The 72,089-nt window shown below is 36.0% G+C and overlaps 6 long non-coding RNA genes across 9 annotated transcripts in view; 5 read left to right on the top strand and 1 right to left on the bottom strand.

Annotated features, from left to right (window-relative positions):
- Nucleotides 1-1,042, bottom strand: part of LOC148781968 (uncharacterized) — a 1,314-nt gene extending 272 nt beyond the window's left edge. The window contains exons 1-2 of the long non-coding RNA XR_016056022.1: nt 557-1,042; nt 1-52 (exon numbers count right to left, since the gene is read on the bottom strand). The exon at nt 1-52 is cut by the window's left edge and continues 272 nt beyond it. This is a non-coding gene — a long non-coding RNA (uncharacterized LOC148781968). The remainder of the gene's footprint in view (nt 53-556) is intronic.
- A 7,245-nt stretch (nt 1,043-8,287) lies between these two features.
- Nucleotides 8,288-9,915, top strand: LOC148781967 (uncharacterized). Its single transcript, XR_016056016.1, has 2 exons — nt 8,288-8,397; nt 8,739-9,915. It is a non-coding gene; the product is annotated as an uncharacterized LOC148781967 (long non-coding RNA).
- Nucleotides 9,916-10,490: 575 nt separating this feature from the next.
- Nucleotides 10,491-17,394, top strand: LOC148781966 (uncharacterized). 2 transcript variants are annotated; one of them, XR_016056017.1, is made up of 4 exons: nt 10,491-12,532; nt 12,892-13,561; nt 13,781-13,845; nt 16,999-17,394. It is a non-coding gene; the product is annotated as an uncharacterized LOC148781966 (long non-coding RNA). The 2 variants fall into 2 exon arrangements; XR_016056018.1 differs by lacking the exons at nt 10,491-12,532; nt 12,892-13,561; nt 13,781-13,845 and adding an exon at nt 15,300-16,264.
- A 1,610-nt stretch (nt 17,395-19,004) lies between these two features.
- On the top strand, nt 19,005-21,978 carry LOC105421369 (uncharacterized). 3 transcript variants are annotated; one of them, XR_016056019.1, is made up of 5 exons: nt 19,005-20,532; nt 20,669-20,978; nt 21,081-21,126; nt 21,219-21,344; nt 21,570-21,978. It is a non-coding gene; the product is annotated as an uncharacterized LOC105421369 (long non-coding RNA). The 3 variants fall into 3 exon arrangements; XR_016056020.1 differs by lacking the exon at nt 20,669-20,978 and having other exon boundaries at nt 19,207-20,532; XR_002282487.2 differs by lacking the exons at nt 19,005-20,532; nt 20,669-20,978 and having other exon boundaries at nt 21,000-21,126.
- Nucleotides 21,979-25,270: 3,292 nt separating this feature from the next.
- Nucleotides 25,271-25,699, top strand: LOC110008054 (uncharacterized). The gene is made up of 2 exons (XR_016056021.1): nt 25,271-25,399; nt 25,490-25,699. It is a non-coding gene; the product is annotated as an uncharacterized LOC110008054 (long non-coding RNA).
- A 3,184-nt stretch (nt 25,700-28,883) lies between these two features.
- LOC110008053 (uncharacterized) lies at nt 28,884-55,908 on the top strand. The gene is made up of 2 exons (XR_016056015.1): nt 28,884-34,667; nt 34,791-55,908. It is a non-coding gene; the product is annotated as an uncharacterized LOC110008053 (long non-coding RNA).
- Nucleotides 55,909-72,089: the final 16,181 nt, after the last annotated feature.

The raw sequence follows: 72,089 nt of genomic DNA, 5'->3' as shown, positions 1-72,089 counted from the left end.
GCAATTCATCTTGTAGCAATATGAAGGCTCTCCATTTGATAAATGTCATAACCTAAGAAACAGTGAGAAATAAAACATCCATAAAAAGTAAAAAAACTGTGAGAAATAGAACATCCAATATTTTATCTTCACCAAAACCACAAATAGCCCTAAAATCAACACAAAACGAAACCGTAAATCACTATTAACAATGAGAAAAATAACTGGTTTATTTTCTAATGAACAAAAAGCCCTAAAATCAGCAAAACCGTAAATCACCATTACCATTGTATTACTACTTAATAGAGCAACATCAATGGATCCCATCCCAGTATTAAAAAAAAAAAACTCCGTATTACTACTTTACAAAGCAACATCAATGGATGCCATTCGAGTATCGAAAAAAAACCTCCAAATTAATACTTAAAAGAGCAACATCAGTTCTTACAGTAAGAAAAAACCTTGTTTGTATCATTAACAAACCAAACTGCTGGATGATTGAAAAATAACTGGTTTCTTTTCTAATGAAAAAAAAGCCCTAAAATCAGTACAAAATGAAACCGTAAATCACCATTACCTTCGTTGTGAGGGTGCTCCGAGAGAGAGAGAGACGGCAGGGTTGCTGCTGTGTCAGGGTGCTCTGAGAGAGAGAGAGAGACGGCAGGGTTGCTGCTGTGTCAGGGTGCTCTGAGAGAGAGACCGAAGGGTTGCTGCTGCTTGAAAAAACCCAACTGTGTGCACGAACGGGCACACAAAATCATTTGCTTTGAGAGAGAGACGGCAGGGTCAGGAACTGCGTGAGGGTGCTCTGAGAGAGAGACAGACAGACGGGTTGCTGTTGCGTGAGGGTGCTCTAAGAGAGAAACGGTAGGGTCAGGAACTGCGTGAGGGTGTTCTGAGAGAGAGAGAGGGCAGGGTTGCTGTCGCGTTTGGTTTGTGCTCTGAGAGAGAGACGGCAGGGTGCTCTGAGAGAAAGAACAAGTGTAGGGAGGGTGACATGAGAGAGAGAGAGAACGAGTGCATGGAGGGTGAGATGAGAGAGAGAGAACAAGCAGACCCTGACATTGTCACTGACAATCTACTTTTTTTAAATAAGCTGCATCCAGCCGTTGCTTTGTTTTAAAAGCTTCTGAGCCGTTCGGCGCATAAGCTGGCTCACGAGAGCATTATTATTTGTAAGTTATTTAGATATTATTTTTTATATATTATTTAATATTCAATTTCATAATATAAAGGAAAAGGCATATATATATATATATATATATTTGACTTTTTTTTTACATGTATACCGACATTATTATTAGTTATAACTACAATAGATATCTAATTATTATGGGGTTGTTTGTTAATATAACGGGTGACATATTCTTTTGTATTTTTTTCATATTAATATCACTTATTTGTTAATATATCATGTGACATACTTTGTTTGCTAATATTATTGAAAATGATTTTAATAATTTTTAAAATAATACAATATAAAAAGAAATTAACCAAAAACAAAAAATAAAAAGATAATTCATTATTTCATTTTATTTTGCATTTTTTTTCTCCAATTTTAAAAATAATACTTATAAGTAAATATTTTCTAATCTATATAAAAATAATTTTATTTATATAGTGAATGATTGGACAAACATGATAGTAATTAACCATAAATACAAATTAGATATGTAAATAATGTAATTGAAATTCTATTTTTAGACTAATAATTACCTTAAAATGCAAGTCATAAGTGGAATTATAATGACATTTTGAAGTTTATATGATATGTTTTTGCATTTTTATTTTTCTAATTATCTTGAATAATATTTTAATTATAAGTTAATAATAAAATTACTAATATGATTCATCATAATTTAGAGTGGGTTAGAAAATAATATAATTAAAATATAACAAATTATTATTTAATAGAAACTAATATGTGAAGATGGATCTAACAAAATTTTCCTCTTTCTCTTACTCTCTCTATAATCGAATATACCAATTTAAAATTAAAAAACTATTTTAGTGATTAATGTTTAGTATATGTGACCGATCTCAATCGGTAGATCTAAGTAGATGGTTGAGATAGCTTAAGTCACAATGTCACAAGTTGGCTTTTAACTATTAGATATTGATCGTACGTCTCATAGTTTTTATGTTTTATTGTTATTCTATAAATAATATTGAAGCAAAAATTGGGGCATGTATAGATTTGACAGGAGCGCACATGATAAAAATCATAATAAAATATCCGGATATGAATAATTACCAAAATACCCCTGGAAATTATAGAGGTATTTTGGTAATTTATTTTTACAAAAAATATATGTTTTTTTTTTTTTTTTTCTTAAGATTCATCCTAATTTTATGATGGGTCAGGTCATCAAAATATGTTTTGTAAAAAAAAAATGATAAATAAAACAATATTTAGTATAATATTTTGGTATAAACAATCATGGCCGTCAAAAGTATATCGAATATCTAAGAAGTGGGGTCGCATATAACTTATATGTTCCCAATGTCTTTCAAACAGATGTCACAAAAAGAAAAACAAGAGTGTGGTTTCTACTAGTTGGATTACATGTAGAAAAAAATGATAATTCATGTAAATAATCACATGAATATATAATGTATGAATCATAACATACCTCTTGAAAAAATACAATAAAATGAAAAGACATATAACTGAATGAGAGTAATGAAGATGTATGCAACAAAGAGAGAGAGAAAAATAACATAAGACTATATTAGATGGAAGCTAGGTATGACACCAACAATTTTTTCTCTCTTCCTATATAACCGAACTTAAGTGGACTCAAATAGTAAGACTTTAAAATTCAATATGAAAAACTGTGAGTTTTTTATTTGAATTATATAGCTAAACTGCATATAACATACATTTATGCATCCAAATTGGCCATAACATATATTTACGTTGTAAGAATAATATAACTTATTGTGAACTCTAGAAGTCTTGTTTTTTTCAAAAACGAGAGTAAATATATAAGAGATATAGGCTAGGGGTGAACTTGCGGTGAGAGACCATTACTACCATATCTCTTCCCCCTCTCTCTCATATTAATTATGAGATTGTTACCGTCATCTCTCCCCCTCTCATCTCTCTTTACATCACTCGTGATACAATGAAATACTCCTCTCTCTCTCTCTACATCGCTCATTATACAGTGAAATATCGAAAGAATAATAACATAAATCATAAGTTTGGGGATGTGACCTTAGAACAAAGATGATCCTTTGAGTAAAAGAGGTCCGTATAGGCCACACAAAATCCTAACTACTCTTGAGTTGCTTATCACTCTTTCTGCACAAAATTTGTAAGAACATCAGACCGCATAAAACGGCTTTTCTTTATCTTTTGTGTGTGTGTGTGAGAGAGAGAGAGCTACAATAATTACATGTAATCAATAACTAAAAGAAAGACTAATGTGATCTTGTCGGGGATTTTTTTTTTTTTTCTTCTTTTCACCTCTTTTATTTTCTTTTATTCTTATTTTTCTTTTGGCAAATATCACTTACAAGTAGTTTTATTACAATAACTCTTACTTCAAATAAAATCAAACTAATAAATCCAAGATCTTAAAAACCTTTATGCCACTAAACCAATTTCCTTTTAATCAAATAACATATCCACAATTCTTATGCTTGGGAATATAAAAATAATATAATTAAATATAGCAACAAACAAAAATATAGTGCCAGAGATTACCTCAACCGGGCTTACTACACCCACACCGAGTCACCACCATCCGATGACGCGGGATCAATGATCAACCTTCAATCTCAATGGGGAAAGCAAGTTTAGGTCAAGTCACACCAATAGAAGATGAACATCTTTTATCACAAACTCAAACCCCAGGTGAATTTCCTTAGCAACCAAGTTTAAGAAAGATTGATTATCTTTTTGCTATACCCTAAAACCCTTAGTCATAAATCCATAGTTTAAATATTGGAGAGGGAATAACCCCATAGCCTAAACCCTTAGCCTATTTTTTTTACCATGTGGGAGAGAGAGATCAAAGTTGAGATAATAGGGCGTGTCCCCTTTGGGCTTTCAAGAGAGTTAGAGAATTTTTATTAAGAGAGAGATAGAAAAATAAGGTATAGAGATTTTGGGTAAAGACAATATATTTTTATATGCTTTAAATAATATTAGGTTTCTTAGGTTTTTCATTGACTTGCATCTATTTGTGAGATTGAATATGAACCATTGATATTGGGTGACTTGTGGGATAAGAGATTTTAGTCATCCATTCCATAAATGGGGCATCAACATAAAAGGTGCTAAAACATTTATCCCCCTCTTTCCTTTAACTGTTTCCCATCAATATAAATCAAATAAAATAATATTAATCATAATATTGTGTTTTATCCAAAATTATACAGAAGCCTTATCGAGCATTTTAAAATATTTACTCAAATATTCTTTAACCACTTATCCCATAATAGATAAGAAACCCCTTACAGTGGGGCACGCCACCCCATGAGAATAAGAAGCCCTAAAAATTGGGGCATGCCACCTATGTGGCTTTTGTTGCCCCCACCAATTTAGGGCATGGTGGGCCCATGTGCACAATGGGCCCCCAATGTCAATAAATGATTTTATAATTAACTTGAATATTTAAAATGTTAAAAATCTATATATTTATTTTTTTAAATCCACATTTTAGAAATAAAATATCCAGAGATCTAAAAAAATTCAAATAATAATTCTAAAATCATATCATCATAAAATAAATACAATTAAATTCATTAGATGAGATAAGGATCTATATGGTATATAAATAAATAATATGGGGCACTTCACCTTCAACTGTGGACTACATACCACATTTGTTTTATCAAACCGACCTAATATTTCCCATGACCCACAGTCCATACAGGGGCTCATTAGTGGGTCACCAAAGTCTGGCCTATGAGCCAAGGGGTCGTAATCTCAGTCTGTGGATTTCAGGTTCTGCCCTAGAGACGGGCCAATATCACCTAGATCTGATGCGACCATAATTCCTATGATCATAAGGGTATCTCTCACGCATGCATACGCTTCACCCTGAAATGTGGTTTGCTTTCCCAAAACCGTCTATCAATATGCATGTTATGTAATGGTACATGGATGGGGGCTAAATCTTATGATGCATAAGGGTATATCTCGCACATGCATACGACCCTAAAAAGTAGTTTTTTTTTTCCAAAATAGTCTATCAATATACATGCCGTGTGATGGTACAGGGATGAGGTTTTGACCCCCGTCTCTAAAGGTCACCATCACACGGTCTTTTGGCTCACTCATCCGGACATACTCCGACCTCATCAAGGGATAACCCATTAGAACCTTTATCCGTTTATACTCTATGCCCGGGTAACATGAGTTTTTCCCAACCGACTGGTCTAGACCGTCAAGCACAGTCTGGTATCAGCAAATATCATTTGTTAGTATGGTCTACTAGGGACCATACTCTCACAGAGTTTGTGTTTCACTATATCATTTCATTTTGCAAACACTAATAAGGCCTTTAATGACCACACTCACCCAACAATAACTACAATAAAAGACTTTCAGATTGTAACACAATAATTAGATATAGAAGATTAAAGATGATTTTATAATAAAGAGCTAATTGAATATAAAAATATTTGCATCCCTCAGTCCCATAAATAGAAAGCAAAACTAGATAAAGATAGGTTTACATGTAGTATCTCTCTATGTCTATGTGCTCTTTGTATCTCTTCATCTCTTGTCTCTCACCTTATACATACAAAGACAATACCACTTACCTCAAACTTAGCTAACTAAATATTGATATACCATGTAGTGCAAAGAGAGAGATACATATTCCCTCGACTTATTAGTTTAGTTTCACAACATTTTATGCAAAAATAAAACACCGAACTAGAAAAAAGCATAATCAAGCAAAAGAAAAATAATAATAAATAAAAATAAAATAGGATATAAACTAAGTTGAGTGTGAAGCAGAGATAGAGAGGAATTGCTACACTCCATTTATCACATTTATTTTGCTTAAAAATGGAAGACCCAACAAAAAATGCTAAAACAATGAAACTAAAAATAAATTAAAAGTGAAGTAGTAAAATAACCAACTATGCAACACAATAACCCCGAAACAATAACCAAAGTGAAAAAATAAAGTCGAGCATAATGAATCACAAAGAGAATGAAATAGAAAAAGATATACATAAATAGAAAAATTTGTAAATAGATAAAGATACAAAGAGAGAGAGACATAAAAAGAACAAAGAGAAAAGTACATATAACAAAAACGATAAAATCCTTAAAGAGAGTAAAAGAAAAAATAGAAGAGAATATATAACTCAAACATACCTAACTCAATGTTGAGATACCAACGTATATGTAGCAAAAAGAGAGCGTCAAAGTGAAAAAATAAAATCAAGCAGAATGAATCACAAATAATGAAATAGAAAAAGATATACAAAAATAAAGGAAAAATTGTAAATAGAGAAAGATATATAGAGACCGACATAAAAACAACAAAGAGAAAAGTACATAAAATAAAAATGATAAAATCCTTAGAGAGAGTAAAAGAAAAAATATAAGAAAAAATATAACTCGAGCATGCTTAACTCAATATTGAGATACCGATATACCTGTAGCAAAGAGAGAGAGAGCCAAAGTGAGAAAATAAAGTGAATCACATAGAATGAAATAAATAAAAAAAACACAAAAAATAGATAAAAATTGTAAATAGAGAAAGATACAGAGAGATCAACATAAAAACAACTAAGAGAATAATACATAGAATAAAAATGATAAAATTCTTAGAGAGAGTAAAAGAAAAACGGTAAAAAAATATGTAACTCAAATATACCAAACTCAATATTTGAGATACCAACGTACCTATAGCAAAAAGAGAGATGGTTGAGATACCTGCACCAACCAACAATAAACATTTGTGTTAATAATTCTATATAGAATTACATTAAATTTGAGAGTTTATCTCCCTATATAGAGAAAAACCATAAATATCAACATTTATTAACGGTTCTCTCTCTTTCATTTAATTTTCTCTCCCTACTCCTTAATTTATTTGTCATTTATATCTCCCACATTTAAATTAATCTTTATCATATGCATTCCATTATTTTTAAGAAATTCAAGTATTTTTAAGAGTTCAAATTCTCTCTCTTCAAATGGGGACTCACTCTTTTTTTTATTTTGGCCCTTTCTCTCTCATTTAATTTTCTCTCTCTACTCCTTAATTTTATTGTCATATATATCTCCCACCTCTCTCTATCTTATGGCGTACACAACTATCTTATTATGCATATATCATATGGAAAGTTTAGATAATGATTGATTTTATTGATATGCTATATGTCTTTATTTAAATAGAAACCACAAAAAGATGCATATATCTATCCCAAACTCAAATTCAAGACAGAGAAAAATATGCATATATATCTAAGATTTTGTTTCTCCATTCAAACGTGATAACCACTCTCAATGCATAGAGGCCTCACTCTCTCTCCATCTATTTATCTTATTAGTTAGAGTTTTAATGTTATAGAAGGTAAAAAACCCTAAACTTCTGTAAAAATATGGTCCCTTCTTATTTTCGTGACATATTATCTCTTTATCTATTTTACTCATCAGTTAAAGTTTTGATGTTATAGAAGTTAAAAACCCTAAAACCTCTATAGAAATAGGATCTTTTTTTTATTTTCGCGACACCCCTTAACTATTGTTTAATAATGTAGTATAGATAATGTTGCAACAAACTATCCAATTAAGGTGGACCTCCAAATTTTATCATAACATGTATTTTTAGTGATAATTTTTTTTTAAAATATTTTAAAATCTATTTTTATATCTAATTATAAAATTTTAAACTCTAAAAAGAGTTAAAATCTAAGTAGATTTATAAACATATAAAAATATTGAAAATGGACGGTCCATAAAATATGTTACAAAAAACACTAGTTTTCAGACTCAAAATCTTTTTTTTTTATATTCATTTCGAAATGATAAGTAAGAGGATTTTCCAACATTAAATCAACCTTCTCCAAAATGGATTTTTGAGGTGCAGTGATTCTACATCTTAAAATCGCATATATTTACCCCTTTTCCAAAAAAAAAAAATCATAGACGGTGATGGATGGATGGCTCTTACCGTGGACGACTACGTGGAGAGAATCCCGAAGCTTCTGCCGAAAGCCATTGCGTGGCCATAACGCCTCCAAAAATAAGGAGATATCCATCGATTAGCTAGCTAACCGCCTTTGACTCTGACCTTTTATCCACCGTTTATTTTTATAGGACCGCTAATTCGTAGCCGTCCATAGCCTGCCCCGCTCTGTATAAATGGGGGGCGTTCGTAGAGGATCTGATTTTATTTCTTTGCGTTGGTTGGGTTTTTGATGTGGTTTTGGATTTCCGAGGTGGTTTTGATATCTCTGATGATGGCAGCGAATCAGTTCTTGTAGTTCCTGCTTTTCTTGATTTAGTTCTTGTAGTTCGTGCTTTTCTTGATTTTAATTTACTTTTTTTTTTTTTTTTTTTTTTGAGATTTCTTGTGTGTTCTTGTTTGTTTTGGTTTCTTTTTTGTTTACTGTGTTTTATGAAGATTCTTCTTTTTAAGTAGGAATATCTGGTCCTCTTCTATTTTAGAGTTTGCCTTTTATGAAGATACTTCTTTTTAAGCAGGAATATCTGGTCTTCTTCTATTTTAGAGTTTGCTCTCATGGAGGTTTATAGAGTGATGGTTCTATTTTTGTTTCAGATTTACTTGAGATCCTACAAGAAAGTGCGTTTGAAGGATATAAGCTCATCCAAGCTCTGTAAGATAATTGATTTTCTGTAACATAAGCTTTTTGGTGCTTCTATGCAGCATCCTCGGATTCTACTCCGGTATTTTTTCTTGGTGATTGCTTGCAGTTTAATTGGTGAGGGCGGTTTGATAGGAGGGTTATATTACGACTCCTCTTGGTGAGGTGTTTTGTAAAATTGTGCTGATAGGTTCCTTTTCTTCTTCACATTTCAAGAGTTTTCTTCATATTTCAAGTGTTTTGAGGTGGTGGCTTATGTAATTGGGTTAATTCTGGTTTAATTCTGTTCGGTTGCTGGGTTTGATCTCCAGAACTCTTCAAGAGTAGTACTCTGGGTTATTTGTGTAACTTATGCTGATGGAAAATGGCAATCTTGAGAAAGTGGTGATGTTCTGCAGTTAGGGGGTTAGTTATTTTAGAAGGCTGGATTGGTTTGATTTCAGATGGTATTATTCTATTTAAGCATTGTTGTGACTTGTCTGCATATCCAGCTCAGTGGATGGGTGGATGGGTTGAAGGGCCGGTTGTTGCAATTATAGGAAATGTGTTGAAGTGCTTATCTCCATCCGTTATTTTCTCAAATGATGGATTCTGAGTTGATCGGGCTTCGGGGAAACAATTATCTCTTTTTGGTCTAAGGTTCACAGATGGTTCATGTTTTTTGGGAAAACAGGTTTCCATTTTGATTTGAAGACAAGTTTCAATTCTTTTAATTGTGGTGGCATGTATTAAGTTTATGGTGAACAAGTTATCTCTGTCTGCCTTTTTGGGATATCTGGTAATTCTTTTGGCTTGATTATACCAAGGTAACTGGTTGGATGCTGCAGTGCATCTACAACAAAAGTTGGTTTCTCATATCCCACTCTATCTGGATATAGAAACCGAGTCCAGTTTGGATCAGGACTGCCTGGGGACAGATCACTATTTTAGCAGATGTGCGATTTGATTTGGTTTGATATTGTTTTTTAGAGGCCTGCTTTCATAGGTGCTGTGACGTGCTTTTCATGGAGGCAATGATGCAGGCATGGATGTACTATTTTGATGTTCCTCTTGAGATTGCTGGTTTCTTTCTGGTCTATATTGAACTATTTTTTATCAGTGGCATATAATTTATTGGATCATTTGCGCTAATCTCGACGACTATATGAACTAAATTTTGACTGGATTGGTTAGGGAGTTGTCTTGTGGCCATAGCGTGTTATTGTAGTTATTTTGGGCGATCTACTGAATTCTCTCACTTTTAGTTATGTGCTTTTTGTTTAGGTTTTCATTTGTACTTGCGGCTTTTCGGAATGGTTGAAGATAGTCATGCGAGATTGCAATCACAACTTAAATTGGGGTTTTCTCTAGTTTTGGGCAGCTTTTATGTTACCTTCCTTTATGAGATTCGACATTTTTAGTTCAGTTTAAATTTGGAGTTTCGGAGATGAGTGGCCATTATTGTCATTTGTTGGCATATTTGATTATAGGTGCATCAAAGATTTGAAGAATGGCATCTGTTTTCTGGTTCAATCAGTTGATCTATTTACAAATCATACCAGCTTGACCCACTCGAACATGAAGCCCAAAGAGATTGTCTCAGGCCTCATACTATTGGTTTGGTTATATTTGAGTTTGATATTTAGTCTTAATTTCTGGAGGCATCTAGTATTAAGCTCTTATCTTCTGTTTCTGAAGTCTTAGTTTGCAATGATTATTCTCCTTAGGTACCATGGTGATTGGTCGTTGCAGACGGTGGCACACCTGGGGCCGTTTTGAGTTTGTTGTGTTTCTGTGTGGATTGACTTATCTGGATTCAACTTTGGTCCTTTCTTGTTGGCTAGCCTAGAGTTGCTTTTATTTATTATATGACGATACTCGTGTGGCCTGGCGATGCTGTAGGTGGGGGAGCTATATCAATTGGTGGTTTGCTTAGTTGGCTTCATGGCTTACTGCTGGTGGGAGGGCTCCATTTGGTATGTTTAAATTATAGTAAAGTGTTATGGATCTCTCAAATGTATATATGCTAGCTGTTGTTGTGTTACGGGTTTTGGTTGCCTCATGTTGCTGGCAACCATATTTTTAGCTGATCTGTATTTGAGTTTCCTGTAGCATTTTGTTGGGTGGCTGGCTGTTAGGTTTCTATATGCTTTATTGCTGGAAGACATGTGGACAATATGAGGTGACGATAGTGCCAAGAACATTCAATTATCAGAGACATTTGTATCATTTATCATTTATGGAACTCTGTTAAATGGGCGTAAGTTATCCTTGATATCTCTGGATGTCAATTTCTTTGATGATACACTCTATATTGGTTTCTGCCTGATCTATGAGGTGCAGGCAACCAGAAGGGTCACCACGAATGGAATGGGGACTGGTGCACATGGTTATTACTTGAGATCTGTTTGCAAAAGATGGTTTGATCTGTCTCTTTACCTGACCTATGACTTGAAGTTGTCTGAGTTGTCTAGTGTTGGATTGATTCTTGAGATATTTATTTATTGGATATTCAGAGATCGGAGGTGGAAGAGAAGGGTTATGGTGATGTTGTCCGTTGGTTCTTTACTTTTTTATTGGTCTGGGTCAGTTTCGTACAATAATGTAGTTTTTGCTCATTGGTTGTAAATGTTTATATGTTGATTGTGAAATCTTGATTTGTATTGATTGTTCTCCTTAGGTACCATGATGATTTGCCCTTGTAATCGATGGGGAACACATTGGACTATTTGGAGTTTGTCGTCTAGCAGTGTGTTTGGTTTTGTTTGGACCCAACGTTTGAACTTCTTTCTTGTTGTCTAGCCTGGGGTTGCTCTTTGTTAATTATATCATTATTCCCTTCTCTCTCTCAATGCTGTAGGTGGGGAACACATTGGACTGTTTCGAGTTTGTTGTCTTATGGTTGGTTTTGTTTGGTCCCAACTTTTGAACTTCTTTCTTGTTGTCTAGCCTGGAGTTGCTCTTTGTTAATTATATCATTATACGCTTGTGTCCCTCGATGCTGTAGGTGGGGGAGCTATCTATCAATCGGTTGTTTGCCCAATGGGATCCATTGTATACGGCTGCTGTGTCAGCTCAATTTAGTATGGTTTAATTATAGTTTAGTGTTTTGGATTTCTCAGAGGTATATACATTGGCTGTTATGTTGGTAGTTTAGGCTGCATCATTGTGGTAGCTACAATATTGTTAATTGATTTGTATTTGAGTTTCTGGTTGCATTTTGCTGGATGACTTGCAGTTGGGTTTCTATAGTTTGAGGTGACTGGAGCTCCAGGAACATCGTTTACCATTTATAGAGCTATGATGAAGCATCATACTCTCTTGATCTCTTTGGATTTCAATTTCATTGATGATACATTCTGCATTGGTTTTCTGCCTGATCTTCGTGGTCTCTGGGTAGTTGTGTCTTTGGTGTTTGTATTAGTGAACTCTCCAGTGGTGGACTAGGAGCGCCAACACACAAGGAATGGGGACGGGTACATTGGGTTGTTAATTGAGAACAGGTTGCAAAGTGAAAGATGGTTTGATCTGTGCCTCTTGTCCTGACCTTTCATGTGAATTGTAGTTTTTTGAGTTTAGTTTTGGATTGATTTTTACCATCTTTTAGTCATCGTTTGGTTTGAGATGGAAAGAGAATCAAAAGTCAACTGAGATATGCATTTTTTGGTTTTTCAGATATTGGAGGTGTGGAATAAAGGAGATTTGGTGGTGTTGTTCATTCACTTCTAAATTTTTTTGGTGGTTCCTTTTGGTTTTTCAGATATTGGAGGTGTGGAATAAAGGAGATTCGGTGGTGTTGTTCATTCACTTTTTATTTTTTTGGTGGTTCCTTTTATTCAATATTTTCTTTAGTTGAGCTCATGTAGGAGTTGTTGTATATTGGTCCATCCCTATACTCTATTCTCTCTCTTTAAATAAGTTCTTGACAATTTGTTGTGTTTGTTACTTTGGTATTTGGGCGTTGCCTCGTATTCTATGTTTATTTTGTTTTCCTTGAGATTTGTATAGTTTGATTATCATTTTGGGCTTCAGCACATTTTGTTATCTGTTGTTTTTGATTTGTGATTGTGAATTCTTAGTTTTTTAATGATTATTCTCCGTATTTACCATGGTGATTGGTCTTTACAGACGGTGGCACACATGGGGCCGTTTCGTGTTTGTTGTCTGGCGGTGTGGTTTGATTCATCTGGATTCAACTTTGGACCTTTGTTGTCGGCTTGACTAGAGGTTCTTTTTGTTAATTATATGTTGACAATCTTGCGGCCTGGCGATGCTATAGGTGGGGGAGCTATATATCATTTGGTGGTTTGCTAAATGGGCTCCATGGCATACGGCTGCTGGGTGGGCTCTTTTTGGTATGTCTAAATTATAGTGCAGTGTGATGGATATCTCAGATGTATACGTTGGCTGTTGTTAATGTTTGGGGTTTTGGCTGCATCATGTTGCTAACAACCATATTTTTAGCTGATCTGTATTTGAGTTTCCTGTAGCATTTTTGGGTGGCTGGCAGTTAGGTTTCTATATACTTTCTTGCTGGAAGATATGTGGACAGTCTGAGGTGACGAGAGTGCCGAGAACATTCAAATATCAGAAACTTGTGTACCATTTACTTCGTATCTTTGGATGTCAATTTCGTAGATGATACTCTCTATATTGGTTTCTGGCTGATCTATGAGGTGTGTAGGTAGGTCCATTCTTGGGGTCTTTAACAGTGACTCTTCTGGACCAGAAACGCCAACACAAATGGAATGGGGTCGGGTGCACGATGTTATTAATTGAGATCTGGTTGCAAAAGATGGTTTGATCTGCCTTTTGCGCTAAACTATTTGACTTGTTGTTGTCTGAGTTGTCTAGTGTTGGATTGATTCTTCCTTCCACCTATAGGTGGGGAAGCTATATATGGACTGATTGTTTTCCCAATGGGCTTCTTGACATACGGCTGTTTGTTGGGCTCTATTTTTTATGTTTTAATTATAGTGAAGTGTTTTGGATCATTATTATTGGTGTGATTCTGTAGGTGGGGAGGCTATATATTTGCCCAATGGGCTCCTTGGCATACGGCTGCTTGGTGGCTTCTATTTGGTATGTTTTAATTATAGTGAAGTGTTTTGGATCTTTCTGTGGTATATTATACACTGGCTATTTTTATGTTCGGGGTTTTGGCTCCATCATGGTGCTAGCAAACCATATTGCCAGTTGATTTGTATTTCAGTTTCTTGTTGCATTTTGTTGGATGACTTGGATTTCTTTATGCTTTGCGAATGGAACATTTGGAAAGTTTTGAGGTGATGAGAGTGCCAGGAACATTCAAATGTCAAAAACATAGTGTACCATTTATAGACGTCTGAAATGAATGGGCGTAAGTTATCTTTAATATCGTTGGATGTCAATTTCATTTATGATACATTCTATATTGGGTTTCTACCAGATTTATGAGGTGTCAGGGTAGTTCCATCTTTGGCGTTTGTAATAGTGACTAGCGCCAACCCAAATGGAATTCTTCGGTGTTGGAGAAGGAGCCCCAACCCAAATGGAATGGGGACGGCTAGACTGGGTTATTAATTGAGAACTAGTTGCAAAGTGAAAGATGGTTTGATTTGTGCGTCTTGCCCTGACCTATGTGAATTGCAGTTGTCTGAGTTGCTGTTGCTTTGATCTATATTTTTCTTTAGTCACCTTTTGGTTTGAGATGAAATGAGGGTGAAGTCAATTGAAAAGTGCATATATTGGTTTTTCAGAGATCGGAGGTGGAAGAGAAGCGATTTGGTGATATTGTCCATTCACATTTACTTTTTATTGGTGATTCCTTTCATTCATGATTTTCTTTAGCTGATTTGCCTGTAGGAGCCATGGTATATTGGTACATCACTATATAGGATGCTATTATGTCGCTCTTATTACGGTCTTGACAATATGTGTGTTTTTTTCATCTGTCTGGTCTTTTCCTCTTTATTCTATATTTTATTATTTGCCTTGAGATTTGTGTTTGTATATAGCTGGATTCTCATATTTGGCTCCAACACATTCTCGTATCTTTCCCCCTCTTTTCTTTCTGACTGGAACATGAGGACAGTATTAGGTGTCACAATTGCCAAAAAGCCCCCAATTGTTATTTTTAAGGTTTTGTGATTTTAATGTATTTTTTGGGAGGGAAACTATAGGACTTGTGATTGTCTGTGTAATGTAGAAGCCCCCAAATTTTTTCCAACAATTTTTTCTCAGTAGATCAAATTATTGAGTATCTTGGTGGTCATTTTCGGGGATCTTTCTTTTTGGTTTGGCTTTCTCTTCTTCTTGTCTATTAAGGTTTCTCCCATTGATCAAGCTAGTTTGTTCTGTTCCTCTGTGGCCCAAGTGGGAGTGGGTGCAAACTCAATATCTGATTGGCCTCGCATTGATTCAACAGGAGATGTATTGCATTATACAATCTGAGATATTTTTGGCTTAGACAACTGGACCAAAAGATGCATTCTTGAGAGAGAAACTACTAGTATGGGATTTTCTTGGGTCTTCTGATTTTTTTAGGTTTATTGGTTCGACTCAGATTTGTATGCTCTTTAGTTTTTTGCTTCAATTTCTTGTGTGCTTTTGATTGTATTCATGTGCTCTTTAAATTTTTTATTTTTTTTTGTCATTTTTGGGTAGCATTTGTGGTTTATAGGATGATGGTTGTGTTTTTATTTCAGCGTACTTAAGTTGTGGCTTCAAAGGTCTATGCTAATCTAATCATCTACCCGTAAGATAGTCCTTTGCGCGTTTTGTTGGGCCATTCTTTCATGATTGTCTCTACCAATACTCCAGTTTTCTCCCTCCGATTCTTCTCTGGTATTGTTTCTTGGTGATTGCTTGCAGTTTAACGGTGACTGCTTGCAGTTTAACGGTGACTGCTTGCAGTTTAACGGTGACTGCTTGCAGTTTAACTGGTTTTGGTGGATTTCGTCAACACTCGAGCAGCCCTCTGACTCTCCTCTAGGTGTGATGTTGTTTTGTGAAGTTGTTAAAGAGGGGTTCTTTTGTTGTTATGTCAAGCGATCATTGGATGAGTTGAGGCATGCATCTTCTATGGATGAAGAGCAACATGTTGAGGTGTTATGTCAACCCATGGATTCCCTGATGGTTTGTAGTGTTTTGGGAAGATAATTACTTCTTGATGCCACTTTTCTATTCCTCTATGGTATAATCATGATCACTATGTGCAATTTTTTGGATGCTTAAATATTGGGAGTACTCTTCGATGATTTCATGAGGGGAGGAACTTTGCTGGATGTTGTTGGGGCTCTTGGCATAAGTTGTTCCTGCATTTGATATCTACCTGGATTTGAATCTGGTTTGCGTTATGGACTCATTTTGTTTGGATATCCATTATGAGATTATAATTGGGTTGGTATTGTTTTTGGAGGCTTGCATTTGCCTTGCTTTCAGGGTTCTGGCTTGTTGAAAGTTTTGTGCCATTAGGTGCCTTGTGATGCTATTATTGGAGGCAATAGTGGAGGCGTACGTGGTATTTGTTCGATGTTCCTTTGAGTTTTCTGGATTTCTTCTGTTGTGTTGAGTTATTTTATCATGAACATCTTTTTTATTGTATCATTGCTGAACATGACAAGTACTGGAGTTGGCTGTTTTGACTGGATTGGTTCTAGAGTTATGCAAGTTTTATTTCTTGTGGTTTAGATAGGCAGCTGAATTTGCAGTTTAATTATTCACCAGAAAAAAAATGTCAGTTTAATTTGGTTTGTTTTTTAAGTTATGATGTGGATGTACATCTTTGATTGATGCATAATGGCTTGTGATAGTTGTGTAAGAACAATAGAGTTACCTACCTTGTCTCTTTGTTTTATATTTTTGTTATGCTACAAAACTTTTTGGAGTTGTCCTTCGATGGTTTTTGTGCCGAAATGTATCCGCTAGAGGTTTGGAAGAAGATTGTTGTAGTCTTTTGAAAAGTTCAGCTGCATATCCAGTCTTCAATGATCTTTACAGGTCTTTATTTGTTCTCGTCCTAGTTACACTCTTATGCATGTCAGTATTGGCCCCCATGTGTTTGTTCAAATCAGTTGTTACCTCTTGTTGCTTGCTCTTCTTTGTGTCGGAGGTTTTTCTCTGCATTGTCATGATTGAACGACTGAAACATGGATTGCTCTGCCACTTTAATAAGATACATGGATATATATGGATGTGTTGAATCATTAGTTTGTTTGTGTTTTAAGATTGTTGGCGTTTTCTTTGTTGCATCAGTTACATGTTGATGCTGGATTCTCCATTGTCGAGCACATTGGGGAGGGAGAGTTGCTGGCAAAATGCAATGTTCGATTTGATGTACATCTTGACCTGAATCCCGTTAATGCATTGTGCGAAGACATTGTGTTCAACAGTTGTGCTTGATTTCATTGGTGCTATCTCAGGAAAATGTGGTGGTGGTGGTCTTTTTTTTTTGGGGGTATTTGTTGGTATAGATGCAAAGATAAGCCATTTGGGTACATCCCAAATTTACTTCTATAGGATTTCAGTGTCATGCGATGGCTTTATGTATGTTTCTGTTTCGATTTTGAAGTTCTTATTTTTTTTATTATTGAACATGTAAATATTTGATGGTGAGGTAATGGTATGCATCTGCGTGCATAGAAATTTAAATTTGATCTCCCATGTTTAGTTAAATTGTCACTCTTAGCTTTTGGAAATGAGATCTGCATTTGTACTTGTATCCAATCGATTATGCGTTCCTAGTCGATGGTCGACAATGTGAGCTTTTTATAAAAAACTAGGTGTTTTTATTTATATGTTTTTTTATCAAAAGTAAATGGCCTTATTAAATTATTTATATTTTGTAAATTTTACCCATATGATATATGTTGGAATTATAAATGTTTGTTTCGAGGGAGTGTATTTGTAAAGAAAAGGAGATGCCATTTGTTAAGTCGATTTCCAATTGTAAAAACATCCAATCACGGGATAATAGCATTATTGTGGGGGTGCGGTAGAAATTTTTGTCGATTTGGATGGGTTGTGTTTTGGAGTGTGTTGCGGTGACTAACTAATTTAAGATCTGTAATTGCATATTAAAGCTGTAATAAAGATTTTATTTTGACCCAGTTCTGGTTGGAATTTGGATGTTTAGTTTTGTGATGTAGCCAACTGTGAGGGTGACATGGAGCGTCGAATTTATTATGGTCTCTGGGTCATTATTACCAGCAAGCAATACTTTTTTCTCTAAAATCTAAGATCATTGCTTTAAAAGAAATTGAATTTTGAGGTTCCAGCAATTATATCGTGTCTCATAAAAAACTTTCGGGTGGTCTTGTTCAATGTTGAGATATTTTCTATGTATTTTAATTTTTTTGTTCTCTTTCCTCCCCCCTGCCCCAAAAAATTGGCCGTTAAGATTATATTTTGCCTCAAAATTTGGTGCCCGTTTGATACCCTTAAAATGGGTTTTCCTGGTGGGAGCAAGTAGGCTGTACGGAAATAGATGAATAAACTATATGGCTTATGCAATGAACATCATTAGAAAGATGGCGTAAAGCTTACATGACAAGCATCTGTTAATTTCATTTTAAATCTGCCTACGAATATGAGTCACTTTGGTAACCAAACATACTTCGATAACCAAACATGGTTGATGTATCTTGCTGTACAAATATGCAAGTAAAACAATTTCACGCGTCTGAAATTTCTTGAAAATGTGTTTAACTAGGAAATTGATATGGGATCTCTATTGCCACACGTGGTTGTTTTTATTATAATGGCCTGCTTCTTGATTTAATTTGAGTTTATATGGTTTTTTTGTGTTTGATTGTTTTGACTTTTTGATTTTTATACTTGTTTATTTTCGGTTTCACGGTTCTAGTTTCATTATGCTTTCATTTTGACTAATGGGTTTTTGAGGTCTTGTGATTACCTTTGAGTGGTGTTATGGTTTTTTGTTTTTTTTTTATTTTTGGATTTTGGTGATGCTTCTTGGCAAATCATCTTCCTGATTTTTTACGTTTCTTGATTATAATACTAGGATCGATCTTTTTATAATTCCAATTGTTTTGCTGTGGCATTTTGGTTTGTTTTGGTTTCTTGATTTTACTCTGTTCTATAAAGTTCCCTATATGTAATCACGGGCTCTTTAATTATGTTTTTGTCATTTAAGGTTATCATTGTAGTTCAGGGAGTAATGGTTATATTTTCTGTTTCTGAAAATAGTTGAGACCTTACTAGAATGTGTAATTAAAGGATCTTAATCTACAGTGTAAGATACTCAATTCTTGGTTTCACGGTTCTAGTTTCATTATGCTTTCATTCTGACGAATGGGTTTTTGAGGTCTTGTGGTTACCTTTGTGTGGTTTTATTTTCGTATTTTTTTTATTTATGGATATTGGTGATGCTTATTGGCAAATTACTTCTTAATTTTTTACGTTTCTTGATTATAATACTAGGATCATTTTATAATTCCAATTGTTTTGCTGTGGCGTTTTGATTTGTTTTGTTTTCTTGATTTCACTCTGTTCTATAAAGATCCCTATATGTAATTATGGGCTCTTTAATTATGTTTTTTGTCTTTTTAGGTTATCACTATGGTTCAGGGAGTAATGGTTATATTTTCAGTTTCTGAAAATAGTTGAGACGTTACTAGAATGTGCATTTAAAGGATCTTAATCTACACTCTATAAGATAATCAATTCTCGGTTTCACGGTTCTAGTTTCATTATGCTTTCATTCTGACTAATGGGTTTTTGAGGTCTTGTGGTTACCTTTGTGTGGTTTTGGGTTTTTGAGGTCTTGTGGTTACCTTTGTGTGGTTTTAGGGTTTTTCGTATTTTTTTTATTTGTGGATTTTGGTGATGCTTCTTGGCAAATCACTTCTTCCTGATTTTTTACGTTTCTTGATTATAATATTAGGATCTTTTTATAATTCCAATTGTTTTGCTGTGGTGTTTTGATTTGTTCCCTATATGTAATCATGGGCTCTTTAATTATGTTTTTTGTCTTTTTAGGTTATCATTGTGGTTTAGGGAGTAATGGTTATATTTTCTGTTTCTGAAAATAGTTGAGACCTTACTAGAATGTGCATTTAAAGGATCTTAATCTACACTCTGCAAGATAATCAATTCTCTATAAGATATGTTATGGTGGCTTTATGTGACAATTAAATTTCACAATTTTTTGATATGGTTTAGGGAGTGATGTTCTATTTTGTGTTTCAGAGTCATTTTTGTGTTTCACAATTTGTTGAGTCTTTTTAGGTTTTTGTGTTTCACAATTTTTTGAGTCTTTTTAGGTTATCAATATGCTTTAGGGAATGGTGGATCTATTTTGTGTTTCAGAGAATGCTTGAGTTTGGTTTTGCGGTCTGTTGGTTATTTTTTTGTGGTTTTAGGGTTTCTTTTTTATATTTTATTTCTGAGTTCTTTTAGGACGCCCCTTTGGGTGATATTATTTTGTGAATTTGTCGATGAGGGGTTCTTTTGTTCAAGATCAAATTTCTCTCTGGTTTCCTCTGTTGTTTGGTTATTGAGCTATCATTGTGACCTGATTTTCGAGGAATAAGTTTTGATGGTGGTACTCTATTTCTAGGCCATGTTGCTTTTGTGACACCGATGCCTTAAGCTAATGTTTGCCCACATAAGCTGTTGGATTACTTCTGTCCAGTTTGCCTCAGCAAGGTGTTTGAGATTCAACAATATGTTTTTTGTATATTTCAAGATTCAAGATTATTACTCTGGGTTATTTGCAATCAATTTGATGCTGATTGAAGCTGGCTATCTTGAGATGGTAGTGATGAGGTTTGCAATTGTTTCAAATCTTTTAAGGGAACAAAGCAAATTAGAAGGCGTTATTTCTTTTAATAATCTAACCGGTATGTTTCATGGAGTATTATTGAATTTGCTTATTGGGTTATCTCTTCTGCATGTGCGGAAGATTCGATGAGTTGAAGCACTTGGTGTGACATTACTTCTGATGATAGGCACCATGTTGTGTTGATTATTGGAAATCATGGAGTCACAGATGGTCGTAGTGTTTTGGGAAAACAATTACTTGGAAAAAAACAATTACCCCTTTTGATCGCACATTTCAATTCTTTCAAACTTGGTGATATATATTAGGTGTTCTAATGATCACTAATGACTTGGAAAAATTGCTGGATGTTGCCATGCTCCTACAACAAAAGTTAGTTCTTGGGTTCAATATCAACCTGGAAATGAATCTGCTTTGGACATGGACTCTATCGGTTAGGATAATCCGCATCAGATTTTTTTTTGGTTTGGTATGGTTTGGTATTGTTTTTCATGAGTACTAGCTCATTTCGCGCTGAAACTTTTTGTGCCCATAGGTTCCATGTGATGCTCTTATTGGAGGGAACAATGGATTCTGACATGGTATTGTTTGATGTTCCTTGAGTTTTCTGGATTTCTTGTGCGCTTTGTGTTACAACATTTTATCAGTAACATTTTTGTTGGATCATTTTCAGGCGTTTTGACAAGTATGGGAACTGCTTTTTTTTTATTGGATTGGTTCTGGACTTGTGCGCGTCTGTAGATCTGTGCTGTGGCCATCGGGATCTATTTCAAGTGGTATTGGAAGTCATGCTATCAATGTAATTTGGTTGTATGTTTTTAAGTTTTTAATAATTTGGAGATACATCTTGCAATTGTGCATAATGGCTCTAGACATTCATGTGGAATACTCACATTTAGATTGGGGGTTTATATTTTATGCAACTTTCTTACTACCTACCGTGTACTACAGTTTCCATTCTACATTATTGTTTCCTTTTAAATTTGGACTTTTGTGGATGAGTGACCATTATTGTTATTTGTAGGTGCGTCATAGATTTGAAGAATTGTGGCGGCTGGTGTTTATCGGATGGAGTTCTCCCGTTATGTTTATTAAAATGTTCAGTCGCACATGGACAAGTGGAATTTACTCAATAGGACATGAAGAGATGGTCTTAGATGTCGAACTAATTGGTTGGGATTTTTTTTAACTCTATTGCTTTCTACTTAATTTCTAGAGGTGTTTTTTTGGGTATTAAACTCGGTTCCTGTTATCTTTGTTGCCTGCTTACAATAGTGATTCACTTGCAATTCTTTTGTTTGGTCCATGGATACACATTTATCTATCTAGATGGTGTTTGTCCTGATGCTTATTCTGTGGATCATGTTTTATCAGTTTGCTTGGTTTTGTTTTCCAAATTCCAGGTTGCTCAATGAGGTACATGTGCTTATCTCAAGATTGAATGTTGAAGCTTTTCTTTCTTTTTTCTTTTTTTGGGAGGGGAGAGAGAAAGGGGGGGCGAGCGGGGGTGTTATTTTTCGTAAATGCTGATTGGTTTGGATCCAAACTGGTTTATTTTAAGTGCCATCATAGTGACTTGGATATGTTTCTTTTGAATTTGTAGCTCATTGCAAGTTTGTGGTTATTGGCTTTTTGATTAGGGGATTTACTTCGGCTGGTTTAGTGGTTTGAAAGATCCATATGATTTTATTCCGTTTGTTTTAGAGTAGTATTAATTTGCTTCTTGTTGTCGAGAAATGTAATCATCTCGCCCATGCTTGCGGTTGTTTGAAATAAATCGTTAGGCTAGTCTTCATTGCAATTCCAAGGGTGGTTATCTTATTTTGGCTAACTTCTGTTCTAGCTCCTTCCTTTGAATCTTGATGGTGAATCAAAGGAATGGATGACTAATATCTCTCACGTCTTAAGTCTCCTTTTGACTTAGATCGACGATCAAGATTTGATCTCACTGAAGATGGCAAGTCTTAAGGCATAAAAAATCTATAAAAAGGGACTCTTCTCGGTTACCAAATTCTCTACACACCTTCTCTCTCCTCTCTCTAAAAGTTCTCTCTCTCCCTAGTTGTTAAAAAAGGGGCACACCTCGGATCTAGCTCTCTCTCTCTCTTTTGGTTGCTTCGAACGGGGGCCACGCCCTAAGTAGTAGTTTCACTCTCTCTGAAGTTGGTAAAGGAGAGGGAGCAAACCCATGCTAGGTGTTGGTAAAGGAGAGGGAGCAAACCCATGCGATGTAGGTTGCAAAGGGGGCCAAACAAAGTTAGTAGATTTCTCTCTTTGATTTTTATTTCTTATCTATCTAAAGATCAAGCAAGGGGGTTTGTGTAAGATTAAGGCAGTGAGGCCTTAGGTAGTTAGTTTTAGATCGAGATCCATATACCATTGAGAGGGTTTTATCATAAGTAGGAGAATCAAGAGACCGATGAGATTCGGCGCAAGGTGTACTAAGCCCTCAGTAATTTTACTTCTTTAAAATTTATTTTTGTGTTGAGCTCTTTTATTCCCATAAAGCAATAAATCAATGTTTTGATTTAAGGAATTGTATTCAATAGTGGTAGCAAGTGAGAATCATGTTTCTTTTCTTTTATTTATTTGTTTCAAGGGTTATCTATTTGTACTTGGACGTTGTGAGTGGTATTGTTGGTGCAAGAAAAAAAAAAAAAAAAGTAAAATTTTAGTTTATATACATCGTGCTTGATCACATAGTCCAACTTTCGTCGGTATCAGAGCTGGATCTACTTGCTGCCTTATTTCTTTTATTTCACTATTTTTGGTGAGTTGGGAATGAGATATAAGAAAGCCCTTGACTTTTGTGGTCAAGAATTATTGGCATGTTCAAATACCGAAAAAGCACTCTGCAGGAAATGGTATTTTGTGCTGCATTCAAGCAGTGATATGAAGAAGATAATGAGGTATTTCTTTGATGCATACTTCAATGATACTATGTATTTATGAGAGTAAGATCTATTTGCAAAATTTCAGTAGGAAATCTTGAGGGAATTGAGAGTTATGGCCTCATGAAAGGTGTCAGTTCTAAGCTTGAAAAAATCTAGGAACTGTCCATTGAGTTCCATGAATTTTTCCACCAATCATATTATTTTATTTTTAAGCTGAAGTTTGACTATAACTCATCAAATTGAGTCTACATTCAAGAAAAAATAGTTTCATCAAGAAAATCCTTGTGGTTTAGAAGATATGATCATTTTATTGAATGATGCGTTAGTGCTGTTTTCTGTAACGAAAACTTTTTCAATAATTTGGAAGTCTTGATTTTATTTCCATTCTTAACAGAATGTTTTTAGACTGCCATTTTGAGTCTAGTTTCTAATAAAAATTATTTAAGAGCGAAATATACATGCAAAATAAAGAATAAAAATTTTTATTGGAGAGAGGTCATTCTGAATTTTTGCAGTTTGGTGTGTTTTCATTAAAATGTGAATAGCTATATTTATCAAGCCCATTTAACAAAATGATATGAGGCTTGCAGAAAGATATTTGTCGCCTTATTTGTATCTACTTTCAAACAATAGGGGTTTGAATAGGAAAATCATTGTGGGTTGACAGAAAAGGCAATTTTACTGGATAATGTTCATCGTGGAATGCTGCTGTATGATATATTTTGTGATGTGAATGCCACTTATTTATTTCTCTGAAGAAAAGTATTATTTATTATACTTTGGTTGAGTTTAGTTTGCAACAAAAAATATTTTAAGAACCAATTCTTTGAGGATTGACAGAAACAATTGTTTTATTGAGAGGTGCTTATATCAATCCATTATTTTCTCAAATGATGGATTCTCAATTGATCGGGCTTTAGGGAAACAATTCTCTATTTGGACTTAAATTCACTGATGGTCGTCATGTTTTTGGGAAAACAGGTTTCCATTTTGATTTGAAGACAAGTTCCAATTCTTTTAATTGTGGTGGCATGTATTAAGTTGTATGGTGACCAAGTTATCTTTGTCTTCCTTATTGGGATGTCTGGTAATTCTTTTTGCTTGATTTCACTAAAATAACTAGTTGAATGCTGCAGTGCATCTACAACAAAAGTTGGTTTCTCATATCCCACTCTATCTGAATATAGAAACTGAGTCCAGTTTGATTTAGGACTGCGTGGGGCCAGATCACTATTTTAGCAGATGTGAGATTGATTTGGTTTGATATTGTTTTTTAGAGGCTTGCTTTCATGAATATTGGCTCAATTTCTTAGGTGTTGTGACGTGCTTTTCATGGAGGCAATGATGCAGGCATGGATGGTACTATTTTGATGTTCTTCTTGAGATTGCTGATTTCTTTCTGGTCTATGCTGAACTATTTTCTATCAGTTGCATATAATTTATTGGATCATTGGCGCTAATCTCGACGAGTATATGAACTAGCTATTTTGACTGGATTGTAGTTATTTTGGGCGATCTACTGAATTCTCTCACTTTTAGTTATGTTCTTTTTGTTTAGGTTTTTCATTTGGTACTTGTGGCTTTTTGGAATGGTTGAAGATAGTCATGCGAGATTGCAATCACAACTTAAATTGGGGTTTTCTCTAGTTTTGGACAGCTTTTATGTTAATTGCAATCACAACTTAAATTGGGGTTTTCTCTAGTTTTGGGTAGCATTTATGTTACCTTCTTTTATATTCCACTTTCCATTCGACATTTTTAGTTCAGTTTAAATTTGGAGTTTCGGAGATGAGTGGCCATTATTGTTATTTGTTGGGGTTTTTGATTATAGGTGCATCAAAGATTTGAAGAATGGTATCTGTTTTTTGGTTCAATCAGATGGTATGTTTCTCAAATCATACCAGCGTGACCCACTCGAACATCAAGCCCGAAGAGATGGTCTCAGGCCTCGTACTATTGGGTTGGTTTTATTTGAGTCTGATTTCGAGTCTTAATTTTTGGAGGCATCTAGTATTAAACTCTCATCGTCTATCATGTCTGTTATGTCTAGGTACCATGGCGATCCTATCACCCTTTTTTTGCTAATTGATGGACGTGAAGTTCTTGTTTCTGGGTTGTGTTGGCCCTTATATTTTATTCCTTCAATGCCTCTTATTTTTTTCCTTGATTTTGTTATATAAACTCCAAAGTGATTGTGTTTGTAGTCAACTTGGGGAAGAAAGCACATATTGGAAGGGGGTCATTTTGTCTATTTGGTGATCAGTTTGGATTCTAACTGGTTTTATTTTGATTTTTGCCATTGTGACATGGAGATGTTCTTTTTGGATTTGGAGCTTTTTAAATGGCTTAAAGCTTTCATTTTCCTTTTTCTTGTTATTGATTTATGGTTTTACAGTTGGTTATTCTGGTTTGGGGCAAATTTCCTCCTATTCACCTCTGTCCCTGAATATTTTTAAATTCGTGGCATGGTATGGAACTATAGAGACTGAATGTCCTGATCGCCTCAAGTTTGCTGTTTTGATACTACGAGTAGTTTGTCACATTGCATTGCATTGTTCCCATGGCTCTGTGTTGTCCTGGAATTAAACTGGTGTTCTATGTGGTGTTCAGTGATTGTCTTAACGGTTCCGAATTTTGGATCTCTCTTGTTCAACTATTCAAAACCAATAATTGTTTGTGATGTTCTTTGTTTCTTGGTTTTTTTCTTATGACTTTTTTCGTTTTATTTGTTCCTTAGTGACCTTTCCTAGGTTCTCTTATAGTTCTCTATGGTTCATGTATTTGAATTGTGTTGTCCGGTTTATATTTTTTAGCTAGTGTGTTTTATTTATGAATCTTTTATGATTTGTGCTTTTTCTGATTATTTAGCGGATTTAAGTTTTTATTTTAAGTTTGTGCTAATCTTTGTCTTTGCACTCTTTGGATTTTTTAAAATGTTGCTAATGATGGTGGTTTTTTGTTTGTAATTATTTTTTTTGTGCATCTCTTAACTATTAATTTTTGGGTTTCTTAATTTTTTAGGGAGGATCAATCCTTCCTGATTCTTGAGTTAATTTGGTTTCTTGGAAATTGAAATCACAGAGTTTCTTAGGGGGCCTTCTCATTTTTTTTATGTTTAATACCTTGGGTATTTTCTTTCTTTCTTAGCCTTTTTGCGTGTATTTTTCGTTCATCCTTTATACTTGAAAGAGTTTCACCTTTCTTCTTTTAGAAATATTTATTTTGTTCTTTTCTAAATCTTTGAAATAGGGTTGTGTTTGTAGTACTATAGTAGGATGTCTATTTTAAGGATTTTGATTCTAATAAGGGCTTTTTGTTGTTATTTTAGTTTTTCCATTTGCACTTCCCTATTTTTATTGGTGATTGCAGAGTAAATGATGCTAATGGTCAATTACAGTGTTATTATCCTATGAAGGTTGAATCTGAAGAATTTTTTGTAGTAGTTTTGGGTGTTCATTGAATTAATTTTTTTGTAATTCTTTGTTGGTTGATGGATGTCAACTTGATTTTAGGGAACAACAATCTATGCTCACCATTTGTTAACATGGATAGTTCTTTATGTAGGACCTCGACTTTGTGTTCCTCAATGACATTCCTCTTTTGTTCACTGTTTTTTTTTGCTTACAGTGCCCGCTATTGGGTTTGTAGTTTGTCAAAATTGGATGTGATTCGAGTTCATGGGTCTCAAAACAACGCTCTTAATTTTAGGGATATTGGTCCATCTGCTTCTAAAGTTGCATGATTGCATCTCCAGTTCTCTCAATGTCGGAAGTTTTTCGTAGCTTTTGGTATGAACTTGATCTTGATGATTTTTGGGAAGTGGTTCTTTTATTGAATATGCTTTGTTTTTGTTGGGCCATTAGTTTGCTGTTCATTTTGATCTATAGATTTTTTTTGCGTCTGCAACATTTTTTTATCGGATGGGCTAAGGCACAGATGTTTAGTTGCGACTGGTGTCTTCAACATGTTGGAATGCTGGTGTCTAGTCATGGATTCGCTTATGATTATTACCCCTCATAGGGTTCAAAACTCTTCCCATTTTAATTCTATCTCCTAATGTTCTAGTTTGAGGCCTTTATTTGGTTATATGGTGATGATGATAGCATGAGAATGATTTCTTTCATTTTATGGGGTGAATGATTGTAGGTAATCCATCATGGAGGAAAATTGGCCGACTACCTTGACTGGTGTCTTCAACACGTTGAAATGCTGGTCTCTAGTTATGGATTCACCTATGATTATTACCCCACATGGGGTTCAAAACTCTTCTTGATGACCTTTGGGAAGTGGTTCTTTTATTGAATATGCTTTTTTTTAATGGGCCATTCGTTTGCTGTTCATTTTGATATATTGATGTTTTCTGCGTCTGCAGTGTGTTTTAATCGGATGGGCTGAAGAACAGATGTTTAGTTGTGATTGGTGTCTTCAACATGTTGGAATGCTGGTGTCTAGTCATGGATTCGCTTATGATTATTACCCCTCATAGGGTTCAAAACTCTTCCCGTTTTAATTCTATATCCTAATGTTCTAGTTTGAGGCCTTTATTTGGTTATATGGTGATGATGATAGCATGAGAATGATTTCTTTCATTTTATGGGGTGAATGATTGTAGGGAATCTATCATGGAAGAAAATTGGCCGGCTACCTCATTGACTTTCGTCACTGTTGGATTTTGAGCCTAAATTGGTGTGATTACCTCTCAGTCATATCTCATTTGGTTGACTTTCTTTTGGAAGCTCTTTCATTCAAATTATAGTAGCCAAGTATCTGTTGAACTATTGTATGCTTAGGGCTGTGTTCAACTGTTCTCCCTGAAGCAATTTTTTGTGAAGACAAATGCAATATTATTTGATGTTAGGTGTGGCTGTTTGATTTGATCCATCACTTTTGGGATTTTTTTCTTTTCTCCTGTCCTTTCTGTTATTTGGTCGACATATTTGTTTGGGAATTTTGGGCAGAATCAGTGTGGTATAGTGATATACGTTTGCTCTTTGATTGTGAATTCTTCGTTTGCATTGATTGTTCTCCTTAGGTACGATGGTTATTTGCCCTTGTGATCGGTGGCACATATTGGTGCCCTTGTAGCTGGTGGCACACATTGGACCGTTTTAAGTTTGTTCACTAGCAGTGTGGTTTGATTTATCTGGATTCAACTTTGGACTTTCTTTCTTGTTGGCTAGCCTTGAATTGGTCTTTGTTAAAATCTTATGTCCTGGCGGTTCTGTAGGTGGGGGATCTATATATGCATTTGTTGTTTGTCCAATGGGCTCCATGGCATACATCTCTTTTGGGCGGGCTCTATTTGGTTTTTTTGGATTCTAGTAAAGTGTTTTGGATCTCTCATAGGTATATACACTGGCTGTTGTTATGTTTAGGGCTTAGGGTGCACCCTGGTGCTAGCAACTATATTTCTTAGCTAACTTATATTTCAGGGATCGGGGGGGGGGGGGGGGGGGGGGGTGGAGAAGAGATATGGTGATGTTGTCTGTTCGCTCTTTTCTTTTTTATTTGGTTAGGTTCAGTTTGGTATAGTGATATAGTTTTTGCTCATTAGTTGTAAATGGTTATATGTTGATTGTGAAATCTTGATTTGTATCGATTGTTCTCCTTACGTACCATGATGATTTGCCCTTGTAATTGGTGGGGAACACATTGGATTCTTTCGAGTTTGGTGTCTAGCAGTGTAGTTTGATTTATTTGGACCCAACTTCGGACCTTCTTTCTTGTTGTCTAGCATAGAGTTGCTCTTTGTTAATTATATGATTATACACTTGTGTCCCGCGATGCTGTAGGTAGGGGAGCTATATACCAATCGGTTGTTTGCCCAATGGGATCCATTGCATACGATAGCTGTGTGGGCTCTATTTAGTATGGTTTAATTATAGTTTAGTGTTTTGGATCTCTCAAAGGTATATACATTCGCTGTTATGTTAGGGGTTTAGGCTGCATCATGGTGGTAGCAACCTTATTGTTAGTTGATTTGTATTTCAGTTTCTTGTTGCATTTTGCTGGATGACTGGCAGTTGGGTTTCTATATGCTTTCTGACGGGAACATGCAGACTGTTTTGGGTGAGACTGTGAAGTCTTAGTTTGTAATGATTATTTTCCTTTGGTACCATGGTGATTGGTCCTTGCTGGAGGTGGCACACATGGAGCCGTTTCGAGTTTTTTATTTTGCAGTGTGGTTTGATTTATCTGGATTCAACTTTGGACCTTTCTTGTTGGCCAGCCTAGAGTTGCTCTTTTATAATTATATGATGATACTATTACGGTCTGGCGTTGCTGTAGGTGGGGGAGCTATATATCAATTGGTGGTTTGCTTAATGGGCTCCATGGCATACGGCTGCTGGGTGGGCTCCATTTGGTATGTCTAAATTATAGTGAAGTGTTATGGATCTCGCTGATGTATATACATTGGTTGTTGTTATGTTAGGGGATTTGGCTGCATCATGTTGCTAGCAACCATAATTTTTGTTGATTTGTATTTGAGTTTCCTGTAGCATTTTTGTTGGGTGGCTGGTGGTTAGGTTTCTATATGCTTTCTTGCTGGAAGATATGTGGACAATATGACGTGTCGAGAGTGCCAAGACCATTCAAATGTCAGAAACATGTGTACCATTTATGGAGCTCTGTTGAATGGGCACAAGTTATCCTTGATATCTTTGAATATCAATTTTATCGATGATACACTCTCTATTGGCTTTCTGCCTGATCTTATGAGGTGTGTAGGTAGTTCCATCCTTGGGGTCTCTAACAGTGACTCTTCTGGACCAGAAGCGCCAACACAAATGGATTGGGGTTTGGTGCACGTGGTTATTAATTGAGATCCGGTTGCAAAAGATGGTTCGATCTGTATCTTGCCTTTACCTATTTGACTTGAAGTTGTCTGAGTTGTCTAGTGTTGGATTGATTCTTCCAGCGACCTTTTGGTTTCAGATGGAATGAGCATGAAAAGTTACCTGAGATATTTATTTATTGGATTTTCAGAGATCAGAGGTGGAAGAGAAGGGATATGGTGATGTTGTCCGTTCTCTCTTGACTTTTTTATGGGTCGGGATCAGTTTGGTTCAATGTTATAATTTTTGCTCATTGGTTGTAAATGTTTATATGTTGATTGTGAAATCTTGATTTGTATTGATTGTTCCCCTTAGATAGCATGATAAACACATTGGACTGTTTCGAGTTTGTTGTCTAGCAGTGTGGTTTATTTTATTTGCACCCAACTTTTGAACTTCTTTCTCAACTTTTGAACTTCTTTCTTCTTGTCTAGCCTAGAGTTGCTCTTAGTTAATTATATCATTATATGCTTGTGTCCCTCGATGCTGTAGGTGGGGGAGCTATATATCAATCAGTTGTATGCCCAATGGGATCCCTTGCATACGGCTGCTGTGTCGGCTCAATTTAGTAAGGTTTAATTATAGTTTAGTGCCTTGGATTTCTCAAAGGGTATGCATTGGCTGTTATGTTAGGGGTTTAGGCTGCAGCATGGTGGTAGCAACCATGTTGTTAGTTGATTTGTATTTCAGTTTCTTGTTTCATTTTGCTAGATGACTGGCGGTTGGTTTTCTCTATGCTTTCTGACTGGAACAAGCGAACAGTTTGAGGTGATGGGAGCGCCGGGAACATCGTTTAGCATTTATAGTGCTATGATGAAGGGTCGTAAGTTATTCGTGATCTCTTTGGATGTCAATTTCATTGATGATACATTCTATATTGGTTATCTGTCTGATCTACAAGGTGTCTTGGTAGCTGCGTGTTTGGTGTATGTTACAGTGAACTCTCCATTGGTGGACCAGGAGCGCCAACACACAAGGAATGTGGACGGGTACATTAATTTGTTAATTGAGAACTGGTTGCAAAGTGAAAGATGGTTTGATCTGTGCCCCGTGTCCTGACCTTTCATGTGAATTGTAGTTTTTTGAGTTTAGTGTTGGATTGATTTATACATTCTTTTAGTCACCGTTTGGTCTGAGATATAAAGAGGATAAAAAGATAACTGAGATATGCATTTTTTGGTTTTTCAGATATTGGAGGTGTGGAATAAAGGGGATTTGGTGGTTTTGTTCTTTCACTCTTTAATTTTTTATTGGCGGTTCCTTTTATTCAAGATTTTGTTTAGTTGAGCACCTATAGGAGCTGTTGTATATTGGTCCATCATTATACTCGATGCTATTCTCTCTCTTTAAATAAGCTCTTTGCAATATGTTGTTTTTGTTACTTTGGTATCTGGGCTTTACCTCTTTATTCTATGTTTATTTTGTTTTCCTTGAGATTTGTGTTTGTATAGTTTGATTATCATCTTTGGCTTCAGTACATTTTGTTATATGTTTTTTTTTTATTTGTGAATGTGAATTCTTAGTTTGCATTGATTATTCTCCTTAGGTACCATGGTGATTGGTCCTTGCAAACGGCGCGGTACACATGGAGCCGTTTCGAGTTTGTTATTTAACAGTGTGGTTTGATTTATCTAGATTCAACTTTGGACCTTTCTTGTTGGGTAACCTAGAGTTGCTCTTGTAGCCTGGCGATGCTATAGGTGGGGGAGCTATTTATCATTTGATGGTATGCTTAATGGGCTCCATGGCATACGGATGCTGGGTGGGCTCCATTTGGTATGTCTAAATTATAGTGTAGTGTTATGGATCTCTCAGATGTATATACGTTGGCTGTTGTTATGTTAGGGGTTTTGGCTGCATCATGTTGCTAGCAACCATATTTTTAGCTGATCTATATTTGAGTTTTCTGTAGCATTTTATTGGGTGGCTGGCTGTTAGGTTTTTATATGTTTTCTTTTCAGAAGATAACTGGACAGTATGAGGTGATGAGAGTGCCAAGAACATTTAAATATCAGAAACATGTGTACCATTTATGTAGCTTTTCTAGTGTTGGATTGATTCTTCCAGCGATCTTTTGCTTTCAGATGGAATGAGCATGAACAGTTACCTGAGATATTTATAGGATTTTCCTATAGCATTTTATTGGGTGCCTGGCACTTAAGTTTCTATATGCTTTCTTGCAGTAAGATATGTGAAGAGCATGAGGTGATGAGAGTGCCAAGAACATTCAAATATATGAAACATGTATACCTTTTATGGAGCTCTGTTGAATGAGCGTAAGTTATGCTTGATTTCTTTCGATGTCAATTTCATGACTGATACACTCTCTATTAGCTTTCTGCCTTATCTATGAGTTGTGTAGGTAGTTCCATCCTTGGGGTTTGTGACAGTGACTCTTCTGGACAAGAAGCGCCAACATAAATGGAATGGGGTCGGGTGCACATGGTTATTAATTGAGATGTGGTTGCAAAAGACGGTTTGATCTGCCTCTTGCCCTGCCCTATTTGACTTGCAGTTGTCTGAGTTGTCTAGTGTTGGATTGATTCTTCCAGTGACCTTTTGGTTTCAGATGGTATGAGCATGAAAAGTTAACTGAGATATTAATTTGTTGGATTTTCAGAGATCGGAGGTGGAAGAGAAGGGATATGGTGATGTTGTCTGTTTGCTCTTTACTTTTTTGTTGTTCGGGATTAGTTTGGTACAGTGATATAGTTTTTGCTCATTGGTTGTAAATGTTTATAGGTTGATTGTGAAATCTTGAATTGTATTGATTGTTCTCCTTAGGTACCGGGATGATTTGTAATCAGTGGGGAACACATTGGACTGTTTCGAGTTTGTTGTCTAGCAGTGTGGTTTGATTTATTTGGACCCAACTTTGGACCTTCTTTCTTGTTGTCTAGCCTAGAGTTGCTCTTTGTTAATTATATGATTATACGCTTGTGTCTCAAGATGCTGTAGGCGGGGGAGCTATATATCAATCGGTTGTTTGCCCAATGGTATCCATTGCATACGGCTGCTGTGTGGGCTTTATATTATATGGTTTAATTATAGTTTAGTGTTATGGATCTCTCAAAGGTATATACATTGGCTGTTATGTTGGAAGTTTAGGCTGCATCATGGTGGTAGCAACCATATTGTTAGTTGATTTTTATTTCAGTTTCTGGTTGCATTTTGCTGGATGACTGGCTGTTGGGTTTCTATATGCTTTTTGACTGGAACATGCGTATTGTCTGAGGTGACGGGAGTGCTAGGAACATCGTTTACCTTTTATACAACTTTGATGAATATTCGTAAGTTATCCTTGATCTCTTTGGATGTCGTTTTCATTGATGATACATTCTATATTGATTTCTGCCTGATCTACGAAGTGTCAGAGTAGCTCCCCACTTTGGTGTCTGTAACAGTGAACTCTCCAATGGTGGACCGGGAGTGCCAACACACATGGAATGGGGACGGGGTACAATGGGTTGTTTATTAAGAACTGGTTGCAAAGTGAAAGATGGTTTGACTTGTGCCTCTTCTCTTGACCTTTCATGTGAATTGTAGTTTTTTGAGTTTAGTGTTGATTTTGATTTATACGAGTGCTGGGAACATCGCTTACCATTTATAGAGCTCTGATGAATGACCGTAAGTTATCCTCGATATCTTTGGATGTCAATTTCGTTGATGATACATTCTATATTGGTTTTTTGCGTGATCTACAAGGTGCCAGAGTTGCTCCGTCTTTGGCGTCTGTAACAGTGAACTCTCTAGTGGTGGACCAGGAGCGCCAACACTCCTGGAATGGGGACGGGTACATTGGGTTGTTAATTGAGAGTTGTTTCAAAGTGAAAGATGGTTTGATCTATGCTTCTTGTTCTGACCTTTAGTTTTTTGAGTTTAGTGTTGGTTTGATTTTTATTTTCTTTTAGTCACCGTTTGGTTTGAAATGGAAAGAGGATCTAAAGTACACTTAGATATGCATTTTTTGGTTTTTCAGATATTAAAGGTGTGGAATAAAGCGGATTTGATGGTGTTGTCCATTCACTCATTACTTTTTTATTGGTGGTTCCTTTTATTCAGGATTTTCTTTAGTTGAGCTCCGGTAGGAGCTGTTTTATATTGGTCCATCACTATACTCAATACTATTCTCTCTCTTGATTTAAGCTCTTGACAATATGTTGTGTTTGTTACTTTGGTATCTGGGCGTTACCTCTTTATTCTTTGTTTATTTTGTTTTCCTTGAGATTTATGTTTGTATAGTTTGATTATCATCTTTTTCTTCGGCACATTTTGTTATCTGTTTTTTTTTGATTTGTGATTGTGAAGTCTTGTTTGCGATGATTCTTCTCCTTATTAGGTACCATGGTGATTGGTCCTTGCAGACGGTGGCACACATGGGGCAGTTTCGAGGTTGTTGTCTAGCAGTGTGGTTTGATTTATCTGGATTCATCTTTGGACCTTTCTTGTTGGCTAGCCTAGAGTCGCTCTTTTTTATATATATGATGATACTCTTGCGGCCTGGCGATGCTGTAGGTGGGGGAGCTATATATCTATTGGTTGTTTGCTTAACTGGCTCCTTGGCATACGGCTGCTGGGTGGGCTCCCTTTGGTATGTCTAAATTATAGTGAAGTGTTATTGATCTCTCAGATGTATATACCTTGGCTGTTGTTATGTTAGGGGTTTTGGCTGCATCTTGTTGCTAGCAACCGTAGTTTTTGGTGATCTGTAATTGAGTTTCTGCAGCATTTTGTTGGGTGGTTGGCAGTTCTATCTGCTTTCTTGCTGGATGATATGTGGAATGTATGAGGTGACGAGAGTGCTAAAAACATTCAAATATCAAAAACATGTGTACCATTTATGGAGCTTTGTTGAATGGGCGTAGGTTATGCTTGATTTCATTGGATGTCAATGTCGTGTATGAGGTGTGTTGGTAGTTCCATTCTTGGGGTTTGTAATAGTGACTCTTCTGGACCAGACGCGTTAACACAAATGGAATGGGCTGGGGTGCACATGGTTATTAATTGAGATCTGGTTGCAAAAGATTTTTTGATCTGCCTCTTACCATTACCAATTTTACTTGCGGTTGTTTGAGTTGTCTAGTGTTGGATTGATTCATCCAGCGACCTTTTGGTTTCAGATGAAATGACCATGAAAAGTTACCTAAGATATTTATTTTTTTTATTTTCAGAGATCGGAGGTGGAAGAGAAAGGATATGTTGATGTGGTCCGTTCTCTCTTTACTTGTTTGTTTGTCGAGATCAGTTGGGATGGGATCAGTTTGGTACAGTGTTATAGCTTTTGCTCATTGGTGGTAAATGTTTATTTATTGATTGTGAAATCTTGATTTGTGTTGATTGTTCTCCTTAGGTACAATGATGATTTGCCCTTGTAATTGGTGGGGAACACGTTGGACTGTTTCGAGTTTGTTGTCTGGCCATGTGGTTTGATTTTTTTGGACCCAACTTTGGACCTTCTTTCTTGTTGTCTAGCCTAGAGTTACTCTTTGTTAAGTATATATGATTATATGCTTGTGTCCCGCTAAGCTGTAGGTGGGGAAGCTATATATTGATCGGTAGTTTGCCCAATGGGATACTTTGCATACATTTGCTCTGTGCTCTATTTAGTATGGTTTAATTATAGTTTAGTGGTTTGGATCTCTCAAAGGAATATACAAGGGCTGTTATGTTGGAGGTTTGGGCTGCATCATGATGGTAGCAACCATATTGATAGTTTATTTGTTTTTCCGTTTCTTGTTGCATTTTGCTGGATGATTGGCAGATGAGTTTCTATGTGCTTTTTGAGTATAACATGCGGACTGTTTGAGGTGACGGGAGTGCCAGGAACATCGTTTACCATTTATAGAGCTCTAATGAATTGTCGTTAGTTGTCCTTGATCTCTTTGGATGTCAATTTCATTGATGATACATTGGATATTGGTTTTCTGCCTGATCTACGAGTTGTTGGGGTAGCTCTGTCTTTTGTGTCTCCAACAGTGCACTCTCCTGAGGTGGACCAGGAGCATCAACTCAGATTGATTGGTGACGGGAACATTGGGTTGTTAATTGAGAACTGGTTGCTAACTGAAACATGGTTTGATTTGTGCCTCTTGTCCTGACCTTTCATGTGAATTATAGTTTTTTGAGTTTAGTGTTGGTTTGATTTATACATTCTTTTAGTCACTGTTTGGTTTGAGAAGGAAAGAGGGGCAAAAGTCAACTGAGATATGCATTTTTGGGTTTTTCAGAGAGGATTTGGTGGTGTTGTCCATTCACTCTTTACTTTTTTATTGGTGGTTCCTTTTATTCAGGATTTTCTTTAGTTGGGCTTCTATAGGAGCTGTGGTATATTGGTCCGTCACTATACTCGATGTTATTCTCTCTCTCTAAATAAGCTCTTGACAATATGTTGTGTTTGTTACTTTGGTATCTGGGCGTTACCTCTTTATTCTATGTTTATTTTGTTTTCCTTGAGATTTGTGTTTGCATAGTTTGATTATCATCTTTGGCTTAAGCACATTTTGTAACCTTTTTTTATTTATTTGTGATTGTGAAGTCTTAGTTTGCAATGATTATTCTCTTTAGGTACCATGGTGATTGGTCCTTGCACACGGTGGTACACATGTGGCCGATTCGAGTTTGTTATCTTGCAGTGTGGTTTGATTTATCTGGATTCAACTTTGGACCTTTCTTGTTGGCTAGCCTAGAGTTGCTCGTTGTTAATTTTATGATGATACTCTTGCGGCCTGGCGATGCTGTAGGTGGGGAAGCTATATATGAATCGGTGGTTTGCTTAATGGGCTCCATGGCATACGGCTGCTGGGTGGGCCCGATTTGGTATGTCTAAATTATAGTGAACTGTTGTGGATCTGTCAAATGTATATATGTCGGCTGTTGTTATGTTAGGGGTTTTGGCTGCATCATGTTGCGAGCAACTATATTTTTAGCTGATGAGCATTTTGCTGGGTGGCTGGCAGTTAGTTTGTAATGATTATTCTCCTTAGGTAACATGGTGATTGGTCCTTACAGACGGTGGCACACATGGGCCCGTTTCGAGTTTGTTGTTTGGCAGTGTGGTTTGATTTATCTAGATTCAACTTTAGACCTTTCTTGTTGGCTAGCCTAGAGTTGCTCTTTGATAATTAGATGATGATAGTCTTGCAGCTTGGTGATGCTGTAGGTGGGGGAGCTATATATCAATTGGTGCTTTGCTTAATGGGCTCCATGGCATACGGCTGCTGGGTGGGCTCCATTTGGTATGTCTAAATTATAGTGATGTTTTATGGATCTCTCATATGTATATACGTTGGCTGTTGTTATGTTAGGGGTTTTCGCTGCATCATGTTGCTAGCAACAAAATTTTTAGCTGATATGTATTTGAGTTTCTTGTAGCATTTTGTTGGGTGGTTTGCAGTTAGGTTTCTATATACTTCTTGCTGGAAGATATGTGGACTGTATGAGGTGACGAGAGTGCCAAGAACATTCAAATATCAGACGCATGTGTACCATTATGGAGCTTTGTTGAATGGGCATAACTTATCCTTGATATGTTTGGATTTCAGTTTCATAGATGATGCACTCTATTGGCTTTCTGCCTGATGTATGAGGTGTGTAGGTTGTTCCATCTTTGGGGTTTTTAATAGTGAGTCTTTTGGACCAGAAGCACCAACACAAATGGAACCAGAAGCACCAACACAAATGGAATGGGGTCTGGTGCATATGGTTATTATTTGAGATCTGGTTGCATAAGATGGTTTGATCTGCCTCTTGCCCTGACCTATTTGACTTGCAGTTGTCTGAGTTGTCTAGCGTTGGATTGTTTCTTCTAGCGACCTTTTGGTTTCAGTTGCAATGGGCATGAGAAGTTATTCTTGAGATATTTATTCAATGGTTTTTTAGACATTGGAGGTGGAAGAGAAGGGATATGGTGATGTTGTTCATTCTCTCTTTACTTTTTATTTCGTCGGGATCAGTTTGGAACAGTGTTATAGCTTTTGCTCATTGGTTGTAAATGTTCATATGTTGGTAGTGAAATCTTGATTTGTATTGATTATTTTCGTTACACGATGATTTGCTTTTGTAATCAGTGGGGAAAACATTAGACTGTTTCGAGTTTGTTGTCAAGCAATGTGGTTTGATTTATTTGGACCCAACTTTGGACCTTCTTTCTTGTTGTCTAGCATAGAGTTGCTCTTTGTTAATTATATGATTATACGTCTGTGTCCCGCGATGCTTTAGGTGGGGGAGCTATACATCAATCGGTTGTTTGCCCAATAGGATCCATTGCATACGACTGCTGTGTGGGCTCCATTTAGTATGGTTTAACTGTAGTTTAGTGTTTTGCATCTCTCAAAGGTATAAACATTGGCTGTTATGTTGGGGGTTTTGCTGCATCGTGGTGGTTAAGCAACCATATTGTTGGTTGATTTGTATTTCAGTTTATTGTTGCATTTTACGAGATGACTGGCAGTTGGTTTCTATTTGCTTTCTGACTGGAACATGCACATTGTTTGAGGTTACGAGAGTGCCAGGAACATCGTTTACCATTTATAGAGCTTTGGTGAATGGTCGTAAGTTATCCTCGATATCTTTGGATGTCAATTTCATTGATGATACATTCTATATTGATTTTCTGCTTGATCTACGAGGTGTCAGGGTAGCTCCGTCTTTGGTGTCTGTAATAGTGAACTCTCCTGTGGTGGACCAGCAGCACCAACTCATATGGATTGGGGACGGGTACATTGGGTTGTTAATTGAGAACTGGATGCAAAGTGAAAGATGGTTTGATCTTTGCCTCTTGTCCTGACCTTTCATGTGAATTGTAGTTTTTCGAGTTTAGTGTTGGTTTGATTTATATGTTCTTTAAGTGACCGTTTGGTTTGAGATAGAAAGTGGATCTAAAGTCAATTGAGATATGCATTTTTTGTTTTTTCATATATTTGAGGTGTGGAATAGATGGGATTTGGTGGTGTTGTCCATTCCCTCTTTACTGTTTTATTGGTGGTTCCTTTTATTTAGGATTTTCTTTAGTGGAGCTCCAATAGGAGCTGTTGTATGTTGGTCTATCACAATACTCGATTGTATTCTCTCACTTTAATTAACCACTTGACAATATGTTGTGTTTGTTAGTTTGCTATTTGGGCGTTACCTCTTTATTCTTTGTTTATTTGGTTTTCCTTGAGATTTGTGTTTGCATAGTTTGATTGTCATCTTTGTCTTCAGCATAGTTTGTTATCTTTTCTTTTCGATTTTTGATTGTGAAGTCTTAGTTTGCAATGATTCTTCTCCTTAGGTACTATGGTGATTGGTCCTTTCAGACAGTGGCACACATGGGGCAGTTTCGAGTTTGTATTCTAGCAGTGTTGTTTGATTTATCTGGATTCAACTTTGGACCTCTCTTGTTGGCTAGCCTAAAGTTGATCTTTTCTAATTATATGATGATACTTTTGCGGCCTGGCGATGCTTTAGGTGGGCGAGCTATATATCTATTGGTTGTTTGCTTAACGGGCTCCATGGCATATGGCTGTTGGGTGGGCTCCATTTGGTCATTTTATATTATAGTGAAGTGTTATGGATCTCTCAAATGTATATACGTATGCTGTTGTTATGTTAGGGGTTTTGGCTGCATCATGTTGCTAGCAACCATATTTTTAGCTGATCAGTATTTGAGTTTCCTGTAGCATTTTTTTGGGCGACTGGCAGTTAGGTTTCTCTATGCTTTCTTGCTGGAAAATATGTGGACAGTATGAGGTGACGAGAGTGCCAAGAACATTCAAAGATCAGAAACATGTGTACCATTTATGGAGCTTTGTTGAATGGGTGTAAGTTATGCTTGATTTCTTCGAATGTCAATTTCTTGTATGATACACAACTGGAATGGGTCGGGTGCACATGGTTTTTAATTGAGATCTGGTTTCAGGAGATGGTTTGATCTGCCTCTTGCCTTGTCCTATTCGACTTGCAGTTGTTTGAGTTGTGTAGTGTTGTATTGATTCTTCCAGCTACCTTTTGGTTTCAGATGGAATGAGCATGAAAAGTTACCTGAGATATTTATTTATTGGATTTTCAGAGATCAGAGGTGGAAAGGAAGGGATATGGTGATGTTGTCCGTTCTCTCTTTGCTTTTTTATTGGTCGGGATCAGTTTGGTACAGTGATATCGTTTTTTCTCACTGGTTGTAAATGTTTATATGTTGATTGTGAAATCTTAATTTGTATTGATTGTCCTGCATAGGTACCATGATGATTTGCCCTTGTAATCGGTGGGGAACACATTAGACTGTTTCGAGATTGTTGTCTAGCAGTGTGGTTTGATTTATTTGGACCCAACTATGGACCTTCTTTCTTGTTGTCTAGCCTAGAGTTGCTCTTTGTTAATTATATGATTATATGCTTGTGTCCCGCGATGCTGTAGGTGGAGGAGCTATATGTTGATCGGTTGTTTGGCCAATGGGATCCATTGCATACGACTGCTGTGTGGGCTCTATTTAGTATGGTTGAATTATAGTTTAGTGTTATGGATCTCTCAAAGGTATATACATTGTCTGTTATGTTGGGGGTTTTGACTGCATCATGGTGGTTACAACCATATTGTTAGTTGATTTGTATTCCAGTTTGTTGTTGCGTTTTTCTTGATGACTGGCAGTTGGGTTTCTTTATGCTTTCTGACTGGAACATGCGGACTGTTACATGCGGACTGTTTGAGGTGACGGGAGTGCTAGGAACATCATTTTCCATTTATAGAGCTCTGATGAAAGGTCGTAAGTTATCCTTGATCTCTTTGGATGTCAATTTCATTGATGATACATTCTATATTTGTTTTCTGCCTGATCTACGAGGTGTCAGGGTAGCTCCGTCTTTGGTGTCTGTAATAGTGAACTCTCCTGTGGTGGACCAGCAGCACCAACTCATATGGATTGGGGACGGGTACATGGGGTTGTTAATTGAGAACTGGATGCAAAGTGAAAGATGGTTTGATATGTGCCTCTTGTCCTGACCTTTCATGTGAATTGTAGTTTTTCGAGTTTAGTGTTGGTTTGATTTATATGTTATTTAAGTGACCGTTTGGTTTGAGATAGAAAGAGGATCTAAAGTCAATTGAAATATGCATTTTTTTTTTTTCCATATATTTGAGGTGTGGAATAGATGGGATTTGGTGGTGTTGTCCATTCACTCTTTTCTGTTTTATTGGTGGTTCCTTTTATTTAGGATTTTCTTTAGTGGAGCTGCGATAGGAGCTGTTGTATGTTGGTCTATCGCAATACTCGATGCTATCCTCTGACTTTAATTAACCACTTGACAATATGTTGTGTTTGTTAGTTTGCTATTTGGGCGATACCTCTTTATTCTTTGTTTATTTGGTTTTCCTTGAGATTTGTGTTTGCATAGTTTGATTGTCATTTTTGTCTTCCGCATAGTTTATCTTTTCTTTTCGATTTTTGATTGTGAAGTCTTAGTTTGCAATGATTCTTCTCCTTAGGTACTATGGTGATTGGTCCTTTCAGACAGTGGCATACATGGGGCAGTTTCGAGTTTGTATTCTGGCAGTGTTGTTTGATTTATCTGGATTCAACTTTGGACCTCTCTTGTTGGCAAGCCTTAAGTTGATCTTTTCTAATTATATGATGATACTCTTGCAGCCTTGCGATGCTTTAGGTGGGCGGGCTATATATGTATTGGTTGTTTGCTTAACGGGCTCCATGGCATATGGCTGCTGGGTGGGCTCCATTTGGTCATTTTATATTATAGTGAAGTGTTATGGATCTCTCAAATGTATATACGTATGCTGTTGTTATGTTAGGGGTTTTGGCTGCATCATGTTGCTAGCAACCATATTTTTAGCTGATCAGTATTTGAGTTTGCTGTAGCATTTTGTTGGGCGACTGGCAGTTAGGTTTCTCTTTGCTTTCTTGCTTGAAAATATGTGGACAGTATGAGGTGACGAGAGTGCCAAGAACATTCAAAGATCAGAAACATGTGTACCATTTATGGAGCTTTGTTGAATGGGTGTAAGTTATGCTTGCTTTCTTCGAATGTCAATTTCTTGTATGATACACAACTGGAATGGGTCGGGTGCACATGGTTTTTAATTGAGATCTGGTTTCAGGAGATGGTTTGATCTGCCTCTTGCCTTGTCCTATTCGACTTGCAGTTGTTTGAGTTGTGTAGTGTTGTATTGATTCTTCCAGCTACCTTTTGGTTTCAGATGGAATGAGCATGAAAAGTTACCTGAGATATTTATTTATTGGATTTTCAGAGATCAGAGGTGGAAAGGAAGGGATATGGTGATGTTGTCCGTTCTCTCTTTGCTTTTTTATTGGTCGGGATCAGTTTGGTACAGTGATATCGTTTTTTCTCACTGGTTGTAAATGTTTATATGTTGATTGTGAAATCTTAATTTGTATTGATTGTCCTGCATAGGTACCATGATGATTTGCCCTTGTAATCGGTGGGGAACACATTAGACTGTTTCGAGATTGTTGTCTAGCAGTGTGGTTTGATTTATTTGGACCCAACTATGGACCTTCTTTCTTGTTGTCTAGCCTAGAGTTGCTCTTTGTTAATTATATGATTATATGCTTGTGTCCCGCGATGCTGTAGGTGGAGGAGCTATATGTTGATCGGTTGTTTGGCCAATGGGATCCATTGCATACGACTGCTGTGTGGGCTCTATTTAGTATGGTTGAATTATAGTTTAGTGTTATGGATCTCTCAAAGGTATATACATTGTCTGTTATGTTGGGGGTTTTGACTGCATCATGGTGGTTACAACCATATTGTTAGTTGATTTGTATTCCAGTTTGTTGTTGCGTTTTTCTTGATGACTGGCAGTTGGGTTTCTTTATGCTTTCTGACTGGAACATGCGGACTGTTACATGCGGACTGTTTGAGGTGACGGGAGTGCTAGGAACATCATTTTCCATTTATAGAGCTCTGATGAAAGGTCGTAAGTTATCCTTGATCTCTTTGGATGTCAATTTCATTGATGATACATTCTATATTTGTTTTCTGCCTGATCTACGAGGTGTCAGGGTAGCTCCGTCTTTGGTGTCTGTAATAGTGAACTCTCCTGTGGTGGACCAGCAGCACCAACTCATATGGATTGGGGACGGGTACATGGGGTTGTTAATTGAGAACTGGATGCAAAGTGAAAGATGGTTTGATATGTGCCTCTTGTCCTGACCTTTCATGTGAATTGTAGTTTTTCGAGTTTAGTGTTGGTTTGATTTATATGTTATTTAAGTGACCGTTTGGTTTGAGATAGAAAGAGGATCTAAAGTCAATTGAAATATGCATTTTTTTTTTTTTCATATATTTGAGGTGTGGAATAGATGGGATTTGGTGGTGTTGTCCATTCACTCTTTTCTGTTTTATTGGTGGTTCCTTTTATTTAGGATTTTCTTTAGTGGAGCTGCGATAGGAGCTGTTGTATGTTGGTCTATCGCAATACTCGATGCTATCCTCTGACTTTAATTAACCACTTGACAATATGTTGTGTTTGTTAGTTTGCTATTTGGGCGATACCTCTTTATTCTTTGTTTATTTGGTTTTCCTTGAGATTTGTGTTTGCATAGTTTGATTGTCATTTTTGTCTTCCGCATAGTTTATCTTTTCTTTTCGATTTTTGATTGTGAAGTCTTAGTTTGCAATGATTCTTCTCCTTAGGTACTATGGTGATTGGTCCTTTCAGACAGTGGCATACATGGGGCAGTTTCGAGTTTGTATTCTGGCAGTGTTGTTTGATTTATCTGGATTCAACTTTGGACCTCTCTTGTTGGCAAGCCTTAAGTTGATCTTTTCTAATTATATGATGATACTCTTGCAGCCTTGCGATGCTTTAGGTGGGCGGGCTATATATGTATTGGTTGTTTGCTTAACGGGCTCCATGGCATATGGCTGCTGGGTGGGCTCCATTTGGTCATTTTATATTATAGTGAAGTGTTATGGATCTCTCAAATGTATATACGTATGCTGTTGTTATGTTAGGGGTTTTGGCTGCATCATGTTGCTAGCAACCATATTTTTAGCTGATCAGTATTTGAGTTTGCTGTAGCATTTTGTTGGGCGACTGGCAGTTAGGTTTCTCTTTGCTTTCTTGCTTGAAAATATGTGGACAGTATGAGGTGACGAGAGTGCCAAGAACATTCAAAGATCAGAAACATGTGTACCATTTATGGAGCTTTGTTGAATGGGTGTAAGTTATGCTTGCTTTCTTCGAATGTCAATTTCTTGTATGATACACAACTGGAATGGGTCGGGTGCACATGGTTTTTAATTGAGATCTGGTTTCAGGAGATGGTTTGATCTGCCTCTTGCCTTGTCCTATTCGACTTGCAGTTGTTTGAGTTGTGTAGTGTTGTATTGATTCTTCCAGCTACCTTTTGGTTTCAGATGGAATGAGCATGAAAAGTTACCTGAGATATTTATTTATTGGATTTTCAGAGATCAGAGGTGGAAAGGAAGGGATATGGTGATGTTGTCCGTTCTCTCTTTGCTTTTTTATTGGTCGGGATCAGTTTGGTACAGTGATATCGTTTTTTCTCACTGGTTGTAAATGTTTATATGTTGATTGTGAAATCTTAATTTGTATTGATTGTCCTGCATAGGTACCATGATGATTTGCCCTTGTAATCGGTGGGGAACACATTAGACTGTTTCGAGATTGTTGTCTAGCAGTGTGGTTTGATTTATTTGGACCCAACTATGGACCTTCTTTCTTGTTGTCTAGCCTAGAGTTGCTCTTTGTTAATTATATGATTATACGCTTGTGTCCCGCGATGCTGTAGGTGGAGGAGCTATATGTTGATCGGTTGTTTGGCCAATGTTATCCATTGCATACGACTGCTGTGTGGGTTCTATTTAGTATGGTTTAATTATCAAAGGTATATACATTGGCTGTTATGTTGGGGGTTTAGGCTGCATCATGGTGGTTACAACCATATTGTTAGTTGATTTGTATTCCAGGTTGTTGTTGCATTTTTCTTGATGACTGGCTGTTGGGTTTGTTTATGCTTTCTGACTGGAACATGCGGACTGTTACATGCGGACTGTTTGAGGTGACGGGAGTGCTAGGAACATCGTTTACCATTATAGAGCTCTGGTGAATGGTCGTAAGTTATCTTCGATATCTTTGGATGTCAATTTCATTGATGATACATTCTATATTTGTTTACTGCCTGATCTACGAGGTGTCAGGGTAGCTCCGTCTTTGGTGTCTGTAATAGTGAACTCTCCTGTGGTGGACCAGCAGCACCAACTCATATGGATTGGGGACGGGTACATTGGGTTGTTAATTGAGAACTGGATGCAATGTGAAAGATGGTTTGATCTTTGCCTCTTGTCCTGACCTTTCATGTGAATTGTAGTTTTTCGAGTTTAGTGTTGGTTTGATTTATATGTTCTTTAAGTGACCGTTTGGTTTGAGATAGAAAGTGGATCTAAAGTCAATTGAGATATGCATTTTTTGTTTTTTCATATATTTGAGGTGTGGAATAGATGGGATTTGGTGGTGTTGTCCATTCACTCTTTACTGTTTTATTGGTGGTTCCTTTTATTTAGGATTTTCTTTAGTGGAGCTCCGATAGGAGCTGTTGTATGTTCGTCTATCACAATACTCGATGCTATTCTTTCACTTTAATTAACCACTTGACAATATGTTGTGTTTGTTAGTTTGCTATTTGGGCGTTACCTCTTTATTCTTTGTTTATTTGGTTTTCCTTGAGATTTGTGTTTGCATAGTTTGATTGTCATCTTTGTCTTCAGCATAGTTTGTTATCTTTTCTTTTCGATTTTTGATTGTGAAGTCTTAGTTTGCAATGATTCTTCTCCTTAGGTACTATGGTGATTGGTCCTTTCAGACAGTGGCACACATGGGGCAGTTTCGAGTTTGTATTCTAGCAGTGTTGTTTGATTTATCTGGATTCAACTTTGGACCTCTCTTGTTGGCTAGCCTAAAGTTGATCTTTTCTAATTATATGATGATACTTTTGCGGCCTGGCGATGCTTTAGGTGGGCGAGCTATATATCTATTGGTTGTTTGCTTAACGGGCTCCATGGCATATGGCTGTTGGGTGGGCTCCATTTGGTCATTTTATATTATAGTGAAGTGTTATGGATCTCTCAAATGTATATACGTATGCTGTTGTTATGTTAGGGGTTTTGGCTGCATCATGTTGCTAGCAACCATATTTTTAGCTGATCAGTATTTGAGTTTGCTGTAGCATTTTGTTGGGCGACTGGCAGTTAGGTTTCTCTTTGCTTTCTTGCTTGAAAATATGTGGACAGTATGAGGTGACGAGAGTGCCAAGAACATTCAAAGATCAGAAACATGTGTACCATTTATGGAGCTTTGTTGAATGGGTGTAAGTTATGCTTGCTTTCTTCGAATGTCAATTTCTTGTATGATACACAACTGGAATGGGTCGGGTGCACATGGTTTTTAATTGAGATCTGGTTTCAAGAGATGGTTTGATCTGCCTCTTGCCTTGTCCTATTCGACTTGCAGTTGTCTGAGTTGTCTAGTGTTGTATTGATTCTTCCAGCTACCTTTTGGTTTCGGATGGAATGAGCATGAAAAGTTACCTGAGATATTTATTTATTGGATTTTCAGAGATCAGAGGTGGAAAGGAAGGGATATGGTGATGTTGTCCGTTCTCTCTTTGCTTTTTTATTGGTCGGGATCAGTTTGGTACAGTGATATCGTTTTTTCTCACTGGTTGTAAATGTTTATATGCTGATTGTGAAATCTTTATTTGTATTGATTGTCCTGCATAGGTACCATGATGATTTGCCCTTGTAATCGGTGGGGAACACATTAGACTGTTTCGAGTTTGTAATCTAGCAGTGTGGTTTGATTTATTTGGACCCAACTATGGACCTTCTTTCTTGTTGTCTAGCCTAGAGTTGCTCTTTGTTAATTATATGATTACACGCTTGTGTTCCGCGATGCTGTAGGTGGAGGAGCTATTTGTTGATCGGTTTGGCCAATGGGATCCATTGCATACGACTGCTGTGTGGGTTTTATTTAGTATGGTTTAATTATAGTTTAGTGTTATGGATCTCTCAAAGGTATATACATTGGCTGTTATGTTGGGGGTTTAGGCTGCATCATGGTGGTTGCAACCATATTGTTAGTTGATTTGTATTCCAGTTTGTTGTTGCATTTTTCTTGATGACTGGCAGTTGGGTTTCTTTATGCCTTCTGACTGGAACATGCGGACTGTTACATGCGGACTGTTTGAGGTGACGGGAGTGCTAGGAACATCATTTTCCATTTATAGAGCTCTGATGAAAGGTCGTAAGTTATCCTTGATCTCTTTGGATGTCAATTTCATTGATGATACATTCTATATTTGTTTTCTGCCTGATCTACGAGGTGTCAGGGTAGCTCCGTCTTTGGTGTCTGTAATAGTGAACTCTCCTGTGGTGGACCAGCAGCACCAACTCATATGGATTGGGGACGGGTACATTGGGTTGTTAATTGAGAACTGGATGCAAACTGAAAGATGGTTTAATCTGTGCCTCTTGCCTTAATCTTTCATGTGAATTGTAGTTTTTTGAGTTTAGTGTTGGTTTGATTGATACGTTCTTTTAGTCACTGTTTGGTTTGAGATGGAAAGAGGATAAAAAGTCATCTGAGATATGCATTTTTTTGTTTTTCAGATATTGGAGGTGTGGAATAAGGGGATTTGGTGGTGTTGTCCATTAACTCTTTACGTTTTTATTGGTGGTTCCTTTTTTTCAGGATTTTCTTTAGATGAGCTCCTGTAGGAGCTGTTGTATATTGATCCATCACTATACTCGATGCTATTCTCTCTCTCTAAATAAGCTCTTTAAACTATTATGTGTTTGTGATTGTGAAGTCTGAGTTTGCAATGATTATTCTCCTTAGGTACAATGGTGATTGTCCTTGCATGGGGCCGTTTCGAGTTTGTTGTCTAGCAGTGTGGTTTGATTTATCTGGATTCAACTTTGGACCTTTCTTTTTGGTTAGCCTAGAGTTGCTCTTAGTTAATTATATGATGATACTCTTTCGGCTTGGCGATGCTGTAGGTGGGGGAGCTATATATGAATTGATGGTCTCCTTAAAGGGCTCCATGATATTCGGCTGCTGGGTGGGCTCCATTTGGTATGTCTAAATTATAGTGAAGTGTTATGGATCTCTCAGATGTATATACGTTGGCTGTTGTTATGTTAGGGGTTTTGGCTGCATCATGTTGCTAGCAACCATATTTATAGCTGATCTGTATTTGAGTTTCCTGTAGCATTTTATTGGGTGGTTGGCAGTTAAGTTTCTATAGGCTTTCTTTCTGGAAGATATGCGGACAGTATGAGGTGACGAGAGTGCCAAGAACATTCAAATATCAGAAACATGTGTACCATTTATGGAGCTCTGTTGAATGAGCATAAGTTATACTTGATATCTTTGGATGTCATTTTCATGTATAATGCACTCTATTGGCTTTCTTCCTGATCTATGAGGTGTGTAGGTAGTTCCATCCTTGGGGTCTGTAACAGTGAGTATTCTGGACCAATAACCCCAACTCAAATGAAATGGGGTCGGGTTCACATGGTTATTAATTGAGTTCTGGTTGCAAAAGATGGTTTGATCTGCCTCTTGCCTTGACCTATTTGATTTGCAGTTGTCTGGTGTTGGATTGATTCTTCCAGCGGCCTTTTGGTTTCAGATGGAATGGCATGAAAATTTATACCTAAGATATTTATTTATTGGATTTTCTGCGATTGGAGGTTGAAGAGAAGGGATATGATGATGTTGTCTGTTCTCTCTTTGCTTTTTATTGGACGGGATCAGTTTGGTACAGTGTTGTGGCTTTTGCTCATTGGTTGTAAATGTTTATCTGTTGATTGTGAAATCTTAATTTGTATTAATTGTTCTCCTTAGGTACCATGATGATTTGCCCTTGTAATCGGTGAGGAGCACATTGGACTATTTCGAGTTTGTTGTCTAGCAGTGTGGTTTGATTTATTTGGACCCAACTTTGGACCTTCTTTCTTGTTTTCTAGCCTAGTGTTGCTCTTATTTAATTATATGTTTATATGCTTGTGTCCCGCGATGCTGTTGGTTTCGGAGCTATATATCATTCGGTTTTTTTCCGAATGGGATCCATTGCATTCGGCTGGTGTGTGGGCTCTATTTAGTTTGGTTTAATTTAAGCCTAGCGTTTTGGATCTCTCAAATGCATATAGATTGGCTGTTTTGTTGGGGGTTTAGGCTGCATCATGGTGGTAACAACCATTTGGTTAGTTGATTTGTATTTCAGTTTGTTGTTGCATTTTTCTCGACGATTGGCAGTTGGGTTTCTCTATGCTTTCTGACTGGGACATGCGGATTGTTTGAGTTGACAGCAGTGCTAGGAACATCGTTTACCATTTATAGAGCTGTGATAAATGGTCGTAGGTTATCCTTGATCTCTTTGGATGTCAATTTCATTGATGATATATTCTATATTGGTTTTCTGCCTGATCTATGAGGTGTTTGGGTAGCTCCGTCTTTGGTGTTTGTAACAGTGAACTCTCCAGTGGTGGACCAGGAGCTCTAACACACATGGAATGGGGACGGGTACATTGGGTTGTTAATTGAGAACTGGATGCAAAGTGAAAGATGGTTTGATCTGTGCCTCTTGTCCTGACCTTTCATGTGAATTGTTGTTTTTTTAGTTTTGTGTTGGTTTGATTTATACGTTCTTTTAGTCACCGTTTGGTTTGAGATGGAAAGAGGATCAAAAGTCAACTGAGATATACATTTTTTGGTTTTTCAGATATTGGAGATGTGGATTTGGTGGTGCTGTCCATTCACTCTTTACTTTGTTATTGGTGGTTCCTTTTATTCAAGATTTTCTTAAGTTGAGCCCTGTAGGAGCTGTTGTATATTGGTCCATCACTATACTCGATGCTATTCTCTCTCTTTAATTAAGCTCTTGACACTATGTTTTGCTTGTTACTTTGGTATCTGGGCGTTACCTATTTATTCTATGTTTATTTTGTTTGCCTTGAGATTTGTGTTTGTATAATTTGATTGTCATCTTTGGCTTCAGTACATTTTGTAATCTGTTTTTTTTTCGTGATTCTGTAGTCTTAGTTTGCAATGATTATTCTCCTTAGGTACCATGGTGATTGGTCCTTGCAGACAGTGGCACACATGGGGCCGTTTCGAGTTTGTTGTCTAGCAGTGTGGTTTGATTTATCTGGATTCAACTTTGGACCTTTCTTGTTGGCTAGCTTAGAGTTGCTCTTTGTTAATTATATGATGAAACTCTTACGGCCAGGCGATGTTGTTGGTGGGGGAGCTATATATGAATTGGTAGTTTGCTTAATGGGCTCCATGGCATACGGCTGCTGGGTGGGCTCCGTTTGGTATATCTAAATTATTGTGAAGTGTTATGGATCTCTCAGATGTATATACATTGGCTGTTGTTATGTTAGGGGTTTTGGCTGCATCATGTTGCTAGCAACCATATTTTTAGCTGATCTGTATTTGAGTTTTCTGTAGCATTTTGTTGGGTGGCTGGCAGTTAAGTTTCTATATGCTTTCTTGCTGAAAGATACGCGGACAGTATGAGGTGACGAGAGTGCCAAGATCATTCAAATATCAGAAACATTTGTACCATTTATGGAGCTCTGTTGAATGGGTGTAAGTTATCCTTGATATCTTTGGATGTTAATTTCATGGATGATGCACTCTATTGGCTTTCTGCCTGATCTATGAGGTGTGTATGTAGTTCCATCCTTAGGGTCTGTAACAGCGAGTCTTCTTGACTAATAGCACCAATACAAATGGAATGGGTCAGGTGCACATGGTTTTTAATTGAGATCTGGTTGCAAACGATGGTTTGATCTGCCTCTTGCCTTGACCTATTTGACTTGCTGTTGTCTGAGTTGTCTACTGTTGGATTGATTCTTCTAGCGACCTTTTGGTTTCAATTGGAATGGGCATGAAAAGTTATACTTGAGATATTTATTTATTGCGTTTCGGCGATCGGAGGTGGATGTTGTCCGATCTCTTTTTACTTTTTATTGGTTTGGATCAATGTGGTACAGTGTTATTGCTTTTGCTCATTGGTTGTAAATGTTTATATGATGATTGTGAAATCTTGATTTGTAATGATTGTTCTCCTTGGGTACCATTTTTTTTTTTTTCAGATATTGGAGATGTGGAATAATGGGGATTTGGTGTTGTTGTCCATTCACTCTTTACTTTGTTATTGGTGGTTTTTTTTATTCAAGATTTTCTTTAGTTGAGCTCCCGTAGGAGCTGTTGTATATTGGTCCATCACTATACTCGATGCTATTCTCTCTTTAAATGAGCTCTTGACACTATGTTTTTTTTGTTACTTTGGTATCTGGGCATTACCTATTTATTCTATGTTTATTTTGTTTTCCTTGCGATTTGTGTTTGTATAGTTTGATTATCATCTTTGGCTTCAGTACATTTTGTAATCTGTTTTTTTTTTTTTTTTGGTGATTGTGAAGTCTTAGTTTGCAATTACTATTCTCCTTTGGTACCATGGTGATTGGTCCTTGCTGACAATGGCACACATGGGACCGTTTCGAGTTTGTTGTCTAGCAGTGTGGTTTTATTTATCTAGATTCAACTTTGGACCTTTCTTGTTGGCTAGCCTAGAGTTGCTCTTTGTTAATTATATGATGATACTCTTTACGCCCTGGCGATGCTGTAGGTGGGGGAGCTATATATGAATTGGTAGTTTGCTTAATGGGCTCCATGGCATACGGCTGCTGGGTGGGCTCCATTTGGTATGTCTAAATTATAGTGAAGTGTTATGGATCTCTCAGATGTATATACGTTGGCTGTTGTTATGTTAGGGGTTTTGGCTGCATCATGTAGCTAGCAACCATATTTTTAGCTGATCTGTATTTGAGTTTCTTGTAGCATTTTGTTGGGTGGCTGGCAGTTAAGTTTTTATATGCTTTCTTGCTGAAAGATATGCAGACAGTATGAGGTGACGAGTGTGCCAAGAACATTCAAAGATCAGAAACATGTGTACCATTTATGGAGCTCTGTTGAATGGGCGTAAGTTATCCTTGATATCTTTGGATTTCAATTTCATGGATGATGCACTCTATTGGCTTTCTGCCTGATCTATGAGGTGTGTATGTAGTTCCATCCTTGGGGTCAGTAACTGTAAGTCTTCTGTACTAATAGCGCCAATACAAATGGAATGGGTCGGGTGCACATGGTTATTAATTGAGATCTGGTTGCAAACGATTGTTTGATCTGCCTTTTGCCTTGACCTATTTGACTTGCAGTTGTCTGAGTTGTCTAGTGTTGGATTGATTCTTCCAGCGACCTTTTGGTTTCAGATGGAATGGGCATGAAAAGTTGTACGTGAGGTATTTATTTATTGGATTTCAGCAATCGGAGGTGGAAGAGAAGGGATATGGTGATGTTGTCCGTTCTCTCTTTACTTTTTATTGGTTTGGATCAATGTGGTACAGTGTTATTGCTTTTGCTCATTGGTTGTAAATGTTTATATGATGATTGTGAAATCTTGATTTGTATTGATTGTTCTCCTTAGGTTCCTTGATGATTTGCCCTTGTAATGGGTGGGGAACACATATTGATTGTTCTCCTTAGGTACCATGATTTATTTGGGCCCAACTTTGGACCTTCTTTCTTGTTGTCTAGCCTAGAGTTGCTCTTTGTTAATTATATGATTATACGCTTGTGTCTCGTGATGCTGTAGGTGGGGGAGCTATATATCAATCGGTTTTTATCCCCAATGGGATCCATTGCATTCGGCTGCTGTTTGGGCTCTATTTAGTATGGTTTAATTTAAGTTTAGTGTTTTGGATCTCTCAAAGGTATATACATTGGCTGTTATGTTGGGGGTTTAGGCTGCATCATGGTGGTTACAACCATATTGTTAGTTGATTTGTATTCCAGTTTGTTGTTGCATTTTTCTTGATGACTGGCAGTTGGGTTTCTTTATGCTTTCTGACTGGAACATGCGGACTGTTTGAGGTGACGGGAGTGCTAGGAACATCATTACCATTTATAGAGCTCTGATGAAAGGTAGTTAGTTATCCTTGATCTCTTTGGATGTCAATTACATTGATGATACATTCTATATTGGTTTTCTGCCTGATCTACGAGGTGTCAGGGTAGCTCTGTCTTTGGTGTCTGTAATAGTGAACTCTCCTGTGGTGGACCAGCAGCACCAACTCATATGGATTGGGGACGGGTACATTGGGTTGTTAATTGAGAACTGGATGCAAAGTGAAAGATGGTTTGATCTGTGCCTCTTGCCTTAACCTTTCATGTGAATTGTAGTTTTTTGAGTTTAGTGTTTTGTTGATTGATATGTTCTTTTAGTCACTGTTTGGTTTGAGATGGAAAGAGGATCAAAAGTCCACTGAGATATGCATTTTTTGGTTTTTCAGATGTTGGAGGTGTGAAATAAAGTGGATTTGGTGGTGTTGTCCATTCACTCTTTACTTTTTTATTGGTGGTTCCTTTTATACAGGATTTGCTTTAGTTATGCTCCTGTAGGAGCTGTTGTATATTTGTCCATCATTATACTCGATGTTATTCTCTCTCTTTAGATAACCTATGTTGTGTTTGTTACTTTGGTATCTGGGCGTTACCTCTTTATTCTATGTTTATTTTGTTTTCTTTGAGATTTGTGTTTGTATAGTTTGATTATCATCTTTGGCTTCAAAAACCTTTTATTATCAGTTTTTTTTGATTTGTGATTGTGAAGTCTTAGTTTGCAATGATTATTCTCCTAAGGTACCATAGTGATCGGTCCTTGTAGATGGTGGCACGCATGGGGCTGTTTCGAGTTTGTCGTCAAACAGTATGGTTTGATTTATCTGGATTCAACTTTGGACCTTTTTTGTTGGCTAGCGCTCTTTGTTAATTATATGATGATACTCTTACGGCCTGGCGATGCTGTAGGTGGGGGAGCTATATATGAATTGGTAGTTTGCTTAATGGGCTCCATGGCATACGGCTGCTGGGTGGGCTCCATTTGGTATGTCTAAATTATAGTGAGGTGTTATGGATCTCTCAGATGCATATACGTTGGCTGTTGTTATGTTAGGGGTTTTGGCTGCATCATGTTGCTAGCAACCATATTTTTAGCTGATCTGTATTTGAGTTTCTTGTAGCATTTTGTTGGGTGGCTGGCAGGTAAGTTTCTATATGCTTTCTTTCTGGAAGATATGCAGACAGTATGAGGTGACGAGAGTGCCAAGAACATTAAAAGATGAGAAACATGTGTATCATTTATGGAGCTCTGTTGAATGGGTTGTAAGTTATCCTTGATATCTTTGGATGTCAATTTCATGGATGATACACTCTATATTGGCTTTCTGCCTGATGTATGTGGTGTGTAGGTATTTCCATCTTTGGTGTCTGTAACAGTGACTCTTCTGGACCCGAAGTGCCAACACAAATGGAATGGGGTCGGGTGCACATGGTTATTAATTGAGATCTGGTTGCAAAACATGGTTTGATCTGCCTCTTGCCCTGACCTATTTGCCTTGCAGTTGTCTGAGTTTTTTAGTGTTTGATTGATTCTTTTAGCGACCTTTTGGTTTCTTATGGAGTGAGCATTAAAAGTTACCTGAGATATTTATTTATTGGATTTTCGGAGATCGGAGGTGGAAGAGAAGGGATATGGTGATGTTGTTTGTTCTCTCTTTACTTATTCATTGGTTGGGATCAGTTTGGTTCAGTGATTTACTTTTTGCTCATTGGTTGTAAACGTTTATATGTTGATTGTGAAATCTTGATTTGTATTGATTGATCTCCTTAGGTACCTTGGTGATTTGCCCTTGTAATCGGTGGTGAACACATTGGACCGTTTTAAATTAGTTGTCTATTAGTGTGGTTCGATTTTTCTGGGCTCAACATTGGACCTTCTTTCTTGTTGTGTAGCTTAGAGTTGTTCTATGTTAATTGTCTGAGTCAACATGGATAGATGAATGAATTCCATGATTTATAAGATATAAATGATTTATAGGATATTCTTTTACTTATTTGGCCATAGCATCCTTTATCTCCTGGTCCATCACTCCACAACATGTTGTTTTTGTCTCTGAAGATCCAACACTCTACTTCATGGTGTATTTTGCTCTTTTCCTCATTCAGGCTTCTTGTTTTCTAGTCTCTGGACTATCACTCTTTGTCATGTTTATTATGTTTTGAAGAGATACTGGTGTGCCCAGCGATGGTTATCTTGCCATCATTATTCATCCATGATTTGAGACATGAATCTACCGAGGTTTTGAAGGTGAATTGAGATTGTAGCATAGTTTTTATTGAAATTCAGATCCATATCCAATTTCAAGTATTGGTGATACCTCATCTTATTGGCTTCTTGGCTGGTTGTTTCCTAGTCACGCTTCTTAGCAGTATTGGCCTCTCTATTTGTTTGTATAAGTTGCTTGAGCTTGGTGGTCGCTGTCCTTGTGACAGGTTTTCAGGAACCATTTGAGCAAGATATGTTAACTGAAACATGGATGGTGTTGCCTTTGTGTGGGTTCAGGTTTTTACATGTTTTAGTTTGATGATATTTTTTTGCAGATCAGTTGATCTTTGACGTTTTGTGATTATAATTATGGTGTAATTTTTGGAGGAAATTATAATTCCTGTATTTGCTTTTGTGTTCTGATTTGTTTGGGTTTCTTAATCTTCTACTCAAATTTATGAAGTTTGTATTTATGCTTCAATTTGTGTTCAGTGTGTACTCGTATCCTTACCAGATTGTGCATTCAAAGGATCTACTTTATGTAAGATGATCAACTCTCTATAAGATGGGCCTAGTTGCAATAGGTTACGACCTTCTATTTTATGGTTTAATCGAGTCTCCCGATTCTCTTGCCATCTCTTTTCAATTGTTCTCTGTTATTCTCCTGCCATCTCCTTTCAATTGTTCTCTGTTATTCTTTCTTGGTGATTCTTTGCAGTTTAACTAGTGCTAGTGGATTTTCATTGCACTGCTCGAGCGGCATTATGATTTTCCTCTAGGTGGTGATGTTTTGTGAAAGATATTGTAGAGGTATTCTCTTGTTGAAAAAGTAAAAAACTCGCTTAGGAATTTTTGGTGATTCCAGCAAGTTTTTAATATTTTGGAAGCCATTCTTTTGGAATGAATGTTGCATCTTATGTTTATTAAAATTGCTAAATTTAGAAAGCTAATTTCCTAGCTAGGGATTCGGCAATATTAACATGCATGTCTTAGATTTTTTAGGAATATTAGACTTCTAAAATGAGAGATTCATAATGTTCATGATTTCTATTGATTTTTGGGAATTTTTGTGAATATTTTGATGTCTTAAATCTTGGGATTTATGGGATTTTGGTTCCTAAAATTGGGTGATTTGAGATATAAGGAAATATTCGACAAATATTCCAGGGCTGAGCTGTAATTTGTGTGTGAACTATGGCTAAGTGTGTCCTATGGTGCATTGGGATAGTTTGTTCCAGAAATTAATAATTAAAAAAGAAAAAAATATATATATATTTTTTGGGGCGGCGGGGGAGGTGTCTACACAAACCTATTCTCCTATCCTTTTTCACTGGAAAAACTGGTTCTGAACTTCCAGTTCCAAAAAATGAGATAAATTGTAATTTTTTTGGCATTGTATCGATTCTGAGCTTCAAGCTTCTTGAGATTTTCTCAATAGTTTTGGTTGAGATTTTCTTCAAATAAATGCTTATTAACTTTAAAGTGTCTTGAATAACGCCCGTGGATTTCTAGACCTAGACTCTAATGGCATGTTTGAGTTTTGGGAAAACTCAGTTTGGAAGTCTCAGACATTATATCACTTTTCAGTTTGCAAATGTGAAGTGCTATGCTAAAAATGGATATTGTGATATTCATTTAAGTTATTTGTAACATTAAAAAGTAGATTCCATGGGAATCCATGGTATCCATTTTCTTGGGAGATGCATTCTTCCTCAAAGTAAGGAGTTATTTAAGAGAGAGAGAAAGAGGGCCATTAAGAAACACTGTTTATCATATCCTTTATTTGGAGAGGTGTATCTTGATTGATGCTGTCCATCCCTTGATTTAGTAATCTATCTTTTAGACAATCTACCTTCCACAAAATCACCATAGAAGGTAGAGATAAGCTTGAACAACAACCGAAAAAAATAAGTCCGGTATCAAAAGTAATCTTCAAGCTAATTGGGTGCAAGAAAGAGAAGTTTGGAATCAAAACTAGTGCTCGAGCTAATTGGGTGTAATCAGCAAACGTAGATATAAGAAGGCATAGTTAATAGCTCTTTCTTCTTCTTTTTAATTATTAGCTTTAGATAATTCCTGCTAAAGTTCAGAGAGAAAGAGAGAGAGATTTAAGGTCTTAGGTTAAATGTAATAATGTTGGCTTTAATTTGATACTAGGCAACAAAGTGTAGTTATTTATGGAAAATTTATGTCCGTACTATTACGTTTTACGCTTATTATGGTCTGGCTCCAAAATATATAGTATTTATATTTAGGTCCTTGCTCTCCATTTATTTATTTATTTATTTTGTTTTTCAAGTTTCTCTTGATCCGTGGTTTTTAACATAGTTTTACACAAACTCTTTTTTTAAATTTTTTTTTTAATATTTATAGGTTGGTTTGATGTTAAAACCATTGAACCACAACCACCTTACTCTGTGTAGTCGATTTGATATTCCAAACGTCATACCATTTTAAACATTAAAAAAAAAGAAGTTTAATGATGGTGTGACACTACATTAATTGGAAAAATTTTAATTGGTATATATTAAGGGAGAGCAATGTTACCAAGTAGTGATACATGTACGATCTTGATTAGTTTTAATTGGTTCATGTTAAGGGAACCATGTTATTGGTATTAATTTATGTACATCAACGTGACACAAACCATGTTATTGAAAACGTAGTCCGATGTTTTTTAAGATAGAACCGTATTTAAACGTCATTTTTTAAAGGTTTAAAGTGGTTCAAAAGTTTTGGACATTGGGCCAACTAAAAAGTGTATGGTCGTACTTTTAAGAAATTGGGTTGTCCTGCAAATTTGGCATTCGATTTTTTGACATTGAACTCATTTATAAATATCATAAAATTAAAATATAAATTTAAAATATCGTCCGATATTTAAAACATCAAATTTAAAAAAAAATAGGAAAATCATAAGAACAAAGACCATCACATATTTTATGACCTTCGCATCACATATAATCATTATACAATAACGATCAAATAAAATGGTACGGACATAATTTTTACATAATTCTTTTGCTCGAGATTCATAGTCCGGGCGCGTACCTCTCTCTCTCTTGCCATATCGTTTCTTTCTCACGCCCTTCTGACGAGTAATAGTTTCGTTAAAATCCTTTGACTAAAATTACCTTTTTTGCCATTATCTTTTAAAAAAGAATCCTATTGTCTTCTAAAACTTCGTTTGGACACCTCTTTTTATTCCCATGTGTGCAAGGCCAGCATGTAAACCACCACCTAAAATAGGTTCCTTCCATATTTCAAAGGCCAAGTCAAAGGATAAGCCCATGGGCTAAAAACAATAAGAGATGAATATAATTGTTACACTTAAGAATTGCATCCTGTAAGAAAGTTTTTTATAATTTTTTTTAATAATATTATGATAATATTATAATTATTTTTTTATATTTTAGAAGTATTTTGGTCAATTTATTTTATATAAAATATTTTTTTAATATTTTTAGTAGTTACGTCTTGATGAGAAGAATAGACGTAAAAAATTACATGCAATTTGGATTTATAGCAAAAAATTAAAATTAAATTATGAAAAGAGGTCGTGACCGTCATATCAGTTTAGATTGAATTTGGGTTGTACTTGAATTAGTGGGTTTATGCCAACATTTCTTATTATATGAAAAATGTTGAGATTAACCTACTAGTTTATATGAACATATGAGCCCAACAACCCACATTGAATTTGAGCTGTGGGGCACTCAATTAATCGAGATTTAAAAGATGAAATTTCACATCTCCCATCAATAGGTTTAGCCTGAGCATTTATAACATAACCTAAATAAGCTTAACTTACTGGTATCGGAGCAATTCTTCCTGTTGTTTTTACATAATTGCCTTCATGTATCATTAAATCATCACCCATTAATAGAACGACAACATTATTGGATTCCAAATTTGGAGCAATGTCTATTGTACTCTCTTCAAATTCTATTAATTCGCTTGCCAGTACTTCATCAAGACCATGAATACGAGCAATGCTTAATCAATGCACACTTAATAAAAATATTTTAAAAAATAATTTACAAAACACAAATTGATCAAAATAACATCAAAAATTTTTAGGGGTAATTTGATAAATTTGTTTCTTGTAAATTATATTTATGATATTTTTATTAGATTAAATATGTTTGAAAAATACACGTCTAAAATTTTAAGTTATTTGGATTTATTAAAATACATTAAAATTCAAAGATGAATGATATCGTGACTGTTAGATTAGCGCAGATTCAATATGGGCCATTGGGTTCATATGTTTATATGAACTAGTGGGTTAATCTCAATATTTTTCATATATATATTGAATTTGAGTCGATCTGATGATCATAACTTCATTTCGTGTTTGAATTTTAATTTTTTTTTATACAAGTTTAAATAAATTGAAAATTCAGGCTTTCATTTTTCTCATCAAGGCGTATTTAATAAAAATATTTAAAAAATAATTCGTAAAAAATATATTGATCAAAATACTTCCAAAACATTTCATGGATATTTTGATCAAATTTTTTTGTTGTAAATTATTTTGTTTATAATTTTATTAGATTATCCTATTTTTTAAGAACACATACTTAAAATTTCAAACTATTTGGATTTATAGAAAAAAAATTAAAATTAAAATGCAAAATAAGATCGTGACCATCAGATCGGTCCAGATTCATTTTGGGCCATTGGGTTCATATGAATTCATACTTTCTTATGAGCTAGTGGAGTAAACTTAGCATTTTCCTCTCTCTCTCTCTCTCTCTCTATATATATATATATATATATATATATATATATATATATATATATATATATATATATATATATATATATATATATATATATATATATATATATATTCATAAAACCGTTGTATAGTAATATGATGCAACAACTTTAAAAAACCATCTCACGGCTATTTTTCGATCGAAATTTTGAAATATATATTCTTTTCATTCTAATGAACAATCACAAAAAAATAAAAAATGGAAAACACAATCTAGAAAGATTTTTTTTAGCCCAATTAACATAGGCCATTCATTTTGGTGAGATGCTTAGATCTAGGCTTTGGAAAGATTTTTTCATTTCTAATTTTTTGGATGGCTTTATTGTCATTAGATGAATAATTTTAGAAAATAAAAAAATGATTTTGAATTTATAAAGGCTAAGATCTTGAAATTCACAAAATGAATGGTCTAAATTCATTTTTGGAGGGGATTCATTTTGACCATATTTAGATCTTAGCCTTTATAAATTCAAAATTATTTTTTTCTTTTCTAACATTGTTCATCTAATAATAATAATAAAGCCATCTAAAAAAATTGAAAAATAAAAAATCTTTCTAAGTCTTAAATCTAAGCGTCTTATCAAAATGGACGGCCTATGTTAATTTGGTTAAAAGAATATTTTATAGATTTCGTTTTTAAATTTTTGTTTTGTTGTGATTGTTCATCACAATAAAAAAAATGTATATTTTAAAATTTGAAGCAAACAAATCGTCCTAACATAGTTTTTGAAGGTTATTGCATCATATTACTATACAACAGTTGCTATATATATATATACATAGAAGAAATAACTATATAGACCCCACACAGTTCCCCACATTCCATACAAAGATTCTCCTCTTCCTTAGCTCTCCTTCTCCCCAACACCCTCTCTCTCTCGTCTTCTTATCTTGTTCCCTTAATTGCTTTCCCACTCTTCCATCATTCTTTTCTCTATCTCTCTCCTTTGTCCTCTGCTTCTTTCTTAATCTATCTTAAACATAACTCTTTCTCTCTTAGTTTCTAATTTCTTTTTGATATATATATATATATATATATATATATATATATATATATATATATATATATATATATATATATCGCTCATTCAACCTTGTCCATTAGCCTTCCTCTTTCTCTCTCACCTCTTAACTGTTCCTTTCGTACCTATGTCTTTTTTGATTTGATCTCTCTTTTTCTAAACTTTCTTCTAAACTTTCTCTTGGATTGCTCTATCTCTCTTAAAAAAATATACCAACCTATGGAATATGAGAACTCGAACACCTCAGACTCCCATACCATCATTGATCCTATCAATCTTTACCAACAATTCTTCTCTCTTGAGCCTAACACTAAGCCCACCTACCCGACCATAACCATACCTAATTGGCTTCGATCCTTTTTGCTCCACACCAAATCCCCTCCTAAGGATAAGGAGACGTAGAGCTCTACCAGCCCCTCCCATCTCCAACAACAATACTCTTCTGAACACCACAAACGACCTTTTTCAACTTCTCAAGCATCAAGATCCCACCAAAATGCGAGCAAAAAGGAGAGGATAGCTCCTAGAGAGGCTTCTAACGCCAACGTGAATGCAAACCAAAGGCTCCAAAGCCTGGCACCCATGCCATTTAGTTTGAGCTCGAGGACTTATTCAATCCTTGTTTTGAGCTCGAGGGCTTGTGCGATCCCCTGTGTACAAACGCAGTTGCAGAGATTGGCTCATGCCAGATACACCCGTATGATGCTTTATAGCTAAAGCAACTGGCTCAACAATAGAGGTGGGTTTCATGCTCCATCTTTGATGCACAATGAGATTGGATACAACTCCAAAGCCATAAACCCAAGTGTTACAATCCCAGGTCGGGCAAAAAGAGATGAAACAATTGATCGAACTTTAGAACTAGCAAGGACCGATGAACCAATTTGACTCTGAAATTAGATAGGATTGAAAAATCCATTGATCTGACTCTGCATTTGTGAAGAACTAGAGGATGGATGATGCTTATATAATTGCCTTGATAAGCCCTATACATCAAAGATCAATGATAAGAGAGAATCTTTTGCCTTTCTCTGCTAGCCCCTCCCATCTCCAACAACAATACTCTTCTGAACACCACAAACGACCTTTTTCAACTTCTCAAGCATCAAGATCCCACCAAAATGCGAGCAAAAAGGAGAGGATAGCTCCTAGAGAGGCCTCTAACGCTAACGTGAATGCAAACCAAAGGCTCCAAAGCCTGGCACCCATGTCGTTTAGTTTGAGCTCGAGGACTTATTCAATCCTTGTTTTGAGCTCGAGGGCTTATGCGATCCCCTATGTACAAACGCAGTTGCAGAGATTGGCTCATGCCAGATACACCCGTATGATGCTTTATAGCTAAAGCAACTGGCTCAACAATAGAGGTGGGTTTCATGCTCCATCTTTGATGCACGATGAGATTGGATACAACTCCAAAGCCATAAACCCGAGTGTTACAATCCCAGGTCGGGCAAAAAGAGATGAAACAATTGATCGAACTTTGGAACTAGCAAGGACCGATGAACCAATTTGACTCTGAAATTAGATAGGATTGAAAAATCCATCGATCTGACTCTGCATTTGTGAAGAACTAGAGGATGGATGATGCTTATATAAATGCCTTGATAAGCCCTATACATCAAAGATCAATGATAAGAGAGAATCTTTTGCCTTTCTCTTTCTTTTTACCTCATTCAACCCACCCTATAAAAACACCTCTCTCTCTCTCTCTCATGCACACATGCATATGTGTACATGCCTTGTATATTTAATGATTGTTAGTGTTAAGGTTCGTGCATTTTCATTTTCATTAAATATACAAGGCATGTTGTACATACCTTGTATATTTAATGATCGTTAGTGTTAAGGTTCGTGCATTTTCATTTTCATTAAATATACAAGGCATGCGAACATGCCTTGTATATTTAATGATTTCCGTAATCATGGTGTCGTCGCATTAAGTTTTTGTAGATGTTAGCGATTCTTTTGTTTGATTGCGTAAACATCTGAAGGCCATAACCCCTAGTTTTAGCATTTCATGAGTGAAACATGACATCTTTAAATAAGAGATTTTATATTATAAAACCATTTTCCTTTGATGCAAGGAAGTGACAATTACCTTAAATCATCAGATGTCAAATCCTAGAGCTTAAGATGTGTTGCAAAGATGGAGAAATTTTCTTTTGAACTATAAATGTGGTCAATGGCACATCCCCAATCATCCGATTTTAAATGTAATGGTCACTAGTAATTGTGAACTCCATGTACCAAATGATACATGGTCTTATTCTATCAGCATAATTGCGTTATACTTCAAATGACTAGATGTAAAGATAAGCTCTTTATTTTCTTGGGTATTTAGTAGGGAAGACAAGCCCCTACCCATTTCTTTAGATAGATTAGGGAGTTAGCTATTCTATCTGAAAATCGGGTAGGGACGAGAGTTAGCTATTCTATTTAAAAAACTTGTCTTCCCCACTGAATCACCCAAAAAAAAAGAGAGCATACAATAAAGAAGAGAGCTTAATTTTTTGGCTATGGTTTCTCTTTTGAAGGAGCTACTCCAGGAATGTGCTAAGTAAAGTTGGATTTTTTCCCTCCATTTGTGTTAAATAACAGATTTACAGCTACATATAATCAATAATAGATATACAAGCAAATAATAATGATGTAAGATCTAGTATATGAATAGCCTTCATTAAAAGTATTACAAGAATATGCATCCGTTGTTTGAATGACCGTTGATATCTTTCAAATTTTTGAATTTAGTGACTATATTATTTTTAGATTCTTGTTTGATTAAATGTAATGAAAACCCTATGTCTTGGTGTTATTGGAGGTTGATTTGAAACTAGAAATCTGAGTAGTTACAAATGCTCTATTCGCATAAATACTTTATTACTGGTCTGCACAAAATAGCAATGAAATAACGCAAACATACTAACATCTTGTTTATATCATTTGGGACCTGTTTAGGAAAAAAAATGAAATATTTATGGTTTCTTTGTTTATATAATGCTTGATAGGTAGTATTTTCTTTCGAAATCTTTCATTAATAGGAAATAAATGATTAAACATCCAAACTGGCAAAAGATCCCAGTTGACTTTGTTTTAGTGTCTCAAGGTATGGGTTATGAAAGTAGAAATGGACTCAAAGCATAGGTAATTAGGATGGTGGGTGTCAGAGCATGACGTCTTAAATTTCATTCCTACTGATCTACTTTAAAAATAAGTTATGGGTTATGGAAGAGAGACAACTGGTATAAGAAAGAAAGATCACATGCTCCTTACCTCTAACTTCTTTTTTATAAATAGGACAAATACAAGAAAATGGCCACCCATGGAACTTGAGATTTCTTTGCTAACTTACCCATGTGGAAAAGGAATTCAAAGCAATAGTAATCATGTTTTTATCTTTCATCCAAGCTTATTCATGCGAAATCAACATAGGCAATCAATAATTTCTTAGTACAATTCAAGCTACAAAGCAATTCAGCCATCATCCATGGAAGATACAAAAGGAAGGGTGAGTATGGCTAGGTATTCAATCAAATACTTTAAGAGTTTAGGTTCCTATTGTAGGAAGCTTCTCACCTTAATTTTAAAGAGGTTTCATAATCTTGTTCAGCCTCAGAGAAGTAGAGTTGCTGATCTTCTCATAGTCTTGGGGTTTGGAGCTCGCTCTTACACTTCTTAAATTACATGTTTGTACATTCAATCTCTTTAATGTGGAATTTTTGTAATTCTATTAACTGATACAAGTCCTTTGGGAATTAATGCATCTGTATAATGCCGCCGATTCATATTTTATTAATTCCAAGATTTTCTTGTATGAAATGTCATCTCTCTCTTTTTGTAGTTTAATTAATGTGCTCAAATGCCCTAGCAATTGGTCGAAGCTGCCAGAAGGTATATTCCCCATGACAGTGGTCAAAGCTGCCGTGGGGTATATTCCCCCATGACAACTTCGATTAACATAAGGCAAACAATGATAATGTCATGATCGCAAATACCCAAAAGCCTACTTTTGGAGTGTCACTTACGATTGAAAAGACTAAAAAGGCCCAATTATGGAGAGATTGGCCTGTGATTGAAAAGACTCTAAAGAGGTAACAGTCAAATGGCAAGGTTATGATGGAAAATACTAATTCTAGATTGTTACCTCGTTATTGAAAAGAAAATAAAGTTAATTTTGGAATGATGAGGCTGAAAAGACTAAATATGGAAGCTCATGGAGAATGGGTTATGAATCAAGATATATTGAAATTTTGATTGAGATTAGGTTTCAAATATTCAAATTGAATGCCCCTTGTTCAGACTCAGAGAAGCAAAGTTGCTAATCCTCTCGTAGTCATCTCGGTGTTTTGAGCTCTTAGTTGCACTTCCTAAAATTACGTGTTTATACATTTAATCTCTTTAATATGGGATTCTCGTAATTCTTTTAACTGATGCAAGTCCTTTGGGAATTAATGCATTGGTATAATGCTACCGATTCCTATTTATTAATTCCATTTTTTTTTTTTGTGGAATTGCCTCTCTATCCTCGTGTAAATAATGTGCTGCAAATGTCCTAGCACGGATATGGTCTCCTTGACAACTCCGATCAACAGCAAGCAAACAATGATAATGTCACAATCACAAAGACCCAAAGGCCTAATTTTGGAGTGTCCGTCTCACGATTTGAAAAGCTTAAAACCCAATTATGGAGAGATTGGCCCATGATTGAGAAGACTCTGAAAAGCTAATAGTCGAGAGATATGGTCGTGATGGAAAATACTAATTCTAGAGTGCTAGCTCCTTACGAAAAAGAACAAAAAAACATAATTTTAGAATGATAAGGCTCATACTAGAAGACTAAAAGCCCAAATTTGAAAGGTTATGTAGGATGGGGTTATAAATCAATATATGTTGAAACTTGGATTGAGATTAGGTTTCAAATATTCAAATTAAAGCCCCCTGTTCAACCTCAAAGAAGCAAAATTGTTGGTCCTCTCATAGTAGTCTCGGGGTTTGGAGCCCTTAGTTGCACTTCCTAAATTATGTGTTTGTACATTCAATCTCTTTAATGTGGGATTCTCGTAATTCTATTAACTGATACAAGTCCTTTGGGAATTAATGCATCTGTATAATGCCACCGATTCCTATTGGTTAATTCCGAGAATTTTATTTTGTGGAATCGCGCCTCTCTCTCTCGTTTAATTAAGGGAAAATTTTGTATAGAACCTAATTTTTTGTATTATTTTATGGTATACCCTCTTTCCGTTTTTTTTTTTCAAGTGGCATTAGAAAACCTTTAAAGATTTCACTATACCCACTCATATCTTATCTCTATCTTTTATTCATAAAAAATAGCTCCAACAAATCCAAAAGCTTTTTAATTGGTGGAAAGGGAAAAAGAGACTTAAGGATTTCCTTATGTTGTTTGAAAGAAAAATGAAAAGAGAGTTTACCATGAAATAATATGAGAAATTAGAGTTCTATACTAAATTTTCCCTTTAATTAATGTGCCGCAAATGCCTTAGTACGTAGTCAAAGCTGCCATAGGGTATATTCCCCACGACAACTCCCATCGACATAATCACAAAGACCCAAAATCCTAATTTTGGAATGTCAATCTCACGATTGAAAAGACCAAAAGATCCAATTATGGAGAGATTGGACTCTGAAAAGCTAATAGTTGAGTTATAGGGTCGCAGTGGAAAATATTAATTCTAGAGTGTTCTCATAATTCTGGAATGATAAGGTTAATATTGAAAAGACTAAAATTATTTGACTTTAAGAAACTAACACACAAAATGAAAGTTAAAAAGTAAGGAAATTATTGAAAAATCATGCTTTATAAAAACTTATTGCGGAAATTAATTTATGTCGTCATAAAACAAACTTCAATTAAATAAAATTAGAGATTTAGAGATCAATATTTCATTTGAATTGAATAATTTAAAAATTAAATTCAATCTAAACTTTAATCTAAAATATAGGAAGAGAGAAAAAATGAATACGATTAAAATGACCACACCCACTCGTTTGGTCTATCATTTGGACGACCTTTAAAGACAGCATATTATCCTTAGTTTGAGAAGTTTTTTTTGTTAATTTGAGTCATTACCAAACTTGTAATAGCCCAAGCAATATCCTTCTCTATTATGACATAAACCATTAAACATACTTGTTAGAGTTGATTTTCACTAGTTTGAAAGGCCTGTTATCACATATTTAATTAGATATTGACAATAACCATTTATGGAAGTCACAAGAACAGTTAAACAAGAGTCCCAACTCCATTGCCCTAACTTCTGCTAAATATCTTATCCCCTTGTGAAAGTCCTACCCTCTTTCACGAATCATTAATAACCTGTTTATGCCAAGTGTTTACTAGGGTCCTAAATGCACCTTGTTGTGAAATAATGAATCCTATCCTAATTTAGTCATGAATGCCAAGTTGTCATAATTCAACTTACAAATGCTCAATTGAATTTGCATGCTTGTGGTCATAGTTGGCCACTTGTTTATTTCCATTATCTCTTCTTTTCTTATAGAAAGTACCAAATTATTTTCAAAAAATTGCACTAAGAAACAATATAAATCACACGATTTATTATTACTTTTTTGCAAAATAATTTGTTTCCTAAAAATATCTCTTTTTTAAAGATAATGAGGTATTAATAAAGCAAGCATGCACTGGTTGGTTAATAAAGCAAAAACCAATTCCTCTTGAGATAAGTCCAGTTTGATATAAGTTTAGATTTGCAAGCAAAGTTTGATATAAGTTTAGTAACAAAAAGTAATACTCAAGATAATGGGCACAGTCATCAAAGTGTAGTGTAAAAGATAGTGGAGCAATAATTTTGTCATATCTTCCACCTCTCATTTGAAATTCTGATAAATGGTCCAGTTCATACATCTATATATGCAAGCAAAGATTAATAACAACTATGTAAACACATTTAGGTGTATGTATGTATTATGCCTTGTTAGAGTTAGTGTGAGAGAGCATATATTGTGATGCTTGGAGAGAGAGAGAGTAATGGAGAATGAGGTATTCTAGGTAGAGAGAGAGAGCCTTATTTTGTGATTCTTCTCTCTCTCTCACTACTTAGAATACCTCATTTTCCATTATCTTTCCTATAGAAATCCTCATTGGAAAATCTATTATTGTCTGGAATCCTCATTGGAAAATCTATTTTTGTGTCCACCCATGCATGCTTGTGAGTTAACTAAGACCCAAAATAACTTCCATCAAAATCTCAAAACTTGATAACAGATAAGAATAGGAACCAAAGTGGTGACAGAGTGAAACCAAGGTTCAAAAAGTACAGAGTACATATGCAACAAACTTTTAACCCATATAATCTCACGTTCATTTTGGCTACACTAAATAAGAACCCTAAAGCCCATTCTAGATTAGGAAGAATCTCTCACTATCCTTTAAGAGCATGCCCAGCCTCCTTTTAGAGAGAGAGAGAGAGTGGGACCCACTTTCCCCATTTCAATTAAAGAGAAAGACAGTGGACCCCACTTGAAACGTCTGATAGGGCAGATGACTCATTTCTAAGAATAGGTTCTTCACCAACCCGACTTGTCATGCATGCACAACAGGGAACCCTAGGAAACAACCCTTTTAAACCTTACCGCACCATCACCCCTCTCCATATCCATACATATATGAACAGAGCTCCGCTCTGTCTGTGTTTCTTTTCTGGACTAGAGTCAAACATATCCATGGAATCTCAAAAATCTAGCACCTCCGACTCTCTCACCATCACCGCCCCTCAGGACCACCATGAATCCCAGTTGGCCATCCCCAAGACCCAGTCCCACCCCACCCCCACTGCGAACATGGGGCTCACCGCCCCGGCCTCACCTATGCTCGGTTGTATCCAGCCCTTTTTGCCCCATTTAAATTCCATTCCCGAGGAGAATGAGGCTGAGAGCTCTGTTGCCGGCTCCCGAAATCCCGAAAGGCAGTATTCTTGCTCATACTGTCCACGCCTGTTTATAAAGTCTCAGGCATTAGGCGGCCATCAGAACGCGCACAAAAAAGAGAGGATGGCCACTAAAAAGGCCTTGAAATCTAACGCACATGCAAGCCAAGGGCTCCAAAACATTGCCCCCGATCCACGTAGTTCGATCGTAAGGTATGTGAACCCGTATGAACAAACACGGATGCAGCAATGGGCTTGGGCTCAGTATGCTGCAGCAGCCCGTAACTTTAGGCAAAGCAACATGTTTCAGAATGGAAGAGGAGCCAGTGCTTCGCCATTGATGCTTAACGGGATGGAAGTGGGATACCATGCACCAGGCATTGACCCGACTGTAAGACCCACTTATCAGTTGACGGGCAACGCTGAGATGGTCGATCTCACGCTGAAACTCGCAAGTAATGAGGAGCCGATCGATCTGACTCTGCATTTGTGAAGGATCGGCGGTGATGCTTTCATGGGGAGGGATAAGACCGTAGGCTGGTGCATTTTAGTTCGGAACATAATAAATAAATTAAATGAAAGAAGGATGTGAGCGATGGTATTCTATGTCCAATGAATCTGCATCATGGGTGGCAGATTCCCTTTTTCTTTTTTGTTATTTATGCGGTGTGTTTTTTTTTGTTTGAGTTTCTTTTTTTTTTTGGATGTTCAATTTCTTTTGTTGAATTCATTTTATGTTGCATGAATCTGCATCATGGGAGGCAGATTCCCCAGTTTTTTTTTTGTATTTATATATATATTTTTTTAGTTTCTTTTTTTTTTGGATGATTACTTTCTTTTGTTGAGTTTCACAGTAGGTTTTTGTTGAATATAATGTTGGTGAAATAGTTGCAGACAAAATATATAGTGGTGCCAACAAGTTTACGCAAGTGAGCGTCGCATGCTCAGTATAAATACCCCTAGTGTATTTTTTATTTCATGAACATAAGGCATAAAAGTGCTCTAATATAAATATTGGTCAATTCTAACTCTATTTTTCAAGATCGGACTAAAAGCCGCCCCTCACTCTCTCTCTTTATTAAAATCTTAAAAAAACATATGAAGGTACATTATTTTGAAGTACAACATAATAGTTTTCAAATAAAAAAATACTGACATTTTGCCGATGGAACTTATAGTTGGATGCCCTCATGTATCAATGGGAAGAGCTTTTTTTTTTTTTTTTTCGGTTTACCTACCTACACAGAAGAAGGCCACTTCTAGTTGGATGCCCTCATGTATCAATGGGAAGAGTTTTTTTTCTTTTTTTTTTCGGTTTACTTACCTACATAGAAGAAGGCCTCTCTCTCTATCTTTGATAGGTCAGTGGGGATGACAAGCCCCTACTTATTTTTTAAATAGACAATTTTTTTTTAAAATCCTCTCTATCTTGGATAGGTCAGTGGGGATGACAAGCCCCTACTTATTTTTTAAATAAATAATTTTTTTTAAAATAGACAATTTTTTTTTTAAAATCCGTAGTGAGAATGGAGATCAAGACTTTTTACTGTGTTAAGATTTATTGTGTTTAGATGGTACTACCACCACGACCCAGTCCTATTCCCAAAATGTTCCTCTCTCTTATGGACATATCTAACATATTTATAATCTTAGTGTTGATGATCAATGCATTTTCTTTTTCTTCTTCTGATTAGCTGGCCGGTTTCATAATCCTCTCGTTGTGTCGTTAGTTAAATAGTTGTTAATAAGTCTTTCCTTTTTCTGATCTCGTAAGCTCTTGAGGGCCCTTAATCCTCTATTTTTCATCGCATAAGTTGAAAATGGCATCTTCAATAAACATTATACACATAACATATAGATCTTATTATACAACAAAATAATTAATACAGAGATAAGGCAAACATAAATGCTCTTAAAGAGAATATACATGCGAAAATATAATGCATCTTTTGCGGCCTATTCCAAGTAAGATTGGTTTTTCTCGCCATTTACATTAATCAAAACTAGATATACATTATAGCTAAATAAATAAGGTAAGTTTTTATATCCATCTGCTGAAAGCCCAATTTCTCTTTTTGAATTTCCTTTTACTCAAGAATATTTTTTAAGTTTATATTAAAAAAAAAGGGTCTTCCATTACTTTCTTTTTTCTTTTTCTTTTTAGCTTTTATTGATTTTTTTCTATCGCTGTATATTTTATTTAAGGTGTGGTTTTGCATAAGGTTGCAACCTTAAAAATGAAAGTAAGGCGAACATTAAACTTTGTCATAAGATACAATTTTAGCATAAAAAGTTATTAGGATCATGCGAGAATCTATTTTTATCTTTAATTATAAAATTTTGAACTCCAAAAAAGGTTCGATTCAAGCAGATCTATAAACATATGAAAATCGAAAACATGGACAGTCCAGATAATGATCTCAAGATGTACTATGTTTAGGGTTTGGAATTTCTTGTTTACTCCAAATCTATACATCTCAATGTCGAGATCATTTATATTTTTTTCCAAAAAATCATTTGTTGCTTTTTCTCTCCATTCGCAGAAACCCTCCGTTCTCTTTTGAAAGTTACTTTTTTCTAAATAATATTTTTAGGGATTGTCTACAAAGAGACCATATATTTTTTGTACATGGAGGTGTCAATCACCCTTGTCCCTTAAATTCCAAAATGGGTGGTTGTAAGAGCACCATTGAATAGACACAAAGTTCTAAAACTAAAATCCTCGGACTTCGTGACTTACCAAAAGCATCTAATTTGATATCTAATGAGTGAGAATGATTGTGATCTCCATGTACCAAAGATAAATGGTTTTCTGGTAGACAATCCTATGCTTTGAAAGTTTCTAATGAAGAATAGCTTTTATCTCCCTTCTTCTTATTCTTGTACGTTTTATTT

The sequence above is a fragment of the Amborella trichopoda genome, chromosome 5 (genome assembly GCF_054954075.1).
Source record: "Amborella trichopoda isolate Santa Cruz 75 chromosome 5, AtrichopodaSantaCruz75HAP2 v2.0, whole genome shotgun sequence".
Lineage (NCBI taxonomy): Eukaryota > Viridiplantae > Streptophyta > Magnoliopsida > Amborellales > Amborellaceae > Amborella > Amborella trichopoda.
This window is presented reverse-complemented; position numbering and strand designations above follow the sequence as displayed.